Source organism: Lepidochelys kempii, chromosome 5, assembly GCF_965140265.1.
Source record: "Lepidochelys kempii isolate rLepKem1 chromosome 5, rLepKem1.hap2, whole genome shotgun sequence".
NCBI classification, from domain to species: domain Eukaryota; kingdom Metazoa; phylum Chordata; order Testudines; family Cheloniidae; genus Lepidochelys; species Lepidochelys kempii.
In genome coordinates this window covers 17156399-17228487 of record NC_133260.1, presented here as the reverse complement: position 1 = coordinate 17228487, position 72089 = coordinate 17156399, and the positions used below count along the sequence as shown (strand labels likewise).

The 72089-nt window shown below is 44.5% G+C and overlaps 1 long non-coding RNA gene across 1 annotated transcript; it reads left to right on the top strand.

The window, feature by feature from the left end:
• Positions 1-48328: 48328 nt before the first annotated feature.
• LOC140911146 (uncharacterized) lies at positions 48329-68648 on the top strand. The gene is made up of 3 exons (XR_012158841.1): positions 48329-48715; positions 64964-65080; positions 68012-68648. It is a non-coding gene; the product is annotated as an uncharacterized lncRNA (long non-coding RNA).
• Positions 68649-72089: the final 3441 nt, after the last annotated feature.

The window sequence follows — 72089 nt, the reverse complement described above, 5'->3', positions numbered from 1 at the left end:
ATCAGTATGACAAGCCTGTTACAGCCTGAGTTACAGCGATGCCAAGGTCTGGCTGCTGCCTAGCTCCTTTGACAAACCTTTGAAAATTCTCTTCATCTCTCTATGTAATTTTGTTAAATACAAACTTCCAGTGTTGTCTTTATTCAATACTTTAACAACATCCTGATTTTGCTGTAGGTTTTCCTGGTAAGGAACCAACATGCAGATGCAATATATGTAGCATTCTGCCACGGGCTAACAAAGGAATAAAGAACAAGGAGAAGTAAACACATTGTGGTGGTGATTACCTTTAAAAATGTTTTTCATGTTAATCAGGGTGCCAGACTAACATCTAGAAGCCTGGAGCCTTCTATGTATACGGTCGGTCAATGGTACTGCGCTCAACATGAGGCTACCCCTTAAAACCGTTTAGGGTATGTCTACACCTCAATTAAACACCTGCAGCTGGCCCATGTCAGCTGATTTGGGCTGGTGGGGCTCAGGCCTGTGAATTTGCAGTGTAGGCATTTGGGCTCAGGCTGGAGTGTGTTTGTGTGCCTATGTGCAGTACACTTGTTAAAACGCTAGGGGAAGGTCTGATAGATGACGGAGTTGGAAATGATCATGCTACCCACAGTCTCATTTTTAAGATTGTGCAGCTTTTCTTTTTGCTGCAGTCTGAAAAAGGACGAAGGGACAGGGTGGACTGACACGACTAGCCAAATTTTTGCTTCCCTTTCTCTTTATTTTAGATCTCAAATGATCATATTTTAACTCTATAATTTTTTCTACATAAAATTAACACAATTCAAAAAAAAAACAAAAAACCATGGACATCTGTAATCTCTGGCTCTTGCTCTCACCAGCAGCTAGAAGGGCATGTCTATGCATCAAAAAGAAAAAAAATCCCAGTTCTAGCAGGAATGAACTTTACACAGCTTTCTAATAACCAACATCAGCAGCACTCCATTAGGAATGGTCTCAGCAAGCACCAAAACCTAGGAGTACATTTAGTTAAGGGTTGATGAATAAATAAATAAACAAATATGTTGATCTAAGATTCCGTTAATGGCTGTACTATCATCTCAGCAGGGGACGAATCACTCACAGTTTTATCAGATTCTTAGTCTGTATAAAGTCCACCAGCTGGTCTGGATTGGAAAACAAATCTGAGTTAGGCTAATTAGCCCCCTGCATGGCAGAGGGAGAGGAGTCTGAAATTTGCCCGAAGGTGTTAAAAGTCAGGAAGTGTAGTTATTGTAACTATTATAATTTGTATTAATATAGCCTGGCACACCCCAACTAAGCGCAGAGTCCCATTGTGCTTGGTGCTGCACATATACATAAAAAGAGTCAGTCCTTGCTCCAAAGTGTTTACAGCCCAAATAGGCAAGACAGACCCAGGAAGGATTGATGTTTCTGTCCACAAAGACGGGGAACTGAAGCACAGAGAGATTAGGTGACTTATCCAAGGTCTCACAGGAAGTCTGTGGTAAGGTCTGGAAATGAACCTAGATTTCTGAGTAGAGCTGGGGAAATAATGGATTTTTCAGTTTTCTAGCAAGTTGAAAAATAGGGAGGAAAATTGTTGCAGGTCAAATAGAATATGGGGTTGGGGCTTTTTTTCAAAATTATGAACAAATCAAAAAGTCAAAAAGTGTTTCAGGCTGAACGAAACGTTTTGTTTTGATTCACCCAAGAATTCTGAAGGAACTCAAATATGAAATTGCGGAAATAGATCCAGCCACTGAAATCAACTTCTGGATCATATTACTGGAAAGCAGTTAATATAACACCAATTTTTCGAAAGGGCTCCAAAGGCGATTCTGTCAATTACAGGCTGGTAAGCCTAACTTCAGTACCAGGCAAGTTGGTGGAACCTATTGTGAAGAATGGAATTAGCAGACACATAGATAAACATGGTTTGTTGAGAAATAGTCAACATGGTTTTGTAAAGGGAAGTCATGCCTCAACAATCTATTAGAATTCTTTGAGGAAGTCAACAAGCATGTAGATGAGGGTGCTCCAATCGATAGAGGGTACTAGGATTTTTCAGAAAGCCTTGACAAGTTTCCTCACCAAAGGTGCTTAAGGAAACTAAGTAGCCAAGCAATAAGAGGAAAGGGCCTCTCATGGATCAGTAACTGGTTAAAAGACAGGAAACAAAGGGTAGGAATAAATGGTCAGTTTTCACAATGGAGATAAGTACAGTGGAATCCCTCAAGGATCTACTCAACATATTAATTAATGATCTGGAAAAGGGGATGAACAGTGAAATGACAAAGCTTGCAGATGATAGAAAATTATTCAAGAAAGTTAAGTCAAAAGCTGACTGTGAAAAGTTACAAAGGGATCTAAACTGGGTGACTGGGCAACAAATGGCAGATGAAATTCAACATTAATAAATGCAAAATAATGCATATTCGAAAAAATAATCCCAACTGTACTTATACAATGACAGTTCTAAATTACCTTCCAAGAAAGAGATCTTGGAATCACTGTGGATAGTTCTCTGAAAACTTCCACTTAATGCACACCAGCAGCTAAAAGAATGCTAGGAACTATTGGGAAAGGGTTAGAAAATAGGACAGAAAATATTGTAATGTCACTATGTAAATCCATGGTGCACCCACATCTTGAATACTGTGTCCAGTTCTGGTCACCCCATCTCAAAAAGAATATAGTGTAACGGGAAAAGCTTCAGAGAAGGGCAACAAAGATGATCAAGGGTATGGAATGGCTTCCATATGAGGAGAGACTAAAAAGATTAGGGCTGTTCTGCTTAGAAAAGAGACAGCTAAGTGGGGGATATGATAGAGGTCTATAAAATCATGAATGGGTGGAAAAAGTGAATAAACACAATACAAAAACCAGGAGTCACCCAATGAAATTAATAGACTGCAAGTTTTCTGATAAAAAAAATTCAGCAAAACCTACACAAATTCACAAAATATTTCAGTGTACCCAAATTTGCATTTTTTTGCCAGAAAAAGTTTCAGCCAAAATATTTTGTCTGGCTCCCCTCCTGAGTCCCAACTCAGGGCCATACCTATAATATCAGCCTTCCTTGAGTGTAAAATGGATTAAGGAATGTCCTGGAAAACAACAACACTCTTCTCCCAATAAAGAGCATGTAGGTGCATCTAGCTTGGTCAGGGCCAAACACTTCACTACCTAGCTTTGAAGTGTTTCTTACAAGTGCTTTTCAGAGTTTTGTCCCAACTAAACAAGCCTCACAGCCTTGTTCCTGGGATCAGTTTTCAAGAACTGATCCTGAAAAGAATTTCTTCACATGCCTCGAATTGTAACCTTGGACAGGGACTTGTTTTCCTCGTCTGTAAAATGTAACAATTGCCTTCAGCAGTGTAAGGACTATTGTTTGTAACACAGGCCAAGGGAATACATGATGGTGTGGCAGAGACATGGGAGATGTGTCAATCACAGACACATCTGAGAGGAGCCAAGCTACCCTTGTAAAGCTAGCTTGGCTCTCATTATTTTAAGTGCCAGCACGGGGAGGGGAAGAGCCCTCATGACCTCTAGCAATGATTACCTCTCTTGCTGAGAAGCCACTGCTGCAGTCCCTTTGATGTGTTGTTGCAGCAATGCTGCGAAGATCCTCTTCTCTATTATCCTTTTATGGGGCCCATGGTTGGCCTCTTCAGCTCTCAGCAATTGTGAAATATTTGTCAAATGTCCACCAGGATGCCCAATGTCACCAGTATATTTTAGGGATACAAGTCTGAAGCTACAGGATCCAGGAGGTTTTGGTGATCTTCCTCCTACCTCCATTGCCATTCAGCAACATGCACACACTCTCTCTCTCTCTCACACACACACATACATACACACACTGTGCTGGGGTTTTCGGACTCTAAGGAAGCTGCTGTGACAGATGAATTCACCTATACTTATGCAAATCTAAAGAATTACCATTTGATAGCACTTGCCAGCCAATGTGTTTATGTAGCACACTTTGTGATGAGTTCATATTAACTCTTAGCTCTCCTGGTAACACCATGCACACTAGAGAGACAGAGCACACTGAATATATTCATTTTCAATACATCAACTAGACTCTTTTCAGAGTAACAGCCGTGTTAGTCTGTATTCGCAAAAAGAAAAGGAGGACTTGTGGCACCTTAGAGACTAACCAATTAATTTGAGCATGAGCTTTCGTGAGTTACAGCTCACTTCATTGGACGCATACCGTGGAAACTGCAGCAGACTTTATATACACACAGAGAATATGAAACAATACCTCCTCCCACCCCACTGTCCTGCTGGTAATAGCTTATCTAAAGTGATCATCAAGTTGGGCCATTTCCAGCACAAATCCAGGTTTTTTCACCCTCCACCCCCCCCCCCCCCCCCACAAATTCACTCTCCTGCTAGTAATAGCCCATCCAAAGTGACAACTCTCTACACAATGTGCGTGATAATCAAGTTGGGCCATTTCCTGCACAAATCCAGGTTCTCTCACCCCCTCACCCCCCTCCAAAAAACACACACACAAACTCACTATCCTGCTGGACTCTGTCGCCCAACACAGCTTCCACCTTCATCCTACAACCAAAAGGACATTTCTCCCACCTCCATCACGCCCTTACTGAGTCCTGGAACCTCACCTCTTCTCTCTGCCCAGCTGCCCTTCTCTGTCTCCATGCAATGAGTTGCTCTGGGCTGTTTTTTCCCCTGTCACTGCAATCCACCTCCCGCTACTGGGCCTTGTACTGAGGTAAATGTCATGCCGGAGTGCAGGCTCTGAAAGCAAGGAAAGTTCTTCGCGAGCAGGGGCCACTTGCTCCATCCTAGAGACCTAGTTTGCCCCTGTCTCCCAGAAGACAGAAGCCTCCCTGCTCCTCAGTACCCCCCGCCCAAACATCTAGGAAAATAGCCAGTCTCCTGATGGCTTACCTAGGGCTAGTTAGGGTGTGTTGACACAGGGAAATCGGCCAGCAGAACACATAACATGTCCACAATTTGCATGAACACAATTCCACTCTAACTGGGCTGATAAAAGTGACTTTTACTCCAGAACAGTGCATCCACACAGGGAGATATTCTGGAAATGACTATTCTGGTCAATTTCCACATGTAGATGAGCCCTAACAATGCTTTTTTCAGTAAAAAGAAGGAGGAGTACTTGTGGCACCTTAGAGACTAACAAATTTATTTGAGCGTAAGCTTTTGTTAGTCTCTAAGGTGCCACAAGTACTCCTTTTCTTTCTGAGGATGCAGACTAACACGGCTGCTACTCTGAAACCTTTTTTCCAGTGTAGATTATATTGCTTTGAAAGCAGGATAAACTACACCAGGAAAGGGCACTCTTATTCCAGAATAAGACTATCCACATGGGGAGGTGTAACAGTACAACCACAGTGGTATAAATATCCTGGTCTTGCTCTGCTGGTAAACTTGTGTAGACAAGCCCTTAGCTCTCTAAGGGTTAAATGCTTCAGACCTGATTCTCCATCACCCTGCTCTTTATTATGTCATGTGCACTGGTCATGTTTCACACCACTTGGCAGTAGTGTAAATGACTGCATGGGGTGCAGGCTTCCTGTTTCCCTTTAAAAGAAAAACAGGCCTGAACTCAGTCCTTCATTCCCATGGCTGGCAGGGCAGAGTGTAAGCACAGGCAGGGCACTCAGGCAGATGGTTACAACAGCAACGGATAGTGAGATGTTTCAGTTACATGCACATCTCCTTGGTTCCTTGCAGCAGGGCAATACAGTATGTTGGCTTGGAGGAGTGAAGTCCAGCCAAAGTTAAGTAGTCAAGTGTGGAGGTTGGTGTTGGAAGCAAAATGGTTCTTGAGAAGGGAGAGCGAGGCTGTGCAGTGCATATGGTCACAGGGAGATATTGCCAGGCTAGGAGCATGGGAAAAGCTGCAGGATCACTTGTGGAAGAGAGTAACCAGGGGTGAACTGAGTTGGTGTTTCAGTTTCTTCTGGACTTGCTTGAGCATCCTGATAGGAGATTAGATGCTTTGCAGCAGGAGAGTCTCCCAATATGAGGTACACTGTTCTCCATGAACTAACCTCTTTTCTTCTCAAGGTGGTGGGTAATGAACCTCCTAGTGGCTATAGAAGGGGTTTGTATAACCATAGGTAGAACTGGTCAAAAATATTTTGTGCAATCTGGAATTTAGGATGAGAGGTGCTGTCTGTGTCAGTCTGAGCACAGGAGGAGCTCCTGAGTTGTGATCCTGGGCTCTAGTACTGAATCAGTGTGTGGCCTGGGACAAATCATATAACTTCCCTGTTTCCTCCTTCTCGTCTGTAGCATGGGAATAATACTTAGCTAATTTACAGAGGTTGGAAGAATTGTAAAACGATTAGAAGAGGAAAATTGCTATATGTAACTGCTAAGTCTTGCTAATATTGTTGCCTGTTCTGGCCAAAGCAGTGAGCCAAAATGTGGGCTTTGCATCCCATTAGAATGAGAAATTGGTGACATGAGCCAGGTTTGTTCCTGTAATCTTGTTTATTTACAAAAAAATGTACAAAAACTACCGCTTCCCTGAATATCAGAGAAACAAACAGCAGCAGGCAAAAAGAAAAGGAGGACTTAGACACTAACCACTTTATTTGAGCATAAGCTTTCGTGAGCTACAGCTCACTTCATCGGATGCAGCAGGCAGTTTCCTCACTCAAGACATCCCCACATCTGAGCTCTGTGCCCCAGAAGCCCGGTCCCTCTCCTTCCTCTCAGGGTCACAACAGCTATTTCTCCTGGCTTTTCAGCCTCCAACACATAGAGTCTATCTGTAACTGATACCTTCGCCCCTAGGTTTGTAACCAAGGAAACCCCCTTGTCAACATGGCCTCGCTCTGACCTGCCATGTGGCCTGTTGCTTTGGGCAGTCCCTGCCCTTCATTGTCTGCAATTGCTTTCACTGCATAAACAGGTTGGATTTCTCCTTCGGTTGAACCTGAAACGGAGTGACTGTAATGCAGTCTCTGATTGTCTTTGGAACTAAGACCACCCCCGCACTGGCAGCCATTAGCACCTTTCAGCATAACCGTATTAAGGGTCTCAAAATACATGGGCAGCAGAGGTTCTTAAATATTGCAGTGGGGACACTGAGGCACTGAGGTTGACTGACTTTCCCAGTGAGTTAGTGGCAGAGTCCACAATAGAACCTAGAAGCCCCAACTCCAGTCATCTGCTTTCACCACTAGCCCATACAACAAATTGTGTGAGGTGCTTAAAAATAGGTATTAACATGGGTTCCCTCTGAAATATGAAGTATGTGCCTTTTTTTTCTTTTCTGGAGCCATTGAACAGAAGTGAGGCCTCCTGTTACCCTAGGATTGAGCCATATCATGCCTTAGCTTTTGCAGCTGCTCTCAGTTTCAATATAACTAAAATGAGAAGTGACAAGGATTCAGTTTCTTTCTTGCTATTTGGCTCTAATGTAGTCAATCTAATTCTCATGTGCACTCAAACAAGCCTGTCACCCTGAAACTAACTTTCTGACTCTCTGTAAGCCTCATTTAATTACGTTATCTAAATATAATTAATAGGCACCTTTTAATACCACGATGTACTTGGGCATACTGGAGCAGAAATATTTTTGTGAGAGAGGAGTGAGAGCATATTGTAATATCTGATTTCTGAAAGGATTTTATTGACTTGGAGGTGGCCTGTGTCATGTGGTTTGCTGCCCCCTAACCGCCTTGTAATTGAAGCAATATATCTGAATGGCTTTAATTCACACTGTTTAAACCAGTACATGAACAAATGAATTTGAAACCTAATATAGCAGAATTGTCTTTAATGAAGGGGACCAGCAGACAGCCTATTAAAGGATGGATGGTCTTGCGGTCTTGCTGGACTGAGACTCAGAATATCTGGGTCAGCCACTGACTTCCTGTGGGACATTGGGCATGTCATTTAATCTCTCTGTGCGTCTGTAAAATGTTTTGCCCGTCTGGATTAAAAGGTGATCAGGGCAGAGACTGTTTCTTAGGCAACATCTAGACTAGCACTTTTGTTGGTATAACTTACGTTGCTCAGGGGTGTGAAAAAACACACCCCTAAGCGACATAAGTTACACTGACAGAAGTGTCAGTATGGACAGCGCTATGTCAACAAGAAATGCTCTGACACCAACAGAGCTACCACTGCTTGTTGGAGGTGGTTTAATTATGTCAACGGGAAAGCTCTGTAGAGTGTCTACACAGGAGATCTTACAGCGTCGCAGCTGCATCAGTACAGCTGTGCCACTGTAAGGGCTCTAGTGTAGACATGGTCTAAGTATGTGTACTTATAACTCCTACCACACTGCGACCCTGATCATTCCTCTAGGTGCTATGTGTATACATGTAAGCAGAGACGGGGTGGGCTCCACCCTGACATCTGGTGGTGAGGTGTGGCAAGTTGTGGAAAAGAACTTCAGGGGCTGATCTCATTTGCATAGGCACACCCACCCTGCCTAGAATGAGGCCATAACTGCCCAAATCGTCACTTTGGCTGCTGTGGGATCCCCAGTGTCTCTGTTATTGGGGCGGGAAGAATAAATTGTTAGTACCCTGATTATGGGAACTGTGCTTGGAACTGTACTTGGCCTTTTTGTTATGATGGAGGACTCACCATCAACTGAGTAGCACTCACTAGGCAAGGGACATGGGTTCCAAAACTCTGTGAATTGAGAGAGACTTGAGACAGGTATTAGTGCCTGGTGGTGTAGGCCCCTTTTGTGAGGGCCTGAAGCACCAATTGCACCTCTGTCTCTCTCCACTGTGGAATGTCAGAGCTAATTTTGGGTCTATTAAGAGTTTTGTTACAGGTATTGTGCTGAATTCACTTCAGCCTTATAGTGCACCAGCACTAAGGCTCCCACTACTATGAGCTGAAATCACTGAGAGCTGAAATCACTGAGCACTGTGTCAAGTAGGGGGGAGCCGGAAGTTCTAGTGTGCAGTGGAGCCGGTCGTGAGACAGCAGTGTGTTCGTGAGACGGCGAGCTGAGCGGAGCCGGTCGTGAGACAGCAGTGTGTTTGTGAGACGGCGAGCTGAGCGGAGCCGGTCGTGAGACAGTGGTGTGTTCGTGAGACGGCGAGCTGAGCGGAGCCGGTCGTGAGACAGCGGTGTGTTCGTGAGACGGCGAGCTGTCTGGAGCCGGTCGTGAGACAGCGGTGTGTTCGTGAGACGGCGAGCTGAGCGGAGCCGGTCGTGAGACGGTGAGCTGTGCAGAGCGGAGCCGGTCGTGGTGGAGCGGAGCAGAGCCCTGTGGGGCAGTCAGCTTCAGGACACGTAAGGTGCCCCTTACCTCTTTCCCCCACACCCAGGCACATTTTAGCCAGATTGGGGAGTAACACTCTGCAGGTGAACTTTTGAACTCCGGGGCTGGACTTTTTTTGGACTTTGGGCGATTAGTGGATTGCTGGACTCAAGAGACGTTTGGGTTCTGGGACTCAAGAGCCTGAGGGAAAGGATGTGGCCCAAATTTTCTGGGGTGGGTCAGTGTTCATGGTTTGGTTAATGAACACTAGTTGTGGTGTTTCCCCAATTTAATGCTGATGTTGTTTGCCTCATGTTATTAAAGATTCTCTACTACACCAAGACTCTGTGCTTGCGAGAGGGGAAGTATTGCCCCCTTGAGGCGCCCAGGGGGTGTGTAAGATTTTCCCAGGTCACTGGGTGGGGGCTCGAGCCAGTTTTGCATTTGCTTTAATGAGAGGGAACCCCTGTGTATTGAACCCGGCCCTTGCTGCTATCAACTTGGCCTGGCAGAAGGGTTACATACAAATAAATACTAATAATACCTAATAAATACTAATAACAAATAATAAACTAGAATAAAACAATAATTAATTGTACCATTAATAAAGATTATGATTACTAATAAATTAATATAATAACTAAACAAAGTGTCTGTCTCAATTAGGGAAATGTCTAATAAAAAACAACCAGAGATTGGTCCAGGTCATGATTCCAATAATTCCCCCCTTCCCCAAACTTGTCTTTACAAAAAAAAATAAAAACCAAATAACCACGTTCTGTTCCCTTCTGAGATCTTCCATTCATCTCTCTAGCTCAGGGGTGGGCAAACTTTTTGGCCTGAGGGCTACATCTGGGAATAGAAATTGTATGGTGCGCCATGAATGCTCACAAAATTGGGGTTGAGGTGCAGGCTCTGGGTGTGGCTGGAGATGAGAGGTCTGGGATGCAGGAGGGTGCTCTGGGCTGGGATTGAGCGGTTTGGAGAGCGATCAGGGCTAGGGCAGGGGCAAGGCTCAGAGCAGTGCTTACCCCAAGTGGCTCCCAGAAGCAGCAGCATGTCCCTTAGAATCATAGAATATCAGGGTTGGAAGGGACTTCAGGACATCATTTAGTTCAACCCCCTGCTCAAGGCAGGACCAATCCCCAATTTTTGCCCCAGATCCCTAAATGGCCCCCTCAAGGATTGAACTCACAACCCTGGGTTTAGCAGGCCAATGCTCAAACCACTGAGCTATCCCAATCCCCTTCTGTGCTCAGTGTAGGGGTCCCACTATGTTTTCTTAGCTATAATATCTGTTTATTACCAACAAAAATCCAGCTAATCCCAGCCCCTACTGCAGTGGTGCCCAAGGCCCTGTGAGAGCCCAAGAGTGCCCCACACACACACCTGTCGGCCCCAGAGCCCCCAAGCCTGCCAACTCCTTCTCTCGCTAGCCCCTTGCTCCCTCCTTCCATGGCAGCACAGCCCCCAGTGCAGCTCCCTGCTTGAAAGACAGCACCGCTGGCTCCCTAGACCATGCTTTGGCGCCACCACACCAAGTCCCTTCTCAGGGTCCTATGCGGAGGCGCGGCCAGCTGGCTCTGCACGCTGCCACATCTGCAGGCACCACCCCTGCAGCTCCCCTTGGTGCACCGGAGGGGGCCATTGAGTGCATAGGAGCCGGAGCAGGGCTTCCAGAAGCTGCATGGAACCCCCAACTCAGCACCCCGGAAGCCCCCTCCGGCTCCTACGTGCTCCAATAGCCCCCTCTGGTGCTCCAATGCTGGCCGTAGTTTGCCAACCTCTGCTCTAGATCCTCCTGCCAAGCTCCTTCAATTTCCCCTCCGTCTACGTCTTATCTACACTGAAAGATTTCAGTTACTGGTGGCCAGCCACCAACCTAGCTGACTTGGGGTAAACCCCTAGTGTAGATAGCTAGAGCAGCTCTAACCCACAATGTGCACCAGCGTAGCTAATGCCAGCCTCAAGTATGGTTACGTTTAGCTGGTGCAAATCCTGGCTTACAGTGACTTTGCTGGTCCACATACAGCAGTTTGTGCTGGTGCCGTTACACTGGCAGCTAGGCACCAAACTGGAGCAAATCCCCAGAGTAGACAAGACCCTGGATCCTCCAGTCCTCCCAGATGTCATCTCTTCTGCTCCTACCTAGACTTCTATATTGGGGTGGGGAGGAAATCACCAGAACTCTTCAAATATTTGCTGAACATACACTTAATTGCACCTTCGCATTTCTCATGAGTCAAGGTTGCAACATCGGGCCCTTCTTTCATAGCCATTCACCTGCTTCAAGTTTATTGAAATTGTGTCAAGGCAACAGACACTTTTTTAATTAAAAAAGGCTCTTGCACATTTTAATTTCATCATTATTTATTTGCTAAGTGAGAATTTGCAGTAATTAACATGCTACTTCTGCACAGCAGCTGGGGGCTGGTAAAGCATTCCCTTTATTCCTGGCTCTAATAAATCTTCCAAAAAATACATTGATTGCGTTAGCCACCAAATTGCAGAGCCGGGCTATTACAATAAGAATGAGTGTAATTATGCTCTTTAAACATTGCCTCCTAGCTCACTCAGCAGAACTGTCCCGAATGTAGCCGCTTGCTTTCTTCCCTTTATTAATACTCGGAATTTATTATTTATGTGTGAAGCGATAAGCATCCTCTCCCTACAAGAGCAGCAGAAATGTATTCTATATTTGGCCAGCAGAATGCGATAGTTTGATGTTCTATTGGCACTGGACCCAGTTCAGAACAAGTTGTAATAATAAAATATTTGAGGGGACAATGCAAATATTTTCCCACTGAGTGGAGCACTGAATGCATTGAGCTCCTGATTCACAAGGAAATTGTGGCTGAATTTCACTACGGGTGAGCTAGCTGGAAGCTGCCGGGCAGATTCATGAGAAAACCTTTGTTAGCCAGGGTCCAAGCCCTTCTACAGAGGAGGCAGAGCACACAATTGGTAGGCAAGATGTTGCGATATTTTCCTTACAGAGTCCAGACTGTATAAGCCTCATGACCACACGTGCCCTAAAGAGCAAGAGAGTGCAGAGAGCTACCCAGGGATCTTTGCTATGAACAAGGGGACACAAAACTCTCTTAAAGGGCCATAGCTCCTTGGGAGCTCCTGCTTCTTTTCCAATGATGAATCACAGCCCTTGCTGCTCCAGGAGTAAAATCCTGGCCCTTTGGAAATCAATGGGAGTTTTGCTGTTAATTTCAATAGCTGCAGGATTTCACCTTGGGTTTTTCTAACTCCTGCCCTGGGCTAAGCAGTTAGGGTCAGATTTTCCAAAGTGCTCTCAGCACTCAGCAATTTCTATTGTTCTCAAGGGGAGATGAGTTGGGGATGCTCCACTCTTCTCAAGGGGAACTGTATTCTTGCCAGCAAGTTAAAGAAGTATGGACTGGATGAATGGACTATAAGGTGGATAGAAAGCTGGCTAGATCATTGGGCTCATCAGGTAGTGATCAACAGCTCGATGTCTAGTTGGCAGCCGGTATCAAGCGGAGTGCCCCAGGGCTCGGTTTTGTTCAACATCTTTATTAACGATCTGGATCATGGGCTGGATTGCACCCTCAGCAAGTTTGCAGATGACACGAAGCTGGGTGGAGAGGTAGATACGCAGGAGGGTAGGGATAGGGTCCAGAGTGACCTAGACAAATTGAAGGATTGGGCCAAAAGAAATCTGATGAGGTTCAACAAGGTCAAGTGTAGAGTCCTGCACTTAGGAAGGAAGAATCCCATATTCTGCTACAGGCTGGGGACCGACTGGCTAAGCGGCAGTTCTGCAGAAAAGGACCTGGGGATTACAGTGGACGAGAAGCTGGATATGAGTCAACAGTATGCCTTTGTTGCCAAGAAGGCTAACGGCATATTGGGCTGCATTAGTATGAGCATTGCCAGCAGATCGAGGGAAGTGATTATTCCTCTCTATTCGGCACTGGTTAGACCACATCTGGAGTATTGTGTCCAGTTTGGGGCCCCCTCACTACAGAAAGGATGTGGACAAATTGGAGAGAGAGTCCAGCAGAGGGTGATGAAAATTATCAGGCGAGTGGGGCACATGACTTATGAGGAGAGGCTGAGGGAACTGGGCTTGTTTAGTCTGCAGAAGAGAAGAGTGAGGGGGGATTTGACAGCAGCCTTCAACTACCTGATGGGGGATTCCAAAGAGGATGGAGCTCGGCTGTTCTCAGTGGTGGCAGATGACAGAACAAGGAGCAATGGTCTCAGGTTGCAGTGGGGGAGGTTTAGGTTGGATATTAGGAAAAACTTTTTCACCAGGAGGGTGATGAAGCACTGGAATGGGTTACCTAGGGAGGTGGTGGAAACTCCATCCTTAGAGGTTTTTAAGGCCCGGCTTCACAAAGCCCTGGCTGGGATGATTTAGTTGGGGTTGGTCCTGTTTTGAGCAGGGGTTGGACTAGATGACCCCCTGAGGTCTCTTCCAACCATAATCTTCTATGATTCTATGCTGGATGCTGAGAACCTTTGAGAATCTGGCCCTTATGGAAGAGAACACCAACCACACTACAGCTCACAAGCGCTTTGATAAAGCCCACAGGAAAAATAGCTTTTACTTGTGTCCTTTCCTGCAAGAAGTCATCTGCTTCTTTTGGGGACGCTTTTACTGTGAAGAGCACTGTATTGTGTCCTATGACACAGGAGAACTGTAGGTGAGATAAGAGAGAAAACTAAAGACTGAATTTCAGTGGAGTGACTCAGTAACATCAAGTGGGAGGAAGCAGTGGAAGGAGAGCACCCTAGGAAGACTTGGAAAGGGCAGGCAAAGGAGGCTTGGGCATGACTGAATTGATGAATTGCCATCCAGTCAAAAATGCCCTAAAATAGACATGAGCCAGCAGCCAGCAAACTAGGCACTAGAAGTGAATCAGTATTAAGACAGGAGGAGGAAACAGGATAAAGTTGCAAAAGTGGATCCTTTTTTGATTTTCCAAAAGAGAAAAGAAAACTTTCCAGCACTTTAAAACAAAAGATCAGTGAAGAAGCTAGTGTTAACTTCATAGAGATGCTCGGGGCAATTTACTGACATTATAAAGCACTGAAACAAATGCAGCCAATTGCGGCAAAGTTAAAACAGTCATATAAACACCTCTTTTTATCTGAAAGAGATTGCTTTGTGCTGTAGGATTTACATAGTCCAATAGTTTGCAGGAAATACACAACTTGTGTGCGTATAAAATACACCCACACTCAATACATTAAGACTGAAGAATCAAAAATCACAATAAGTCAGGAAATGTAAAAGTTACGGTTCTAACAACAACATTACCTCCACAGTAATAAACACAGCCCTACAATGAACTGATGTCCCCACACAACGTAGCCAGTTGGAACCATAACTTTTTGCCTAATTTGTTTGTAATTTTAACTGTGAAAACTGAAATGCATTAAAACAGGGTGCAGTTGGAGGGGTGTTTACTAATGTTTTTCCAACACAGCAGACACATGTCCTGAATGAATACTACAAACATCAAGTTGACAAGCTCATGCATCTTTGCTGTTGTCCTGTTTAGGGGGCTGGCAGTGAGACTGTGATTAGAATTGTTTTCAAAATGGGAAACTTTTTTTTTTCACTTTTCCCAGGAATTTTTCTCAAACTTGTGGCTCTCCCCCTTCCCTGAACAAAAAAACCCCCAAAACATCACCTGAAGGCAGAGACCAAACACGTTATAATAGTATATTTCCCAAGCTTCAGCTTGACGCTCATTCCGCTGAAAATTGGGGAGGGAAAAGGAGAAGTTCATTAGAAAGTCTGAATATCCGTAACTCCAAGGGAGCTCACAGGCTCTGCTATAATTAAACAATGTACTGAGTAGCTGTGTGGGCTTTAATCAGGTTTGTGACGAACTCAGGGTGAGTTTGCCGCAGTAAAAGGTTATGTTTGCATCATTAAAAATCTGGATTCGGGCTTTGTCCTTGATGTGTTCTTGCTCCAGTTTCTTTCATCAGTTCCCGCTTCAAGATAGTAACAGAACATTGCCCATAAAGGATGCCAAGAACTTAGGTACTTTTTAAAAAGTTGCCAATTAACTATCCATGTCATGCCCCGTTCTCTTTTGATATGTTAAGTGTAAAACCTGAAAAAAGTACCAACCTGCCAACAGTGTTTCAGCCAGTTTCATTCAGTTCCTGAGAGAGAATCTCATAATGTTATGACTCTCTCCAGTGCTATAATCTAAAAAGACACCAAGTAGAGATTGATGTGTCTGTGGGGCAGCAATCATATGGCTCTGCGTGTGGAAAACACACAAGCATCTGTACTGCAGACTTCCTGGCTTATGAGCCCTTTTGCTGTTTTAAGCAGATTAGTGGGAATGAGAAGAGCCTCAGCCATCAAGACCACCAGCCCGAGAGATAAAGGAGCCCTGTTACCTTTCTCATAGAGGAAACTGGGAAGCTCATGGTTTGATCCACAGTTGGGGTAAATTATGATAGCGTATTTGAAGTCATATGGAGCTATCATAATTTATCCCATCTTAAGATCTGCCCCATAGTCCTTGTGCGGGTGATGCCCTGGATTGAAGTTCTTGGCATTTTTCTGGGTGACAAAGACAAGAGTACCTCTGTGGGACATATTCTTGCTAACTGGATACTGGGAGCAAGCCTTTTTAGGCCTCTCCTTGGTCCTGTAAGGAAGCACATTGAGGTTCAAGTTCCATGTAAAAGGTAGTCCTATTATAGTGGGACAAAATAGTTATCCAGTTGGTCTTAGTTGATCCTCTTTTCCTTTGGTTTTTTTTTGGAATTTTGTGTATACATCTGGTACCTGTAGTCAGTCTGTGCACATCGCTTCGACCGCAGAGTAACTCCTTATCTGAGTGATCAACACACCCAAATGCTGCTCCAGCCTGGGCATTTTTAGGAAGGGAAATATTTTTTAATGCATAACAATGCATCATGTGCAAAGGAGAAGCAAACGTCCCTATTGAAAATAATCACTTTGAATCCTATCATGAATTTCTTATGTACCCATGATTCCTACTGCGTTTGATGGGACTTTTCCAAGATTCATGTCCCCTTTTAATTAAAAAATTATCATTTCTATTTAATAATAATCATTTGTGTTGTTGTAGCACCAAGACCCCATTGTGCTAGGCACTGTGCAAACAGAACATAAACATGGCCCCTGCCCCCAAAGAGCTTACAGTCTCAGTACAAGACAAGAGACAGCAGGTGAATACAGACAGGGGAGCAATGAGACAATGAGAGGCAGCATGAGAGGCAGCTGCCTACCTGTTGTCAAGTTTTTTGTAGGCATCACAGCAAAAGAGGGTTATAAGGGGAGATTTGAAGGACAACGAGGTAGTTTTGCAAACATTTATCCCCCAGGAAATACACATCCTGGTTTTGTGGGGGTTCCCAAGGAAAGCCTCTTAAACCAGCCATAATTCATTTCTATACAAATAATACACTACAGGACAAACCCTCTGAAACTGCAGGCAACACTGAGCTGCCACAATATCCACTCACTTTTACACTGACAAGGTTTCCTATAACAAGGGATTATAAAATCCTTAGACCCGGTGCTTGTCTGGAGATGCCAGGTATCTGCTCAACACACATAGTATTGTAAGTGTGCTGTATGCAATGCCGTGTAGTGGAATATCAGTGCCAAATATAATACAGGTCTCACCCCCAAAGGGCTTGCAATTGAATGACCAACACTTTGGGGCTACAAACTTTAAAGTCTCCCTCCCGGACTCAGTTTTATCTCTCTCAGCATGCGGAATGAATTGATCTAAAGTGCTGTCACACACTCCTGTGTGTATTTAGTCTTTGCCTTCAATATTCTCCCTTTATCATACACCACTTAAGGCATAAAATGCAATATTAATGCCAAGTAATCTTACATAGCTGTCTGGCGTTTCTTTCAGAGCACAATCAAGAAGAAGAGAATTTTAGAAGATCACTAGCTCCAGCGTTCAAAGCACCCAGCACCCAGTGAATACTTTGGTCCATGTTTCGGAATGAGAAACAGACTAGAGTTGAGACATCAGTGAAAGCAGGTGAAAGTGTACCAGGTACCACAAAGGACTCCAGTGTTCCTGAAGCACAGACAGCGGTGCTGCAGAATTGAAGGAAAAGGATGGCTCAGCTTTCCATGGGTAACGGTAAAGAAGGTTATGGGGATGGAACAAACTTTGTCAATGACAGAGTCAGCACGGATGGAAAAAAATAAAAGCAGAAAGCTTTGAGGCACTGAAAAAGAGCCGTAGTGTATCTGAACAGTGACTCAAAGGCAGAATGTTCCTGGAGCGAAGACACTCTGGCAGCTTTTGGGCTAGATGGGAGTTGAAAGCTGTACATGGAAACTGAATGCGCTGACCTTGGCTTACTGTACTTCCATTGGCAAATAGGGACGTCTCCTTTCCTACAGAGTGACCATGTAATTGAAGGTGCTAAAAGGAACACAGGTGGGAAACAGCTAAGAATTCAGTCTTTGAGAAATGGAAAATAATGTAGCTGCTTTTTAAAAAACTCTCGTATAGGCAATAGGCACCATAGAATAACCTGAGCAACATTTCAGAGTGCATTACAAACACTGAGTGAGCCCTACAGCAGTTAACAATCCATACATTCGTACAGTGTAAGGCCAGAAGGGACCATTAGATTGTCTAGTCTGATCTCTTGTTTACTATAGGCTGTTCCATTTCATCCAGCTACCCCCGTATACAGTCCAATAACTTGTGTGGGACAAAAGCCTAGGTTCCCGGAAGGCATCCACTCTTGATTTGAACATGGAGATTAGATCGCTTCCCTTACTAGTTTGTTCCAATGATTAATCATCCTCTCTGTTAAACATTTGTGCCCTTATTTCTAATTTGAATTCATCCGGCATCAGCTTCCAGCCATTGGTTGTTGCTATTCCATTCTCTGCTAGATTAAAGAGTCTTTTAGCACTCAGTATCTTCTCCTCAGGAAGGTATTTATACACCCCAAACAAGTCATCTCGCAATCCTTTTGATAAGATAAACAGATCAGGCTCCTTAAGTCTCACTGTCTGGCATTTTCTCTGCCCTCCAATCATTCTTCTGGCTCTTTTCTGCACCTTCTCCAATTTTTCAACATCCATTTAAAAATATGGGCACCAGAACTGTACATGGTATTCCATTATCCATCTCCCCAAATAGTGGACAACGGTAAAATCACCTCTCTGCTCCTACTCACTATTCCCATTTATAGATTCAAGGTTCACAATTAGCCCTTTTTTGCCACAGCATCACATTGGGAGCTCAGGTTGAGTTGTTTGTCCACGGTGAGCTCTAGATTCTTTTCAGAGTTACTGTTTTCTACAATACAGTTCCCCCATTCTGTAGGTACGGTCTACATTCCTGGGTCCCAGGTGTACAACTTTGCATTTGGCTGTATTAAATGCATTTTGTTTGGCTGAGCCCAGCTTACTAAGTGATTGAGTTCGCTGTGTATGACTACCCCCAGCCTCATCTTTATTTACCATTTTGCCAATCTTTGAGTCCTCCTCAAATTTTATCAGTAGTGATTTTATGTTTACTTCCACGACATGGGTGACAATGTTGAATAGCATTAGGCTGAGTACCAATCCCTGTGGAATCCCACCCCCATTTGATGATGGTTCCCCATTGGCCACTACTTTTTGTGTTAGCCAGTTCTTAATCCATTTAATGTATTCTTTATTGAGACTGGTAGTTATTTTTTTAATTAGAACGTCATGTGGCACTTGCAAAATCTAAGTATATTACAGCTACACAATTAGCTTTATCAACCAAATTTATAATTTCAAAGAATGAAATCAAGTTTATTTAATAAGACCTATTTTCCATAAAACTATGTTGGTGGGCATTAATTGTATCCCTGTCCTTTAATTCTTTATCAACTGAAGCTTATGTCAGCTTTTGCATTATTTTCCCTGGGACTGATGTCAGGTTAACCAGCCTATATTTAACCAGGTCATCTCACTTGCCCTTTTAAAATAATGGCACAACATTAGCACCCTTCCAGTCTTCAGGAATTTTCCTGGCACTGCAAGTTTTAAAATTAACATCAGTCATCCAGAGGTGTCCTCAGCAGCTCTTTTTTATCCATAATAGATACTGTTTAACATCCTCTTTGATTAATAATGGACTGGAAGGTACTTCAACATCCTTATGTTATACAAGTACTTCATCTTGCTTCTTTCCAAATACACAACAGAAATATTTAGTGTACACCTTGGCTTTTTTCTGCATTATTAATAGTTTTACCATCTCCATCTAGTAAAGGGCTTCTGTTGTTCCTAATATATTTTAAAAACTCCTTTCTATTATCCTTAGCCCTGCCAGCCATAGATTTTTTTCCCATCTTTAGCTTCCCTTATCAATTTTCTTCACTTCAAAACTAATCATTTATATTTGCCGTCTAGTTCCCCTTTTCTCAATTTGTTATATATTGATTTTTTTTATTTCTAATTGCTGCCCTCCTTGCAGCACTGAAACAGGATGGGCTTTTAGCCAGTTACTCTTTTTTGATGGTGAAATTGTGACTTTTCAGCCATTTAATAAAATGTTCTTTAAAAACTCCCAATTTTTATTCACATTTTTTGTCTAAATTGTTCCTCCCAGTCAATTTCACTCATAGTTTTCCTCAGCTTTGCATAATTAGCCCTTTCAAACCACCAATTATATTTATTGGGTTGGGACCTGTCCTCTGTTTGACCATACTGAATGCAATCAGATCATGATCAGATCTAAGCAACCACCAACTTCCAGCTCAATGATCAATTCAGTTTCATCCATCATAATGAGGTCCAAAATAGTTACCTAATGTTGGGTGCAATACCTTTTGTGTTAGAAAATTATCATCTATAATTTTTAGAAACTCTAATGATGTTTTTCTGTTGGCTGCATGAGACTTCCAGCATACGTCCCCAAAACTGAAGTCTCCCATAACAACACAATTTTTCTTTCCACATATTACAGACCGGTGCCTAAGGAGTAACAATATTTTTCCCGTTCTAGAAATAAGAAACTGAGGCAGAAAGAGCAGATCACAGAATGAGACTGTTGGAAAGTTGGGAACAAAACCCAGGAGTTGTCTACACTAACCACAAGATGTTATCTGTGCAGTATAGTCCTTTTCTGTTCTTATGGATGTTTTGTCAAGAGCATTCTGAAATAACAGACACCATGTGTCATAAATATAAAGGGAAGGGTAAACACCTTTAAAATCCATCCTGGCCAGAGGAAAAACCCTTTCACCTGTAAAGGGTTAAGAAACTAGGATAACCTCACTGGCACCTGACCAAAATGACCAATGAGAAGACAAGATACTTTCAAAGCTGGAGGTGGGGGAGAAACAAAGGTTCTCTCTGTCTGTGTGTTGTTTTTTGCCAGAAATAGAAAAGGAATGGAGTCTTAGAACTTAGTAAGTAATCTAGTTAGATATGCGTTAGATTCTGTTTTGTTTAAATGGCTGATAAAATAAGTTGTGCTGAATGGGATGTACATTCCTGGTTTTGTGTCTTTTTGTAACTTAAGGTTTTGCCTAGAGGGATTCTCTATGTTTTGAATCTAATTACCCTGTAAGGTACTTACCATCCTGATTTTACAGAGGTGATTTTTTAACTTTTTCTTCGATTAAAATTCTTCTTTTAAGAACCTGATTGCTTTTTTCATTGTTCTTGAGATCCAAGGGTTTGGGTCTGTGTTCACCTATGCAAATTGGTGAGGATTTTTATCAAGCCTTCCCCAGGAAAGGGGGTGTAGGGCGTAGGAGGATTTTGGGGGGAAAGACATTTCCAAGCGGGCTCGTGCCCTGTTATATATTTGTTAGACGCTTGGTGGTGGCAGCAATAAAGTCCAAGGGCAAAAGGTAAAATAGTTTGTACTTTGGGAAAGTTTTAACCTAAGCTGGTAAAAATAAGCTTAGGAGGGTTTTCATGCAGGTCCACACATCTGTACCCTAGAGTTCAGAGTGGGGAAGGAACCTTGACACCATGTGTTATTTCTACACAGAAATAAGAAGCCGGAATTCAGACATTTGCTTGAGTCTTCAGGAAGCAATATAAAAAAAGGAAGGGAGGGCTCACCTGTGGTTAAGGAAAGGTCAGGAACATCAGGAGATGTCGCTTCTGTTCCTAGCTCTACCACACTTCCTGTGTATCCTTGCACAAGTCACTTAGGCTAACATTGCAAGTACTCAACAATCCTGAAAATCAGACCCTCTATTTAGGTACCTAAGAGATAACTGGATTTAGATTGCTGGTTAGGCATCCATGTTTAAAACGTTGGCCTTAGTCTCTCTTTGCCTCCATTTCCTCTTCTTTGAAATAGGTGTGTTAGGAGGCTAAATTCATCAGGCTAGACCATGATCCCCAGTGTGAGACTGGAGGGCTCAACCACCATTGTGATGCCATCTTCCCCTTCCCCCAGGACCCACTGGAGTCTTCTTTATTTTGTCTGGGGTCTGTGGTAGAGGCGGGAGGGTGGAATATATATCCCCTAATCCCACTGACCTTCCAGAGAAAATATAACAGCCAGAGGTGATGTATGTGGGGGGGTCCAAGATTTCTGCCTTCCATTTAGCAACAACTTTGACTCGGGCCAGCCCTGCATGGCAGGGCTCAGGGAGAGAGTGCCATCTCCACTGCCTTGACTCACCACAGGCCCGAGCCTGAGGCACACTGTGCGGGGCTGGCCCAAGCCACCGGCTGTCATCACTCGCCCCCTCGAATGTTCCGTGCCCCACAGCTTGAAAGCCGCTGTTCTAGATCCAGAGGTGACATGTGGGCGGTCACATGCCTCCCCAGACCCTTTAAACTGTGCCCCTCACGATCAACAGTTATGTGTCGCCTCTGAGAACAGCCCCTAACTGCATTATCTTTCCTGCATAATCCTCCTTCCCCTGAGCCCCATGGTCCCTGTAGGCCACTCCCCCGTCCGGACAATCTGGAGGAATCCTTAGAAATTTCCTCCCCAAAAGTCCCCTCCTGTCACTTTTCACATGGGAGAGAACAACATGGCTCATTGTTTGTGAGGTGCTATAAAAGAGCAAAGGCAAAAATGTCTGAGTCAAAGAAAGATGATGAGAGGCCTACCCCAGAGCTACTCTTTGCTAATAAATGTGTGGCATGATCAGGGACTGAAGTGTTGAAACAAACTGATCATTTAAATTGCAATCACTGGAACCAGATGGTATTTATCTAACAATTGATGAAGGATCTGAAGAATTGAGTGTCTGAGCTGCTGATGGGGAAAAAATGTAATCTCTTATTAAAATTAGCAACTGTACCAGAGTACTGGAGGAGAGCCAATGTCTCAACTCATGCTCCCAAAGATAAACCTACGACTGTTGGTAAAGGAGCAGGTGCTTGCTTGTAAGCTATGCATCTTTCCTTCCTGCTCCCACACAGGCCCCTAATGTGAGCTCTTCCCATGGCCAACTATATCTCCTGGGTTGGGATTTCTCTTCCATTCAGTTCAGCTGTAGAATCTTCTGCTTATGCGCAAAAGACATTCACCCAACGTCGAGCTGCATGTCACCTTCGGATCCACAGGGGGAAGGAAAGCAACTAAAGGAAAAGAAGATAAAGCAAGAAATAACTATTGGAGAGACAGAAGGGAGCTAATTAACCCAGCAGGCCACAGCTGACAGGAATCAGGTGGCTTGATAGAATGATGGAGCCCAGCAGTGGAGGAATGAGCTGGGCTGGGCAACTCCGCAGCCACTTCCTGGGAAACAGAAGGAGCGTTTGGGGGCTGCAGAGACAAGAAGCCTAGAGAGGAGGGCGTTGGAAGGCTGGCAAACCCAGAGAGGAGGAGTACCAGATGGTAAGGAAAGGGCTCAGGGGAAGGCAGTAAGGTCTAAAAGGGAATAGATCTTGACTGCTGACTAGAGGGTCCCTGAGCTAGAACCTGGAGTAGAGGGGGGACCTGGGTTCCCCTGCCAACCACTGGGGAAGTGCACTATGATGCAGTGAATGGGGAAGAGTGCCCAGGATTGCTGAAGAAATCCTTTAGGACCTCAGAAGGGGAAACCTGTGTAGTGATGTGGCCAGAGGACTGGGTCACAAAGAGACAACAGCAGCCTGTGTAGTAAGAGAGGGGCCACAGACCCAGAGAGAGGGGCGGAGGACAGCACGCAACTGTGGGAAGGGGCATCGACCTAGCAAACTGTTCTCCAGAGTGATCAGGAAGAAGCGCTGTTGTGATGGGGTTTTCACCCCACACAGGAGTGGAAGGGGTTAATGGGGGCCAAATGGGTCAATTAACCTGGTAGACTGACCGCTGAGGGGAAAGCCTTAAGTAAAGGAATGGGCTCACCTATGTAGGAACAAGCAGGGTCTGTATAAAGCCAGGTAGCTGGCTGCAGACAGGGGCTGCAGGAAGGCAGGGAAGTAGGCTGCAGCCAGTCCCTGAGAGGAGAGAGTTGGGAGGCTGACAAACCCAGATAGAGGGGAAGCCAGATGAGTATGAAGAAAGTAGGAAGAAGCATAGGGAAAGAGTAGCAAGCGGTAGGACTGTTCAGAGATGTTGGTTGCTTGTTATAGGGTCACTGAGCTGGAATCCAGCATAGAGGTTGGACCTGGGTTCCCCTACCAGCCACTGGGAAATGGCTCAGGGTATTAGAGGTGCCAGCCAGACAGTGGGTCTGGAAGGATTTTGAATTCCCCAGAAGGGGAGGACCTTCCTGGAGGGCCAAACCATGAAGAGGAGACTGCAGATCCGGGAATGAGCAGGGGCCATAGACGATGCAGGACAGGGAGAATACACCACCAGAGGGAAAAAGCAAGCCTGGAGGAGCTAAATCCCAGGACAACCAGCAGGAGGCCTCGCTAGCAGTGAGTGACCCCTGTGACAGCCATCCTAGCAGTAAGCAGAGAATCTAATCACAGTTGGGAGAGAATGTGGGCCTGATGGTCACCTCTGATACAAGGGGAGTTTGAAAGACTATGCAGGTGATTACCTCTGATACAAAGGCAGGGAAGGTGAGAGAAAAACAGCTGCCCTGACACAAAGGGAGAGACACTTGGGGTGAAGGGACCTTGGAGCTGCCATGTGTGGAGGCTTTCTTTGCAGAAGGCCGGTGTACCCTCTCAAGCTGGACCACAGAGTTGCTGCTTCCCATGAAGGGGGCTGATGAGCAACAAAGGGGGACACAGGCCCTAATGAGACAGATCTTAGCAAAACAGAGTCAACAGTGGGAGGCACAGAACTATATGATACAGCTGGTTGAAGAATAGAGATATTTGCTTGAAATCCTCCAGGAGGTGAGCAGGGCAGTGTTACACCTGAGGTCAGAAGGGACACTTTACGAGAGACTGCCCCTATTGGGAAAATAAGAAGCTTAGCTCCAAAAGGAAAGCAAGAAGGAGAGCCCCAGGTGTCCGACCTGTAAAGAAGACAGGAAGGGGAAGGTGCTTGTTTCACCTGTGGCAAACTAGGACATGTAAGGAGGCAGTGCCTCACAGACAGAACAGTAACCTAGGGAAGGGTCCCAACAAGGGACTAGAAAAGAGACCCAAGCCAGGACAAGGTCAAGGGGTCAAGAGAGGGCCAGAAGGAAGTGTCAGATGCCCAGAGAACGTGCACTCAGGTGGTGGAGAAGGCCAAAGGGGCCGAAAGGGAGAAGAGAAAAGAGAGATTAGAGAGAAGGAAGAGTCCCTCAGAGGTCAAGTTGAAGGATATGGGAACTAATGTGGAGACTAATCGAGGGAGCTGGGAACTCAGACCCTGGGAGCAGGGGTGCTGGGAGAGCCTACAGAGGAAGGGCCAGGGCTACAGGAGAAACTGAAAGCCACTGACTTGGCCTTGCAAGTATTGCGAGAAGATGCAGAATTCCAGATAAGAAAAATTCAGGGATGCCATGGAAGAGAAATGCAAGTGGCTTCTCATGGTGGGGGACCTGGAGCACGAGCCAGACAACTTCTGGACCCATCTATGAGCGCTCCAGGGAAGAAGATACCTGCCCACCCCAGGGTTGCAGTTTTGAGGTGGAAGCTATGTGATGGGGGTGTTTACCCCACACTTGCCCTGAAAGGGCTAAAGCAGATTGAGAAGGGGGCTTATTAACCAAGCAGGCCACAGATGACAGGAATCAGGTGGGTTGAGTAATCCCTTGACAGAGTGAGGGAGCCCAGCTGGGGAGGAATGAGCTGGGCTGGGATTTATAAAGACAGGAAATGGGATGCTCAGGGTGGCTGGGAAACTCCGCAGCCACTCCCTGGGAGAAGGGAGGAATGTTTGGGGGCTGCATAGAAAAGAAGCCTAGAGTCCCTCCCCTGAGAGGAGGGAGTTAGGAGGCTGGCAAACCCAGCGAGGGGGGAGTGCCAGATGGTAAGGAAAGGGCTCCGGGAAAGGTGGTAAGGTCTAAAAGGGAACAGACCTTGATTGCTGACTAGGGGATCCCTGAGCTGGAGCCCAGGGTAGAGGGCAGGTGTAGGTTCCCCTGCCAGCCACTGAGAGAGTAGCACTATGAGGCAGTGAATGGGAAGACTGGCCAGGATTGCTGGAGAAATGCTTTGGTACCCTGGAAGGGGAAAATGTGTGTAGTGACCTGGCCAAAGGGCTGAGTTACAAAGAGGAAGTCCCAGCCCATGAAGCAAGAGAGGGGCTGCAGACCCACAGAGAGAGGCGGAGTATGGTGTTCAACCACGGGAAGGAGCGTTGACCTGACAAGATCTTCCCCAGAGTGACCAGGCAGAGGCACCATCCTAGCAGTGAGTGGAGCACCCTGTCACATCATGTCTCCACCAAAGGGATGCTGCCAGCCTCTGCTGTAATTAGGAGAAGGATCTAGGTGTATGTCCACACTGCACACTCCTTACTGCAGCATGCAATGTACATCCATTGCACAAATCCCTAGCACGAGTATCAATAGCAGTGTAGACGGTGAGTCACTGCTTAGGTGAGTAAAGACAAATCTGAACCCTTAGGGTATATAACCTATACAACTCTCTACATGCCCACGTATTACCTCCCCCATCTACACTGCTATTTTGAGCAGTGTAGTGTCCCGCTGCCTTTCCCTGCTTTAGTAAATCCTCCAGCAGTGGGGAATGGTTCTGTGGGGGGAGGCAGTGGGGAACGGCTCCAGCAACTCCCTGCTGTCAGAGCCTTTTCTTGCTGCCAAAGCCTTTCACTGGCATGTGTAGCTACACACCACAGTCTGGATGCAGCTTGTTTTTCATGGCATCGTGTGGCTACACATACCCTACACGTTGCCACCAGTCATGCATGGTGTAGACAAATCTTAACTGTGACTCTACCTGGCTCAATGAGAACATCTGCTCAGTGTGCAGCAGTGGTCAAAAAAGCAAAGATACTCTGGTGCATTAAGTGAGGGATAAAGAATAATATATGATTGATATAAACAGAGAATATGCTCTCAGCTTGAATACTGAGTTCTGCTCTGATTATCCCATCTCAGCAGAAAAGATCCAAAGACAGCCAATCAAAATAATTAGAGGCATAGAAAGGCTTCCATAGGAGGAAAGATTTTTAAAAGATTAGGACAACTTAGGTGAGTGAAGAGGTAAATCAACATATATAAAATAAAATGACACTATGAGTTGGTTGCTCCTGTGAATTTTCTCATGACACAAGAATGAGGACAGTTAGCTTCAGTAGAAGGCAACACGTTTATAAGAGACACCAGGAAATTACTTTTAAACATTACATAATTAACCACTGGAAGTTCTTCCTTAGGGTTATACTTAGCATTTCAGCACTCTAAGAGCCTGATCTCGTTCCCATTGAAATCAATGCAAAACTCCGACTGACTCCCGCAGAAAACAGAACTGAGCCCAAAGGAAGCAGGCGCTAACCAGAACAGTGCACACCTGCATCTTTTGTTCTATTGAAGCAGGAGCCCAGTCCTGGAGCATTCATCTTTCTCTGCTCCCATAGAACAAAGGGGAGCCGCGGAAAGGAATGGAGAAATAATGAATGAAGGATTATGTGCTTAATTGTCAACTGAGATGGAAGATTAAAGGAGGAAGAAAGAATTACTTATGTGAAGGCCTGTTGGGACCTGTTCTTCAGAACTCATGTCAGAGTGACTGTGTTTTAACCCTCTGTGTTCTGCATGCGATTTCTCTGTGTGCACGGTTTTCATTCTCTTTGAAATCATTTCCTTTGATTAACGCAGTCATTAAAGACTTAGAAAGATGGTTGTGCTTCTGTTGCCCTTAGGGGAGGATTCTGGTGCTAACTCTGATCACATGCCTTTGCTTCTTACTGTGGGTTTCAGAATTCACCAGGCCCATTTAAACAGTATGCACAGTTCCCAATTAAAATAAACTTTCATTAATTTCTTTAGGCGACACAGGCTTGAAAAACAATCTCTGTGATTATACCTCCAGCTAAGGAAGTGAATTGGGTGGTTCTGACCTTAAATCTCATTAGCTGACTGCTGCTTAGATGACCATTTATTTTCAGAGGGACGGGAGATGCATTATGCAACTGGATGATGGGAAACAGTTCCCAGTTAAATGAAATTATGAGTGAACCTCAGCCCAGCAGGCAAATATTGGATAGGAACACAAGTTCAACTGCTTATCAGAATTATCCAAACCGTTTGGGGCTGCAGCTTTCAGGCAGAAATCTTGTGAGATCCCTACTCTTTCATGAGCTATCCTATATTTCCTGCTTCCAATTGGGCCAGAAACAACCCAAGAGCAGTCCTGCTTTGTGGCAGATTTGGCATTTCCCCTTCAGTTTGGGAACTAGAAGAGCAGAAGCAGCCAGAGAAATGAAAGCTAATTGCCAGGAATTCATAGCGATGTCACTCTTTGATCCTTTGGTTTCAGTCCTTGCTATCCTTACAAAGCAGAACTCCCCATCCATTTGCTTGTTCCCTCTCTAATAGGGAACATGAGCTGGGTTTAAACCCTTGTGAGCCAAATTAGCTTGACCCCACTAAGGAAGTGTTGTTGCAACAGTAATGGTTTTGGTCTTAGGCAGACACCACAAGCTCCAATACTCAGTGTGTGCTATGGGGGCAGTGCTACCCTGGGTGGTACTATCGCGAGCTACCACCCTAAAGAATCCCCGCTAACCTTAACGATATTGTAATGGAGTTTTGGCTGGCCAGGTGCCTCCCATCTCTGGGGAGAGGGCAGGGCCTGGTGCAGAAAGCCATTCAACTCAGGACTCAAGAGCACTGAGAGAAAGTAGCTGCCTTTCACCCGTAAGGTACTACGCATGCACAGGGAATTCAAGCTATTGGTTATCCATCGTTAGTTCTCTTAGCCCTTCTTTCAGCACACCTCGGACCAAAAAGCAAAAAAAGCTCATTTTTATGAGCCTGTCTGCATTACCCAGTCTCATGATTTTGAGTCTTGCGAGAATCGTGTTTTTCTTAAAGCACCTGGTCCCGTGGTCACGTGCTTACACAAGAATCTCAGCTGTCAAGGTTTTTCACACATGAGAGAGAGGGAGACTGTCCTCCCACATCCCCAGAACACCCACTAACCTAGTTGTTATGGTGCTGTTATGGGAGACCTTGGTTCAAGACCCCACTCTGCTTGATTGATAGTGCCCAAGCAACCAAGCTATAGAGTTAGTCTCTCTCCGACATACACCTATTTATATGTAGAGGAATAGCTCCATCATGAGAGATTTACTCCACAGCCTGACAGGGCACTCACTTGTGTCTCCCACATCCCATGTGAGTCCTCTGCCCTCCTGCCCGTTCTGGGGAGGGTCTCTCATCAGAAATTCCCCCCGGACCTGGGAAATCTTTCCCACCAAAAGCAGTTCCAAACGGATACATTCTCATGAAAAGTTTCAGTTTTGAGGAAAAAACTTTTAGTCAAAAAAATTTCCATCTGGCTCTAACTCTGACTGAGTCCAGAGGGCCTGAGGGAGGGTCTGCCGGAAGGGGTGAGGGCAAGACTGAGTCTGGGGAGATTCTGACAGGAGAGGTCCGGCTGAGGGCTGTGTTTCCCAGCAGAGCACTGCTGTGTGCATAAAAAGGAATGCATATGATTTTTGTGTATATCGGTGTTTGGTTGCATATGTTATTGCAAATTTTAATGTGTAGGCCATTGACATCAATATCTTTTACTTCTTTCATTTATTGCCATAAATTAATTTGAGGCTAACTATCTCCTCTCAACCTACAACCATACGCTTGCAAAGAGAAGATGAGGGTTCCAATTATATTGTTTGGACACTGCTTTCTTGCAAAGCTGGGCAAATACTGTTTAAAAAAGGCTGACAAATATTCAGAAGAAGCTTCTAAAGAATTTGCTTCAGCTGTGTTTGTGTCCCTTTTCTGTTTGCTTTCTATAAATATTTGAGCAGGTGAATTTAGCGTTAGGCATATTTACAGAAACAGATCGTTTTAGGCAACTGTTACTGGAGAATATTCATGGGAAGCAAATTTTCACTTTGTAATCACAATTATTCAACCCAGACACCTGGTTCTAAAACTTTACTTCTCCAGACAAAGACCAGAAACAAGGCCAAGTGACCTATGCCTCCAAATTATATTAATCAACACAGCTCAAATACGCACAACACACTGTTTATAGAATATCAGGGCTGGAAGGGGCCTCAGGAGGTCATCTAGTCCAACCCTCTGCTTAAAGCAGGACTAATCCCCAATTTTTGCCCCAGATCCCTCAATGACCCCCTCAAGGATTGAACTGCCAACCCTGGGTTTAGCAGGCCAATGCTCAAACCATTGAGCGATCCCTCCCCTACATGCTGCAAATTATTTGCTGAAATTACGTGGCAATTTAAGTGTGAAGTAACTAAGTGTAGGCAGCTGTGCTGTTGCCTCAGCCCAGGACAGAGTGATGTGGCTCGCTCAGAGTCTGAGTCAGGCCCTTTTCTCGGAGCTTCAGCTTTTATTTCTTCCATAAAAAACTAGTACAGCCCATCAATCGTTCCTTAGCTGTAACCCAAGGTCTGTCTGTTCCTTACAGGTTTCCACTGTACAGGCCACCTGTCTCAGAGACAACCACAAATAGTGCTTTTCCCACCTGGCCCAGCAACTTCCTGCCAGACCTTCCCTGCTCTGGGCAGCATTGTCTAGTGGTCTTCAGGCTACTTGCCTAGGAGTCCCCCTGCTCCAGAAGCGAGCAAGTCTGCTTGTTCTCCTGCAGGAACTTTTCTGATCCCTGCAGCTCTTCCCCCACTGGCCCATTTTCTGCTTCTATAATCACCTGATGCCCAGCTGATCAGTCTCAGCTGGGAAATAGCCAATAAGTCACAGAGGAGTATGGCGTCCCAACTCTCCTTAAAGAGCCAGTCACCCTGTGACACTAATACATTTTGAAAACTGAAAGCTGGTTATGGAGAATCAAGAGACAGAAAAACGGAGTCAAATTAATTGACTCCGTTATTCACTGGGAATTATTTACTCAACTCTGCCATGTTGCTACACTGCAGAATGCGTTTAATAAAACAGGAGTGCCTCAAAATTCTCACTGGTGAGAAGCCTTTTTCTTTTAAAGTGTAAATCTTCAAATAGTAAAACAGAATATTTTATTTCCTCTGCAGAGGAGTAACGCAAACGAACTAATCGGGCACATATCCTAGTGTATCCCCTGAGCAATGAGAAGTGCTGTAATAACAAAATGGAAATGGAAAATGAATTCCTAAAGATGGATGGAGGGCAAATTTATTCAAGAAAATGCCCGCTCTGAAGCTTTAGATAGAATTCAAATTTATTAAACAGGAAGGGGCTTATTTCTAGAGCTGAGCAAATAATAATCATAAATAATATACTAAATGAATGTCTCCCTGTCGCTCACTTTAAATTCATTAGAAGCAAGAGAAAGACAAGGGAAGTGTAGGTCCTCTTCTTAGCAGGGAAAGAGAGCTAATACCTGATGACATCAAGACGGTGAAGGATTTTAATGCCTATTTTACTTCAGTCTTCACTAAAAAGCTTAATGGTGACACAGTTATTATTAACAAGGAGGAAGGAATGCAAACCAAAATCGGGAAAGAACAAGTTGATGAATACTTAGACAAGTTAGATGTATTCAAGTCAGCAGGACCTGATGAAATTCATCAGTCGTTCTCCATGTCTACTGAAGGTAGGGCAAGAAGTAATAGGCTTAGCTGCAGCAAGGGAGATTTAGGTTAGATATTAGAAAAACATTTCTAGGGGCTTGTCTACACTTACCGGGGGACCGACGAGCAGCGATCAATGCTAAATTGACCGCAGATTGCTCTCCCGTCGACTCCTGTACTCCACCGGATCAAGAAGAGTAGGGGGAGTCAACGGGAGAGCGTCTCCTGTCGACATCACATAGTATGGACCCCGCAGTAAGTAGGTCTAAGCTACGTCAACTTGAGTTACACTATTCACATAACTCAAATTGCGTAGCTTAGATCGAATTTCCCCTGTAGTGTAGACAAAGCCTCAATAGGCTTCCAAGGGAGGTTGTGGAATCCCCATCTTTGGAGGTTTTTAAGAAAAGGTTGGACACACACCTGTCAAGGATGGTCTAAGTTTACTTGGACCTGCTTCAGTGCAGGGGGCCAGACTTGATGACCTCTCGAGGTCCCTTCCAGCCCTACAAGTCTATGATTCATTAAATATTTATGAATTAATGTTTTTATTATTTGACTGAGTCTCTAAATGGTCAAATAATATCATCAAATAAATTATTCAAAAAATGTCTCCATCTCTAGTCAGGTCTGCTACAAATAATTTTCTTGACCCGCTCTGTTGCTGTATATCATATACATATTCTATACTGCCCTCCAGAGATTATTCTGCTGACTTCATGGGCAGAAAACTCTACTGGTATGCATCCTAAAGAAAACACCCTGTCCCATGTGGGGAAACATAGATATGAATTCCCCATGAAAGGTCCACTTGTTGCAGCTAATTGAACAAAATACTACTGGAGAGAGTAGCACATGTGGCAACCGATGACTGGGTTCAACTTTGGAAGCTCAAGTGAACTTCCTGTAAGAATGCAAGAGCAATTATCGATGTAATACTTGCTATCTTTATGCTAGATGTTTCAGACTGCTGCTGACAGGAAAAAAATACATTAGAAGATTTCATACATACAACTATACCAAATCTGGCCTGCTGCAGAATTGGAGTCCTAGCTGAAGATCCTGCCAGGGACATGGAATGCTGCCGAAAGGTAAGAATGATTTCTATCTAGGTTCACATGTGAAGACCATCACCATGTATCTGAGTGCCTGACGATAGCACAGCTTCAGTCATAGCATGGATAGAGCCTTACTCAAATTGCGCTTCCTTCTTCCCAGTTTACCCATATGTCTTGATGTATAAAGCAGAAGCTTCACACATTTCTGGTATCACTTTGAGGCCATTATGTGTCCAATGAGTGTGCTTACCAATATACCAGTGAGGTGCTCCCACACAAATACTTTCTCCTACAGCCTGTGGTAAACTATGTGTACTAAAAGCAGAACATAAAGATTTCCATATCAGAGTTCACACCAATGGTCCATCCAGGGTCTTGTCTCTGACAGCAGCCACTACCAGACTCTTCAAAGGAAGGTACAAGAAACCCCCAAGTGGTCAAATATGGAAGAACCAGCCTACAAGGGAAGCATATTCCTAACCCCTGCCACTAGTGGTTGGTTTATTCCCTGAAGCATGACAGTTTATAGACCTTTTACAAAGATATATGTGTTATTCTATCTGATGTAATTTTGAATGTTCTTATTATTCATCGTCAGTGTCTACTTCTCTTTTTTAGTTACTTGATCGCAATAAGGAGTGAGACCTGGTAATACTACTCTTTGCTGGGTACACACAAACAAATCATTGTAACTACACCCATTGAGGAAGACAATGGCACATGACAAATAACTGTATATTAAATGCACTGGAACTGTTTATACTATCCTGAAATGGATGGAGTATTTTTGCAAGTATGGCATAGTGTTTGACTTGTGCAATTTGAAATGGATTTGGATGGGGGGGGTTAGTCCTTCCAGGATGTTCCTGGAGTATCCACTCCCTGGAGTTCTGCTCTTTTAAATACCAGACTCTTGTTGCAATCTGTTCCAGGCTGAATCAGCAACCTACTCTCCTTTTACTTTGCCAGCACATTTTTAACGAGAGGATCCCTCCAACATATTGCTGGTTCAAATGGCACTAATGACAGCGTTCTACACTATGGCAGCAGTCTACACCACTGTTGAAACTGCTAGCACCTGCTCTAAATGCTCTAAGCACTGAAGTCAACGGAGCTAATCACATGCTTAATGTTAAGCATATGTATGCTTAGATGCATTATTAGATCAGGCCAGAGTGCTTAGCACCCTACAGGACTAAGCTTCTAAGTTCTCTTGACAAGCACTCTACCAGTAACGTAGATAGATACCCCTGGGTGGGAAAGACCTTTAACAATCCTCAGCAGAGCTCTTTAAGCGGAGCTAGAAGAGGTAAAGTGACCAACTGCAGAAGGCTTCGTACCCTGTCATTCACTCTAATAGCATTCTCTCCCTACCAAGGATTTGGTGAAGTCTGATTCTCTGCAAGCCCCTTTCCCATAGCACATGAAACAAATGTGGAGATGTGGAGAAGATTAGGAAAGTAGTAAGAGCTCTAATAATAACAGGAAAAAGAGGTGGCATTGGTTTTGCTTTGACAGTCACCGTTATCTTTAATAACTTTAAAGACTCTTTGGGGATATAAAATAAGAGTAAAATACAGTATTGTCTTATTCGCAAATTGTGATTCTAGTGTATATCACTCTAACTACCACCACTGTAAACAAAAGCTTAAATAACCTTATAAAACTGAAATGTTGTCAGCAGTGTGATAATACTTAGCTAATGAAGAGTTCCCAGGATAACAGCGTGCTATTCAGGCACACCTAAGTGAATATATTCCAGGATATATGGCAGTGGATGTTTGGGAATCAGATTTGCATAATTTACAAAGTGAATTCCTGAGGCACCGACACATTATAATCTGCCCTCCAGAGAAACCTGAGAAGTTACCTGTTGTATCATGGAGGGAACCTGATTAATGGGCTGTATGTGGCTCATGCTATAATGAATCCATGTTCTGCAAACTGACATACAGATAGCTTGAGCTAGAACCCTGGTCCTTCAGCTCTAAATATATAGGCCTCTACCACCTGAATAAGGAGAGTTTTGCTGCCAATGGTAGTGAGTCCTCTCTTCTTTCTGTGGAGCAACTACTGAAGGACAATGTTACACTCTCACTCATACACCTAAAAGCCAATGCGATGCCTCTTCCTTAGAATTATTACTTATGAATATAGCACCAGGAGTGTCCATGGCACCTGCCATCACATAAGGGACAGAGTCCCTGTGCTTAAGGTTTTACAGTCTTCTAGAATATGTGTGGCATGGTATGGCCTAGGGAGAGAGGCCACTAGACAAGGAGGGTGGAAATGATAGGGAGGTTTACACAATAAAAAGGCCATGTGGTTACCTGCTGTACGCAGGAGGAGTTCCTTTATTAATATGGTTGATTTTTGTTAAGTTGGTAAGAGAGTGTGGTCAGGGCTGGAGAAGTGGGAGTTTTAGGAGGGAGTAAAAGGGGAGGTGGGTTGCATGGTGTATATGATCAGGGAGTTCACTCTAGGCATAGGGAGAAGAATGGAAGAAAGCACCGAGGTACTTGGTGGAGAAGGATAAGAGTGGAAAGTTTAAAGAAGTAGGCAGAGCACAAAGCCCAAGTGGCAAAATGGGAGGTGAGGAGATGTGGGCGGGGCAGAGCTCTATAGAGCTTTGAGGTGAGGGTCAGGAGTTTGGGATTTTTGGATGCAGATGGGAAGCCAGTGAAGAAATCTTCAAAGGGGGTGTGTGATGTGGCAGCTGACCCTCACTGGCAGAAAAGGGGTTAAAAGCAGCCCTAGGGAGGCTGCGCCGGAGGCAGCCAATTAGAAGGGGGCTGAGAGGAGTAGCCAGTCATGGCCCGGGAGGCCAGTATAACAAGGGCTGCAGGGAGAGTAGAGTTCAGTAGCTGGCTGGAGCTTGAGGGGAGGAGACCAGGCTCCTAGCAGAAGGAAGAAGCCCCAGTACCTGGGACAATTCAGTGCTGCAAGCAGGGACAGGGCAGGGGAGTTAGAGAAAGCTCCAGGTGGGCTGCTAGGGCCTGCAGGCTGAGGCCCTGAGGTAAGGGCAGAAAAGGGTGCTGGAGCCACATGGGAAGTGGCCCTGGGACAAAGGACTGTAATTGCCACTGAGGTAGTGGCTGGAAAAGAGATTGCAGGTCCCCCAGAAAAGGAGAACACAGAATGTGGCACAGCTGGAGGGCAATGCCATGAAGAGGATGCCACAGTCCTGGGCGTGACATGGGTCCAGGAGCAGAGGTGACAGTGGGCGAGACACCACTAGTAGAGGGCACAGAACTAATTCCCAAGACAGCCAGTAAGAGGCACCGCAGTGGTGAGTCACACCCCATCACAGGACGACATTGTGAGAGAGGAAGAGGAGGAGTTCGCAGGCAACGTTTTGTATGGACTGGAAGGGCAGGAAGTGGCTGTCAAGTTCCGGGCAGGAGCACCTCATCTAGATATCTGCCTAGTTTTACAACACGCTGCATAAAAAGCACTAGTGGAGTTAGTACAAACTAAAATTTCATACAGACGATGACTTTACTGCTCTATATACTATCCACTGAAATGGAAGTACAATATTTATATTCCAATTGATTTATAATTATATGGTAAAAATGAGAAAGTCAGCAATTTTCCAGCAACAGTGTGCTGTGACTCTTTCGTATTGTTATGTCTGATTTTGTCAGCAAGTCATTTTTAAGTGAGGTGAAACTTGGGGTATGCAAGACAACTCAGACTCCTGAAAGGGGTACAGCAGTCTGGAAAGGTTGAGAGCCACTACCCTAGAAGACCTCTTGAGGAGCTTTCTAGCCCTACATTTCTATGATTATGTGACAGTGCCTGAGAATCTCCGTTTTCATTTAAAAGAAAAAGGCCCCTCTGGTTAGAGAGAAAAGCTTGACAATGTGAAGCAAATCCACCCTGAAGTAGAACTGGTCAGGAATTTTCTGACATGTTTTGTCATTGGAAAATGCCAATTCATCAAAACCTACCCTGTTCATGGTAAAGGGTTGGTTTTGCCAAATTTCCCATTTTGGAAAAAAAAATGAAGAAAGTTTCAAAATTGCCAAAATGTTCCATTTTGACATTTTCTAAACAAAGTTTTGGTTTTTATTCAAAAGACTTCTCATTTGAAATTCTAGCTAAGTTGTTCTTAAAAAAAAAAGGGCTAAACTGAAATGAAACTTTTCAGAATTATCACACAAAGCTTTTGTTTGACCCAATCAGAAACATTTTGGATTATGGGTTTGTGAAAATGATTGAAATCTCAAAAATCCTTAAGGGACAGGAAAACTGTTTCCCGCCCAGCTCTACCTCGGAGGCTCAGAAAGCAGAAGGCAAATAAAAAGAACATTTTTATGTTAAAAATACTCATGATTTAAAGGCAATCTCATTATTTTTAAACATTTGGGGTTGGTAGTAATTGGGGTGGTCAGGTGGTAAAGTCATGGGAAAGATGGGTTCTCCCAGGGGGACAGTCAGAATGAAGAAGAGGGGGCTAATGGCAGAACTTGGGGAGTCACTGGCCCAAGGGTAGGAGAAGGAAGGAGAAAAGCCATTGCAGAGGCAATGTAGTGTATTGCCTTTGCTGGTGTGATGCTGCCCTCTAGTGGCTCTCTGGCAGGGAAGCGTTCCAACTGTGGAAGACCTCTTTTAGCCCAAGTGGTACAAGCCTATGCTTTTGGAGCTGAAGGATCTGGATATGTGAGAGAGCAGAGGAGAGAGATTCACCCTGACATTGTGGCTGTTTGCCGCACTTGGATTCATTACAGACTGGTGCCGACTGAGAGCAGGAAGTGAGGATAGAGGCAAGGAGGGGGATGGAGCTCACCACTGGTAGTGTCATCCCTGCCTCTGAAAATGTTGGCAATGTCTTGAGCCCAGAGGAAGGCAGGGGAAGAAGAGGGGGCGGGGGATGAAGGGAAGAAAAGTGAAGAGGTGATGGGCACAGAAGCCAATTAGGGAAGAGAGAGGAAGTTCTTTGGCAAGGGCCAAACTGAAAGAAAAGAGAGAACAAATGTGTGGTGGAGAAAGTCCACACGGTCCCTGGACTTTCTTCAGAGGTGTCTGGTGCCCAGGAAGCAGATGGCTATGGATTGACAAGATGCGTGGCGTGGTGACAGAGAGAGAAGGGAAGTGTGATGTTCTAGGTCTTGAACCTAGGCCTGGGACTCCTGAGACAGCTGCTGCATCCTGGACCCCACCCAACATCTGCTGAAACCTGGTGGGCTGAGAAGCTAGTAGGACTATAGCCTCAGCCAAGGCACCACCCACAGGATCCCTGATTGGAGGATCGCCCGGCTTCACCAATTGGTCCAACCACACTACGCAGGAAGTCTGTCTGAGCAACCAGGTGATTTCCTGTTGTGGCTGCACTGGATCCTGCTTGTGTCAACTCTGTTTCTGATCCCTCCTCCGCTCCTGGCTCCTGCCACACCTGCCTTTGCTCCTGTTCCCACCGTGCTCCCGCTCCAGGCCTGATCCTTGCCTGTCCTCCAATCATCAATTACCAGTCCTGGCTTTGACCCCAGCATCCAACTTCTGACCCTGACTCTGACTTGACCATTGTCTCTGGCATATGGAACCTGACCGCGGCACAGACTCTCAGCTTTGATTCCCGGTCCTGGCTCTGGTAATTTGCAGTTGACTCTGGTGCTGACCCTTGGCTTGGTTTCCCAACCTGGATGCCTGCTCCACCCACTAGACTTGACTGTGCTCTGACAACTAGGCCAGACTGCCTACATCCTGGGCCACAATAAGTAGCACTGACGGTGGAGATAGCAGAATAACTGGAATGAAGGGAGGACCACGTGGGAAGGTGGGGCAGACACAAAATGGACACAGCTCCACTCCCTAGAAGAGTTTGTCATCTTTTGAATAAACTGAAAATTCCCTCTCGTCAAAAAGCCTTCTAATAAGGGAATGCACCAGCTGAAGTAATAAACTGTTTTTCTCCATTGGTGGAGACCTCCCAGTACTGCTATTTATCATCTCACAGCAGTATCTGTGGAAACCACACTTCCATGGAAGCTGTGGAGAGACACAAGGTGGTGATGACTCAAACTCTGCTTGTTAATGGTAGGAATAAAGGCAGTCCTCCTTAAAAGGTCCAGCTACTGCATGCTTAAATCTGGCTTTCAGTAAGCTAAGCACTGATTCCAAAGCAAGTAAGTACATGCAAGCTCTTAAGCTTCTTATTATATTTCCAGCATGCTTTCTCCTTGGCTCTTGGGCAATACAGACGTGCATTCAGAGAAGGCCTAGCTTTCAGAGGTACACCATTATTAACAGTTTGTAACCTCCAGGCTTGACCATTGCCAAGCTCTTTGGTTGGGAGTGAATCCACAGGCACTACAGTAACTCCTGCAGGTGCAGAACATGGCAACCCAGCTGCTGGCAGACACAGGTAATCAAGTTTATTTCTGTACTCTTGTGCTCCCAGTTGCTACACTGGTTACTTACCAAATCTGGATCAAGCTGGACCTTCAGTGAAATCCTGACCCCACTGAAGATGATAGACCAAGCTTTACGCCCCTTTCTGCTGGGTTAGCCAATGGCGCTAGTCCACAGCATACAAGAATAGCATGTAACCCCTTTCATCCCAGTCAATATTAGCCAGAATAAAAATGCATTCACACCCTGCTAGCAAAAAGGAGGTGACACTTTCAGCTTACCCTGTGTTCTGTATCATCCTGCATACAGAACATAAGTTAGTAGGTTATGTGCCTTTTTAACATCATTATAAATCTAATGAAGTAAGAAGAATATCAGTAAAGTAGTTGTGTGCAGTGCCTAGCCCAAAGGGCCCCCAATCCCTGACTGCATGCTCTAGCACAAATCACATAATAACTTAAAGTTTGTGGTGCTGTTGTAGATATGTTGGCCCCAAGGTACTGGAGTGTTTGCCCCCGGCGCTACAGTCTTTTATCATTTTTCGGTGTGAGTTCATTCGAGAGCGTAGTGATTGTCTGGTTTCACCCACATAGTGGTTGCTGGGGCATTTGGTGTGATAGGCATGTGTAGGACCTGTGGATCTTGAAAGGTGGGTTGTGGGGGATATTGATCATCGTAGCAATGGAGATACATCTGCAGGTTTTTCATCTGTTCTGGCAGGCTATAGTGCTACTTTTAGTTGGTGGGCCCTGGTCTGTGGGGAGCTTGCTTCTGATGATGAGCTTGGCAATACTGGGGGGTTGTTTGAAGGCCAGAAAAGGGGCTTCAGGAAAGATTTCTTTCAGGATGTGGTCCCCATCAGTGGTGGGTTGTAATTGTTTGATCATATCCCCTATTAGTTCCAGTGTGGGATGGTAGGTGACAAGTAGGGGTGTGTAGTCAGAGGGTTTTGGGGTTTTTTCCATATTGAACCAGGTTCTCTCTGGGTATTTCAGTGTCCCATTCCATGATGTGATCTATTTCTCTAGTGGAGTGTCCTTGTTAGAGGAAGATGGTTTTAAATGTGTAAGGCAGTATTTCTCAACCTATGGGTCATGACCCAAAAGTGGGTCACAAGAATGTATGAAATAGTTGCAGCCACCCGAGCTCCACCGCCGGGGGCTGAATTCGTGGAGGTCATGTAAAATCATGGATTCTTGACATCCATGACCCACTTGTAGCCTTACTGATTAGCCAATTGAATGCAACGCGGGAAGAGTTATGGGAAAAGAATATTCCATGTAGAACTCCAGTGAAGAGTGTGCATATTAATCACTAAGTGAGCCTTTAGTCAGTGAAATGGATAAATTTTTAAACTGTTTTGTTGCAACTGCAAGTACCAGTGATAGTAGGAATTCAGCACAACCTCAGAAGCAAAGTAATCGTAGGTACAACCCTGCTTACTTAAAATTTGGGTTTTCATTTATGGAGGAGCGAAATGGTGAACACAGGCCACACTATGTCATCTACAGTGAACTGTTGACAAATGAAAGCATAAAACCATCAAAGTTACATACACATTTGGAGACAAAGCATTCTAGCTAAAAAAAATCAAAAGGCTTGTCTTTATAAATGAAAAAGCAAAGCTTTGGAAATGTCACAAAAACACTTGAACATGTATCTACTGTCTGGGAGCAAGCATTGCATGCCTCTTACCTTGGCCTTTTCTACACTACAGAGTTAAGTCGACTTAAGTTACGTTGACGACCATATACTGTTTAATTACATCTGTAGTGCACATCCACACTATGCTCCTTGTGTTGGCGAAGTGTGTCCATAGTCAGCGCTCTTACATCAATAGAGGATAGTTATCCCACTGAGCGAACCCTCTGCCGCTAGGAGATCTGGGAACAGATCGCAGTGCATCATGAGGGCATGCTCACAGTCCCATGATGCATTTATTTCCATCCCATCATTCCATGGGATTCCGACTTTGTTTCATGTCATTTTTTAACAGCCCCTGTAAAGTGCGCTCACCATCTCTGCCTGAAAGCATGGATCCTGAACTGCTGACCAGTTTGGTGATAAGCATTATGAACACAACGCAGCTGGTCCTGCAGTATTTCATGAGCTGGGAAACAGCTGTGTGCAATGGAAAGAAACAATTTAAAATTGTTGCTGGCATTCACAGAGCAGCTGCACATGGTGGACTGTCAGTACTGGGCTCAGGAAACAAGCACTCAGTGGTGGGATCACATCATGATGTATATATTGGATGACAAGCAGTGGCTGCAGAACTTTTGGATGCGCAAAGGCACCTTCCTGCAACTGTGTGCACAACTCGCCCCTGCCCTGTGGTGCAAGGGAACCAGAATGAGAGCTGCCCTCACAGTGGAAAAGCAAGTGGTGATCACTGTGTGGAAGCTGGCAAACCCAGATTGCTACCGCTCAGTGGTGAATCAGTTTGGAGTTAGAAAGTCCACCATGGGGATTGCAGTGATGCAAGTGTGCAGGGCCATTAATCACCTCCTGCTACTAAGGACTGTGACTGAGTAATGTGCAGGAAATAGTAGATGGCTTTGCAGCAATGGGATTCCCTGTCTGCCGGGGCGGCGATAGTTGGCACACATCCCAGTTTTGGCCCCAGACCACCTTGCAATGGAGTACATCAACTGAAAGGGCTACTTCTCCATGATCTTGCAGGCGCTGGTGGATCACCAGGACCATTGCACTGATATTAATGCGGGTCAGTCAGGGAAAATTCATGATGCACGCATCTTTAGGAACATTGGACTATATGGGAAGCGGTGCACTGGGACTTTCTTTCCAGACCAGATGATACCATGGGGAATGTGCAAATGCCCATAGTGATCCTGGGAGACCCTGCCTACCCCTTGTTCCCATGGCTCATGGAGGCTTACACTGGGAATCAACAAGAGGCTCAGCAGATGCCAAGTGACTGTTGAATGTGACTTTCACTGGTGCTGCCTTTTTGGCAGGTTAGTCTTCAGTGAGGAAAATATTCTGATGATCATAGCAGCCTGCTGTGCTCTGCATAACATTTGCAAAGTGAAGGGGGAAAAGTTTTCCCAGGGGTGGAGCGCTGAGGTGGATTGTCTGGCTACTGATTTTTGAGCAGCCAGATACCAGGGCAATTAGAGGAGCTCCGCGGGGGGCTATTCAAATCAGGGAGGCTCTGAAGGAGCATTTTGACAATGAGCACCAGTAATGTGTTTTTATGTGATACATTCGGTCAGGCAATGTTTACATGTTGCCTTATATGATCCCCTGTAATGCTTGCTTCCTGAACTTTAATTGTAGTGAGCAAATGTTCCTACCTATAGCCACTGTTTTTGAATTTTAGTAGCAACTACCAAGTGCATGACACCCACTCATTTTGTTTCAAAGATTAGACATTAATTAAAGGATAAGACTTTATTTTATTTTTTTTTGCAAACAGGGACATGGCAATGTGGAGTAGTCTCTCAGTTCAGGCTCTCACAGCTGTGTATAACTCCAGCTTTCATCAGGAAACCAGTCTAGGGATGGATTGCAAGGGGTACTGTGACAGAATGGGAACATGCAAGGAATATAGTGGAGGAGTTTGGGAATGATCTGGAACAGTGTTCTGTACTGGTTGCAGGGGGAGTCGTGCTCAGACTGCAGGCTATGAGAGACTTGAGCATCTTTTTCTGGCCCTTCCCACTACCTTTATCATCCACTCCTGCCCATCTTTCACCCGCTCCTGCCCATGTCTCTTTTCCAGGCTATCCAGCCTGAGTTTTTAATTAACTGCCTCCCTCCGTGCTCTTGGTTCGCTATGTGCTACATCTGTTGACTGCCGCACCTCTCTAAACATGCTCCTTACTCCACCTAGTTCCCCTCCTTATCTGATGGAGGTGATCCGCTGGTGTGTACGAGTTGTCCTCAAGGGCACATCTGCAGAAGCCAAAGAAACCATGAACAGAAATGGTATTATGAGTGCACTCAAAGCTGTGAATCACAGAAGTCACATACACCTCTTTCTGGCTGTCCCTTTGCTAGCACACAACTCAGCGAGAGTCCCAAATGCAGTGAGTTTGGAGTCCAGGAGAGAGCGCTGGGAAGGGGGAATGGGCGAGAAAGGACGAAAGGGTCTGGGTGGTTTGTGAAGAGGGTTATTACATGTATGTAGGGAGAGTATTTTGAATATTGGCACCCTTTTCCATAGGCTGGGGTAATCAAACCCAATATCTCCCTCCTGAGGGTAGCCCAGGATGCAAGAGTGCATCTCCTGTATGAGATGCAGTTTGAGTGCAGCTTCAGACCAGGTCCGTATGCTGCTCGCCTGTGTGACGCTTTGGTCCCTGCAGAAATAACTGCCAGTTGATGTGGCAAAATTTCCTACTGCGGGGAGGAGAAACAAGACAGCTCTGCCAAGGAATCTTCAGCAGAGGATTGCAGATTACCTACGCAAAAGTGTTCCTAGAGATCTCTTTGGAGGATTCCCGGGACATCCCGTTGTACATTAACAAACTTTTCCACCAATCCTGAACTGTGTAGCTGCATAAGCTCTGTTGGTATTTTCTATCTCTTATCCCTCCTCTATCACATAACAAAGTAAATGAGAGCTCAATCTCCTATCACTGTGCAGTATCAAAGCAAAATGTATGCTTACCAGATCTTGCCTCTCCGGCTTCATGAGCACCAGAGCTGGAGCACTGGGACTAGCTAGACCCCTCTGGAGTCAAAAATAGGCCCTGACTCGCCATGCCACTGGATGACCCCATCGAATGTCCCACATCCTCCTCCCATTCCACTTCCTCATCCACCACTTAATCCTCGGGGTTGACACCGCAGGCCACTGCCTCCAATTCCCCCCAAGATATCCACGGGACTCTTGGTGGTGATGGTGGGGTCATCACCAAGGATGGAGTGCAGCTCCCCATAGAAGCAGCATGTCTTCAGCGCTGAATAAGAGCAATGGTTGCCCTCCCTTGTCTTCTGGTATGCCTGCCTCAGCTCCTTGATCTTAGCATGGTACTGCTGCATGTCCCTTTCACATCCCTTTTCCTGCATGCCACGAGCAATCTGCCCATAGATATCAAAGTTCCTATGGCTAGAGCAAAGCTGTGATTGCACAGCCTCCTCTCCTAGGGTGACCAGATGTCCTGATTTTATAGGGACAGTCCCAATTTTTGGGTCTTTTTCTTATATGGGCTCCTATTACCCCCAATCCCCTGTCCCGATTTTTCATACTTGCTGTCTGGTCACCCTATCCTCTCCCCGCAGATCCAACAGCTCCAATGTACTCCATGCGGGAGCATGTCTGTTGTGGAAAGCCAGCATGGTCAGCTGGGAAGATGCTGTGTGAATAGTCCATGCTGCAACAGGAAGTGGAATTTCAAAAATACCAGGGCCTTTAAACAGGGGAGGGGCACATGCCTATGTACCTGCAGGGCAGTGGAGTTCAAACTGTTGATGGGCATTGTGGGACACCACCTGGAGACCACTTAGGGCAACATAAGCAAGTACACCGTCTACACTGGCACTACATCACTCTATGTTGCAAAAAAGCTCTCTGCCACTCGTTGAGGTGGTTTTATTTTGTCAGCATAGGAGGGGATTTAAATCGGCGGGAGGAGCATTGTTGTGTGTACACCTCCACTGTTTGGTCAACGAAAGCTGACTGTTGTCGCCAACGTGGGCAGTGTAGACAAGGCCCTTGTTGCACACCGCATTATGAAATGTAGAAAAGCTCATGCCATTGCTGAGAAGTTAATTTTACCCCCAGCTATTGTGCACTGAATTGTTGGGCAAGTCAGCTACAAAACAATTAAAAACAATCCCTCTCTCCAGCAATACAATACAGAGAAGAATCTGCAATATCTCAGAAGACTGCAAACAACTGATTGTCTTTTAGTAAGCAACTGTTTTGCTTTACAATCAGATGAATCTACAGATGTATCAAACTGCACTATCTAGATGGCTTTATGTGAGGCATCTATGGGAAAGTGATTTTCAAGAACAGTACTTGTTTACTGAGGATTTGCCTCTTTCTGATGATGATACATTTATTGCACTGGGTAATTACTTGGAGTCAGTGGTATAGCCCATGATTTTAGTTTATTGTTCCTTTATTGTGTGATGTTACAATTAACTAACATGTCATATATAATCATTTGTATGCTAAATAGAGTTAAGTTGTAGGATTATAAAAGCATAAGACTGATCAGTATGTAGAGGGAATAATCATGTATTGGGTATCTAAGTAAGTAGGGCTGAAACTCAAGGCCTACAGGCTGAGGCCTGTAAGATTTTAGCTTAGCCATACTAGGCCTGGGAGCTAAGAAATGCTGATATAAGTAAGTGACCAAAGAATAACCTGATGCCCTAAGACTAAGGAAAAAGATGTACCAATGGATGATATTGCAAAAATTTAAGTCATTTTTGCTTACAAGATACCCAGTAGCCACATTTTTCTAACACATGCCCTAACCTCAGGATGCACAATGTGCATAAATGCTAATGAGGTATAGTCAGAATTACATTATAAAAAGGGGGTGCCCAGAACAGGAAAATTGAGCTCCCTATGGGGAAACTCCATCAGGAACCATCCCTCTACTGATGATCAATCCATGAGAGACTCATCCGACCTTAACACAATTGTTAAGGATGTGGGTATAACTATATTTGAAACTTCTGCATAGGTCTGTATCGAATTTCTATAGAATTCCACCACCATTTGAGTAATCATAACTTTAATTGTAACTCTGATAAAACTTGTAAAATAGACTAGACTGTGTACTTGTAATAGTATGTGTGGTCACTACCCTTGGGCTTTAACGTGTTCCTAGAGGCTCTAAATTTGAAGCAAGTAGCAGAGGTATCTTTCACTCTGATAAGCTTCAGAGTAGCAACCGTGTTAGTCTGTATCCGCAAAAAGAACAGGAGTACTTGTGGCACCTTAGGGACTTACAAATTTCTGGTGCCACAAGCACTTCTCATAAGCTTGAAACTGTAGCCACTGGAGCTGAACCCACAGTGGTGTAATACCACATTACAAAATTCACTTTAAATAAAATAAAAGGCTACAGTGGGCTTGAGCTGGTTAAAGTGAGTTTGTGTTACAATTGATGGACCCCCTTCAATGACAGGGAAACATTCAGGAGTTGTTCAGAGAATCCTTTCGCAAAGCACCCAGTGCAACATGGAACCACTGGTTTCTACACAGGGAGTCATTAGCAAGTAAAGGCATGGTATCTGAGCTTCACGAAACTCTTAAAAATGCTGTCAAAATTGTGAATTACATTTAAAAAATGCCAAGAATTCATGATGCTTTCAGGTTTTCTGTCAGGAAATGGGCAATACACATGTACATCAGCTTTACCATGCTAAGGTTCCTTGGCTGTTCTGTGGCAAACGGTTGTCTCATGTATACAAATTTAAAAGTGAGTTGGCAGCTTTTCTTGAAGAAGAAGAAAAGTCTTGTCTGGCAGAGCACTTCAGTAAAGACAAATGGTTTGCTCTTGTTGCATATCTGGCAGATACATTCAATCATCTGAATTATTTGAATTTGTCTTTAGTGATTGCAAATCACTCTGAGCAAACTGACAAAACTGCTGCATTAAAAAAAACTTTTGTGGAACAAACATGTTTCAAATGAAAGCATGGACATGTTTCATAATGTGTCTCTAGTAGGGTGACCAGATGTCCTGATTTTATAGGGACAGTCTCGATTTTGGGGTCTTTCTTATATAGACTCCTATTACTCCCCATCCCCGTCCCGATTTTTCACATTTGCTGTCTGGTCACCCTAGTCTCTAGAAACAAAATAGTGGAAAGATTCCGCTAGCCAGGAAGCACTGAAGAAAACAATCCGTAATCATTTAACTAAATTGCACACAAGATGCTGCGATTACTTTCCAGATGAGCAACCCAAGGGTGAAGAATGGATACAGGATCCATTTGGACCTGTGTTGGAAAGCAGGAGTCTACCTATGGAGGAAGAATCTCAGCTGGTCAAGTTACCTTGCAATCTCAGTCTACCAAGAAAAGATACTGAAATGAGCCTTCTCTGGTTTTGGTGCAGCGCCGCTGCTGGAGAATATCCTATTCTTGATTGCCAGGCTATTGGAGTCATTTTGCCATTCAGTACAACATACTTGTGCAAAACTGGATTCTCTGCCTTGACTCTACTGAAGAATAAAAGCAGGAACAGACTGGATGTTGTCCACGACTTTCGGATTGCTCTGACTGCGATTAGACCAAACTTTGATAAACTCATCAAAGAGAAGCAAGCTCAAGTTTCTCATGAAGTGGAACCTAGGATTTATTATACTGTTGTTAATATGTTCCTGTTGATGTTGATTTCTGCCTTTAACTTTCTGACTGTTGAGCTGCTTTAATTTATTGTAGTTAATAATTCATATTTATTATATGTAATGGGTAATAAGTATTTGGGGACCAAAATACTGGTGTGTTTTCTACTTAAGCTATTTACTGGGTCGGGACTGGCCAGGACCCATTTGTAAACACTGATGCTCCAAAAAAGGTTGAGGACCACAGGTATAAGGCATAAATCCTGGACTTTTTCCTCCACAAGGACTGATAGGTCAAATATGGAGTGACTGTTCATTCCTCCAAGGAAATCCACACAACGCCTTCAAATGATGAGCCTGGGAGCTTAAATTCATAACTTTGCTAGATAATAAAAATCCTGGTCTTAATGAAGACACTGAATTTATGGTTTATTACAAAAATTTCTAACCCACTAATCCCCCCCCCCCCACACACACACACACACACACTTATTTTTTTGTCCTATTACTGCAAAGGAGTTAACTGGCCACTACACCTGGAATGGTTTTCTACAATAGGTCTTAATTACTTACGCTAAACAATTTCTTCCACCTTGTATGTAGCTGTGATGCTCTGAGTACCTTTCCGAGACCTGAAGAAGAGCTCTGTGTAGCTGAAAAGCTTGTCTCTCTCATCCAATAAAACAGGGGTGGCCAACCTGTGGATCCAGAGCCACCTGCGGCTCGTCAGAAGTTAACATGCGGCTTCTTGTAAAGGCACCGACTCCGGGGCTGGAGCTACAGGCGCCAGCGTTTCAATGTGCTGGGGGGATGCTCACGGCTCAACCCCTGGCTCTGCCACAGGCCCTGCCCCCACTCCACCCCTGCCCTCCCCTGAGCCTGCCATGCCCTCACTCCTATCCCTTCTCCCCACCCCCACCCCCCGAGCCTCCTGCACATCACAAAACAGCTGATTGGGAGTTGTGGGGAGGGAGGAGGAGGCGCTGATCAGTGGGGCTGCTGGTGGGTGGGAGGCGCTGGGAGTGTGAGAGGGAGCTGATGGGGGGGCCTGCTGATGTATTACTGTGGCTCTTTGGCAATGTACATTGGTAAATTCCGGCTCCTTCTCAGGCTCAGGTTGGCCACCCCTGCAGTAAAAGATATTGTCATAACCTCAGGGGTTCCCCTGGGAAGGCAGATCAGCATTGTATGTGACTAGCCCTGTTGCAAATATCGCATAGCATTTTGGGGAAGGTCAAATGTGTGTGAGCGGAGAGTGGAAGTTTTCTTTGCAGAATACGAGAAGCCAGGGGGGAGAGGAAGAAGAGCAGAGAACGGGTTAACTCTACACTTCAGCTAGCTCCATGTGAAGATAAGAGGCTGGCCCCAGCCCAAGCTCATGGGCTCGACAAGAAATCAGCAGCTGCCCAGCCGTGAGAAGAGAAGAACTAAGTTGAGCAGAGCTGCAGAGATAGCAGCAAAAACAGTGAGAGCAAATAAGACAGCGACAGCAAAGGCCAAGAGAAGAAAAAACAAAGTCTCCAGAGCCGGAATGTTTTGGGAAACCGAGGAGGCCACAGCAAGCCGGTTTGGACTGGCCCAAAGAGCACAAGAAGCAGAGGTCCCTGAGTGGAATACCACCCACCCCCCACAAGGAGACCAGGACTTAAAACCCTCCTGAGAGCTGGAGCAATTTGGAGATCAACAGCGGATCCTTGGATGACCTGGGCCCAGGACAGCACTCCCGTCCACCTTCCCCCCACACACACACCCTTTCTTCTGATGTTACACCCAGTCTTGGCCAGTCTGGGTCATGCGTGTGTGAGTATGAAAGTGGGTTAGGGCTTGGGGCATTAACGCTTTCTTTCTTCCCCTGAGTGACGTGGGAGCATTCCCAACACTCTCGGCTGTTGTTTTATTATTTCATTAATAAAACTTTAAAATTTAGACACTTGGTGTGCCTTGTCATCTCCTCCCCAAAAAAGATCCTGTGGCCCCAGCCTGATCAACTGTGGCCCCAGGCAGATTGGTAACAAAAATCTGTCACAATGTTACCTCACCCACCTTGTCTCTCTAATAAACTAAAAAAGATTTCACTGGAACTCTTCTGATGACCTGGGTAACTGATTGGTGGCTTCCCCCGTTATGAATAACATGCACATCTCAAGCTCATGCCAATGAAACCTTCATCCCACGCCACACTGTCATGCCTTATTCTTCTGTATGCTACTATGTGATGTTACTGAAAGTTGTTCCAATGACTTCACAATATAAAAGAATGATGCCTTTGAGATATTTGTCCAAAATGAGCTACTATCCAAAGGAGGTCTGCTTATTTTCTTTACTCTTGCCGAAGTATGCACGCGTTAAAAGCCTCATAAAGATGGACTTGTTGAAAGCATGTTTTCTCAGTTTCATACATCACATTTTTGAAGATGTGAAAAAGTTATATAATAAGTCTATTTAATTACTGCATGTATCTGTGTGGCATACTTGAGGAAAAGCATTTTCACACGTGGGTGTAGTTTTAACAAAGAAAATGGAGTTAAATTTATACACTAATAAGGTCACAGAGCAGCTTCAAACCCCTTCCTTAGAGATAGCATAGTCACAGTTTTGGATAGCACTTCACCGATGATCACAATGCTCTCGCTTTTTCACTTTAATACTAAAACTTGCAATTCTCTTTCCAAACATTAACTAATTGACTTCAAATGATAACTCAGGGTGCTTCCATTTTCCCTGTTTAAGGTTCATTCCTGCCCTCCATTGCATGTATGTTGGACTACGTAGGCAGTTGTGATCCAATAAACCAAGCACCAAACTTGAGATTAGGAAGGCTGGGTTCTAGTTTGAACTCTGCCATTGATTAGCCGTGTGACTTGATTTATGACAAATATTCAAAAGTAGCCATTGCTTTGTGACGTCCTTCATTCTTGAGAGCTCAGCATCAGAAACAATGTGTTTCAGATTTTTCAGTTCAGCCAGCAAGCCAAAATATCAATTATTCACTCAGCTCTAATGGAGATAGTAGTACTTGCTCACCCAGCTTTTAAATTAGTTTGAGAGCTATCTAAAATGCTGCAGTATGTAAGTGCAAAGTATCATAATTGTTTTTTTAGATGTGTGTCTCTTTCTGCCCATGCATTAGAGAGCTCATTTAAGCATTTCCTTAAGGAAAAAATCCCATTGCATTTAATAGACAAACTTTTTAATAGATTTTCTGAATCATTCTATAGACATTATTATTCTTGTTATAGAATTCCATAGGATGCTTTTAAAAATACATACAGAAAGGATATGGTATTTAATATGTAGAGTTTTTGGAGTAATTTCTACATAACCCTGTTGTGGTGGTGGTTTATTAATTTCAGACAGCAACATTAAGGGGCCCAAATTAGGGATGAGAGACACGTGCTAAGTACTGTACGAATAGACAGTCCCCGTTCCAGAGTTTACATGAGATGAGACAACAAATAGATGTAACAAACAGAAGAAACACAAAGAGACAAGGAGACAATTACAAAGAAAGTATGAAGCAGTGAACACAATACAGCAGCTGCCTAACCATTGTTGAGGGTTTTTTGTAGACAGTAAAGCCAAGGGAGTTGAAGGAGGACAATGAGGTGGCTGTGCAGATGTTTACAGGGACCTCTTTCCTTCCGTAGGAGATGGCAAAGGGATGGTATTTGTTGAAACATATGACAGATAGGCAATCGGTGTGAGCGGAAGTGGGAATTGACATCCCGATAGCGTATAAGAGACGATAAGTAGGGTTGGAATAGACCAGGAAGGATGTCAACCCTATTGCATTTTATAGGTCTCTTCCATTCAGCTTTGTTTTTCAACATACAGCTACATTGTACATTTGTCCCGCACAGCTGGATCAAGCTTTGGGCTGAGCATACTTTATCAGTTATACACTTTTTCCACTGCAATACATTGTTCACATTTTACATATGCATATAGTACCTCCTGGTTTCCACAGGTGCATTCCTTTGTGGGGGTGAGTCTCTCTATAGGAGATTCCTCTGAAACCAATGGGAATTACTCAAATGGAACAGCAGAATTCAGTCTACTGCTATCATCAGCCCAATGATGTTAATGGGAGTTGAACTGAGGTACAATATTGCCCTAGAGCTGCTAACCTCTTGGAGAATTATTGTGTATCAATTTGGGATTAAAACCCTTAGAAAGAGACCTCACAAAGTGACCAGCTCACTTTTCAAGCTTGAAGTGTGAGAAATTTCAAAACCACACTTCTTGAGTTTTTTTATATAGATTGATACTATATATATATCTTATGTGCACCCTTACTCTTAGTCTCCCAGGTTTCCAGAGAAGAAATACATTGCCCGCCCCATTTTGAATGTTTATTTGGTCTTGTGTATTCATGTCATTTGTATAGTAGGGAAGTTGTTTCCTGTAATAGAGGGAATTTAATATGGTAGAAGATGGCTGCTTAGGGTAAATGGTACCAAGTGAATGCTGGAAATTGAGTCAACAGTGTGCCCTTGTTGCCAAGAAGGCCAATGGCATTTTGGGATTTATACGTAGGGGCATTGCCAGCAGATCGAGAGACGTGATCGTTCCCCTCTATTCGACATTGGTGAGGCCTCATCTGGAGTACTGTGTCCAGTTTGGGGCCCACACTACAAGACGGATGTGGAAAAATTGGAAAACGTCCAGTGGAGGGCAACAAAAATGATTAGGGGACTGGAACTCATGACTTATGAGGAGAGGCTGAGGGAACTGGGATTGTTTAGTCTGCGGAAGAGAAGAATGAGGGGGGATTTGATAGCTGCTTTCAACTACTGAAAGGGGGTTCCAAAGAGGATGGATCTAGACTGTTCTCAGTGGTAGCTGATGACAGAACAAGGAGCAATGGTCTCAAGTTGCAGTGGGGGAGGTTTAGGTTGGATATTAGGAAAAACTTTTTCACTAGGAGGGTGGTGAAACACTGGAATGCGTTACCTAGGGAGGTGGTGGAATCTCCTTCCTTAGATATTTTTAAGGTCAGGCTTGACAAAGCCCTGGCTGGGATGATTTAGTTGGGGATTGGCCCTGCTTTCAGCAGGGGGTTGGACTAGATGACCTCCTGAGGTCCCTTCCAACCCTGATATTCTATGATTCTATGAAATCAATGACAGAGCTATGTAGAAAAATCATAACAAATTTCACAAGAAAATGGTTTTTGAAAGCTTTCATGCTTGACAGTTTCTTCTAAACAAACTTTTCATCTTAAGGTCCCTATTTCCCAAAGCAGATAAGCAGCTATTCCTTGCTTAAAGCATAAGTGGTATTTTATGCAACTCTCAATTCTTTCCTGTATTTTGAACAGCGTCTGAGCAGTGAAGCAATGCAAGGATGCTGGCTTCGGTGTGTGCTCTGAGTCCCAGACGAAAAGACAGGATCTCCTGACTTTCTATTGATGTGACTCTAGTGACTGGGCATTTCTTAAATTAAAGTACCGAGACTCAACAATGAAGATCATAGAGTAGCTAATGAGCTTTATTGATCATGTCTGCAAGATCATTCATACTGCCCTCTCTAAACTCCCCAAATCCTATCTGAGCATGCATTGGACTCAGTATAAACACCAGGAACTATTCTTTGCAGATAGCCTCTTTGGTAGTTGGAAAGTCCAGCCAGGAACCTGGAACTCACACAGAACTAGGTGGTCTCATGGTTATCATAGTGACTGGGACTCAGGAGACCTGGACTTGATTACTAGCTGCACTTCTGACTTCCCCTGTGACCTTGGGTAAATCATTTAAGGTTGTATTATGCACCCTAACTCACACATGTGATTCCACCAACTTGAGCAAGTGTTCACCACCTTTGAGCAAGGATTGCACGGTCTGTACTTCAATCTCTGTGCTTGAGTTCCCCATCTATAAAATGGGGTAATAATAATACTTCCCTACTTCACTCATGTGATGTGAAGTTAAATTGATAAATATCGTGGAAGTGTTCAGGCCTATGCTGACGAGGATTAAATATGTATAAAACACATGCAGCAACCTGTGGTAATTTACCTATCTTCTCCTAGTATAATAAGTTATTATTAGCATACTAAAAAACAATGAAAATGGTTATAAGATACTTCTGAAGCCAAAGTTCACAGGATGTGGGGGGGAGGGTCATGGGAAAGAGAATCAGAGAAGTAATGGATTGGATTACTTTTTAAAAAATGAATAGTAGATGGGGAATCAAAAGCAAGAAAAGAACAACCACCAGATAAAAAGAAGGAGAGGAAAAGTCCTGAAGTGCAGCCACTATCCATACATCAACGATGAAAGTGCCAGCCTGGAACAGATTTTAAGTGAAGTCTCCTGAGTCCCATATAAAAGAGTGTTCTGTTATGCTGCAAAACCCTGTCACAGCAGGAAAAGCCCCCAGTGTATAATGTGCCCTTCACACACAGTGACAAACCACACAGCAAGGCATCCCAGGCTTAATTAAAACAGTAAATAGCTAAAAAGCATAAGTGGAGGGTGCTTTTGCTACTTGCAGATAGTTATGAGGGAAGATGGAGAAAATCACCACTTACACCTGAGCGCAAAGTGAATGTCACTTGTTTTTCTCAGATGTGGTCAGGTGATGATGTAACACCTTAGCTCTGCTTGATACCTTGTGATGCCATTCAGAGCCATTTGTGCAGCAAGGGACAAACTCATCAAGTCACTGTGGTCAATATTCCCAACTAAGGTGCCAAATAAGTCTACATTTGGGCACCTACACATATAATGGCCTGAGTATCAGAGGGGCTGAGTGATCGGAGCTCTGGCCATTTTTCATTAGATGCCAAAAGTTGCAAAACATAGGTGGTCTGATGCAGGTCCTGCGGTAGTTTGTTTCAGTGCAGACAGTAGAACCCACACCTCCAAACGTCCATCCGTGTGCTTTAGCCACAAGATCATCCTCTTTCTTCTGGTGGCAGGTGGGAGGTTGGAACAAATAAAGATCATGGGTTTGTTTTGTCAGGTTGAGCATGCATGTGTCTTGCTCTGAATATTTTCATCCCCACTCCCTTTTAGGATGATAATGCTAGGCACAATGGCAGAAGTAGATGGCATAGGTGCAGAGGCCAATGATGGCCAAAAGAAGAGGGTGGAAGGAGGCATATAGGGTTGCAGGGGTCTGCTCCATGCATAGAGTGTGAGTGAAAGGAGATACAGGACATGACAAGAAGAGAGGGATGGATAGTTGCAAAGGAAACATGGGAAATACATTTAGGTCAAGAGTTTAGGCCTTTGCATGGACATTCCAGAAGGAAGGGATGCAGACAGCAGAAACAGAGGCCAGCCTCCCAAAAGGAGCAAGGTGAAGTTAGGGCCATTGTCTTCCATACTGGTCAGATGGCTATTAAACGGAACATACCCTTGCCACATCCTCCAGTGTGGGGCAGCTTCACACCATTCAATCTTCAAGGCTCTGCCTGAATGGTGCAACCAGTAACATCTTTTATTTTTAAAGCTTGCTGTGAGAGACCCTCTCTAGAGCTAAATCAGGTTAACTTCTCCTTTACACTTGCAGAAAGAGATTTATAACCATCTCATGGGTGACAAAGAAATAAGTTTCTCCTTCACTATTTTTGCCTGCTCAATTAATTTGACAAAATCCTCCTAAGGCCACATTATTAAGATCAATACAACATTCAAAACAAGTAACTGCAAACTACCAAAGTGAATTAGAATTCATAACCCTAGAATGGATGCAATATCTGAAGCACAGGAACCATTCCAAAGCAAGTCCTTTCCTAAAGTTCTTAGAAGACAACTACAAAGCCAAAGTAGGATCATATTTAATGCCTTCTCATAACTGCTACAGCCACAAAGTCGGAAAGTGTCCGTGGTACAATTGACTACAATTGCAGGCAAGTTTTCAGTCCTATTGGGTTCCAGGCAGGCAAGTTTATAGCGGTAGGACTGTAGGAAGGAAAGTTTCCCTGGATACAGCGATCAAGCTACAAGAGATAGTCTGTAGAAAATCTTTTATGTAACAGCTCAATAAATATAGCTTTTCTGAAGCATTCATCATGATAGTATCAAAAGTCCAATTGCAAGAGGAAAGGTATTAAATGAAGAGCAATTGTGTTTTGGATATTATTTACATTTTATAACTCTGGGATGTAAAACAAACAAACAAACAAACAAAAGCATGTCCCACTCTAAACAAACTCCTAGACTGAAGGCTAAGGTATTTATTACCCAAGATCTGGTTATAGTAACTTACTGCTGCTTTCAGATCTCACCATCGGTATGCCCACAACAAACATGTCCACCTAAGCAACTCATTTCATGCATTGAGGAAAAAATTCAGATTCTAAGAAACTGACATACTTTACTATACCAGTAACTTGACAATGTTCCCCATTAAACTCAGTAATAATAACCTTATCCTGAGAGCTAACCAACAGCTAGATCTTCAGCCTCAGAGAGAGTGTTTATCCCAGGATTTGGATGTTACCTTATAAACAAGAACCACCCTTAAGTTGTCAGCTAATTTACTTCTGAAGGTCCCTGGGTAGCAGTGATTATTTAGACACTAGAGCATCCTGTGCTAATAGGTATACTGTTTCCTTCACTCTGTAGCAGGAGGTGCTGGGGAAGGTCTCAGGCAGAAGCTCCACAATGAGGCAGACGCAGAGGGAGTTAATATCAGTGAGGGATAATACTGTTTGTCTTGTGCTGTGTAACAGTGTGTGCTGAGTCAGGAACAAACTCAGCACCCAGCAGTATATATTAATTGGGACCTAGCTGGAAGACAGGTAGTTGACAGAGGGGGTCAATTAGCTGAGTAGAACTATAGCTGTAGGGCTCAGTGAAGGGGAAGCAATCTCAGCAGATGGGATTATATAAACTGACAGGAAGGAGCCTGAAGGAAGGCAGAGGATGAAATGCCTGCAGCTGGTATTGGGGAGCCCTTTCACCAGAGGCAAATATGGAAGCTGGCTGTAGAATGTAAGTACATGAAAATAACACTATAGGCTGTGGCCTGCTGAATGAATATAGGGTGACTAGATGTCCCAATTTTATAGGGACAGTCCTGATTTTTGAGCCTTTTTCTTATATAGGCTCCTATACCCCCTGTCCTGATTTTTCACATTTTCTGTCTGGTCACCCTAAATGAATATACTGAAATGTGGTGGTAAAGGAGACTTGGGGTGGGTGTGGTCTATGATGAAGGCCTGAAAGGACTCTCACAGCTAGTAAAGTTTCTTGGTTGGGGTAGAAGGAAACAGATCTCTCTGTGCTTCTTTTGCACCGGTATCCTGCATCTATCTTGGATCAAATAAACCCTATGGCCAGAAGCTCCAGAGATGAAACAGCTCTCTACTCCCATCTAGAGGTGACAAAAAGAAAACCTATGCCAGAGCTGTATTTGCCCAGGCTACCTACCCACCATTCCTTTAGTGACCTTTGGGAGTCACCATGCTGGTTCTGACTATGGATTTTGGGAGGTAGTAGGTGTGGTGGAGAAGCCTTTTCCAAACATTTGGGTCTTTGCTCAAGCATCTAACATGTTTTTGGCTCCCGTCCTGTGAGGCATTAATAGGGAGAGACCACACAGACTAAGAACTTTGCAGCAAGAGGCAATGCAGAAGATAGCTGCAGAGCTCAGTGGACTCTAATGGGACCCTGCCTACCCAGCACTTTAAATCTAAATAACTAAGTTGGGATGGGTGATAGGGCCAAGCACCTCCCTTGGGAATGGAGATAGGCCTACAAAGAGGCACTTGGTTTACTGCTGGGTTAGGTGATGAGTGGGTTAGGTGATGTGACAAAGGGGCATTCCCACCAGTTGGTGGGAACGGACTTGGATGGACCATTGATCCCCAAAGTTACTGGGGTGCAGGGGTTATTTTACTCTTTGTGTGTGTGTGTATATATATATATATATGCATGCACACTGTTTTTTGTGTTTTGGTTTTTTTTCCCCCCCAAGATTATGACTCTTCCCCTTCCCCTAACAAAGATCTCCCTGCTCATGTATGGTCTGAGTGCTGGGCTGGGGGTGGGTGGGTGTGTGAAGAGTTCTACCTGTAAATGGCACCTCAAGAAGCTATGTTTAATTTTCCAGTGTTTCTGGATGGGGCGAACGTCAGTTTAGTTATTTGTCCCAACGGATCCTAGACAGGGGGTGGCAGTTCCCTTGGAGGGATGGTGGGGGAGTGAAGAGAGAAACTCCAAGCTGAGGAGTGTCCCAGGGGTTCCTAGCTGCTCCTGGGCTTGCTCCAGCCCCTGGGGTCCCACACCCTGTTCCCCCAACCTGATCCTAGGCTCTACAGTGGCTGCTCCAGCCCTTCTTGGCCCTGCTCTTGCCTCTGCTCTACCAGGGTTTGTGTGGGCACTCAGGTGCACACCCTGGCTTTGGTGCCCCAAACCTAGATATACTGAACCTGGCCCTCTGTGCTGTCTTGAGGGTTATGTCAGCATGAAATGTTTTCAGCTAAGCTGTAAGATTGGACTGGATTTCATGACTCCAAAATCACTAGTATGCCCAAGTATGTTTAATTTTCAGCATCAGTTTCTTGGCTTCCCCCAGCGCACTCCTGCTAGGCAACCCCTTTACCTGCACTCCTGCTAGGCAACAGTATTCCAGGCTCCGTTCTCCCAGGGGTCACTGTTTGTGTGATGTGGGGCACAGCATTTGGCCACAATCCCATGGTCCCAGCTTCCCACCCAGTGCAAGTCTAGAAGGAGAGAGCAGGCTGCCGGGGGAACTGATCCCTGCACTGCTGCAGAGCCTGGCACAAGGACCAAGAACAAGTGTTTGTGTCACCTCTGTCCTGGGGTTGGCAGGCTTGGACTGAACTCCTGGAGCAACTTAGAGCAGCCTGTGGGGTGTCCTAACTTGTGTCCCCTACTGCCTTCACCCAGCTCTTGTGGCAGCAGGGAATTGCCAAGGCAAGACCCAAGACTGCCCTGATATGTCATCTCATCATTGACCTGTCCCCTTTGTGCTGGCCTGACCCAGAATACACTTAGCCCTGGGGGTTCCTGTAGCCATTGTAGAGCTAGAAGAGCTCTGCACTTGTCAGAGTGCCTATGAGGGTAGAGCAGACACCTTTTCTAGATGGCTGGATCACAGAGGGGAAATCCCTTCTTTAGAGAGCCTTCCACACGACAGGGTGGAGCACTAGCTCCTTGGCACCTAGACCCACCTATGGTCTAATCTTTTGCTTGCAATAATTTGATTTTTTCCAAATCAGCTCTTGGAGTACTGCTGGGTAATGACTACTCTGTGAACAGCTAGGAAGCCATGTGTGGTTTGCCTTACTAGCACATTTCAAAGTCCTTCATCTAGCCAGAAAGTACAGGAGGGGGAAAAAATTACTCCCCTATGCTAGGTGCAAGAATTGTAGAACCATAGCTGTCAAAAATGCAAAAGGTATTGTGAGGTGCCATCAAAATAAACACAGGGTCAGAGCTCCTGTGCTAAAACTGGAAAACAAAATGCTCGTTAGACATACACACATCCTGTCAAATCCTTGAACAAGCTAAAATGTGCCAACATCTGCAGCTGTAAAGAGAGTGCATTATAAAGTGAGAATGTAGGGAACTAATAGGAGAAATGAGCATGCAATTGGGACTTGAACTGCAGGGAACTAATAGGAGAAATGAGCATGCAATTGGGACTTGAACTGCTGAGTCATAATCTTGTTTCAGCTGCTGAGTAGCCTTAGGAAATCAGTTTGCTTCTCAGATCTTGTTATCTGAAAATGGGGATATAGTATTTACCTACAGACCTACCTTGCAGGAGTGTGGTAAGAATTAGTTAAGGCTTTGAAAATGTAAATTGCTAAGTACATAAATGAACTGGCAAATGTCTGTGTTCCACTGCTCCCTGCTAGATAGAACTGCAGAGCATTTCTGAATCCCACAGGCCTTTTAAAACTGGTGGAGAGTCTCCGTTAGCTCAGGTTTTTGGGGCCTCTACTTTGATGCAGGAGAATGCAAATTCTGCTCCTACTTCTGTCACAAAGCTCTGAGTGTCTGAGGTGTGTGGCAGTGTGATAATCATGAAGTCCTGGGTGGCTGCAGATTTGTGACGTTTATTATAATTTACATGTGACTGTTACCCACAAGGTGGGTGACCAACTTCTGTTGGTGAAGAAGGCAGAGCTCCGTCATTAGCGACCAACAGTGGTGTTCAGTGGGTGGCCATTTGGTGGCTTAGGTTGTTCACAAGATCCAATTTGACACTTATTGGAGGTGTCGGCAGACACACCAGAAATGGACTGTTAATCTAAACTGAACTACTCCTCTAACTCCTAAAGGTGGGGCCTCCAGTTTAGGACTGAAGCACAGTGATGAGAGAGTACAGAGTACTATACCTGCACTATTGCTACCAGTGCTATGAGTAAATGGAGAACTTCATTTCCTACCACTGCTAATTAACCTCTCATGAACTGTACATTCCTCTGGAAAAATACCTTTTTAAATGTGCAATTGTTTTGCAAAGCTGCTTTCCAATAGGCTCAAAATGAACCTAAAACACATATTGCACATAGTTTGAGACACTCCCGTCAGGAGACAGGGAGAATACATCATAGCTTTCTCTAGCATCTTTCATCCTCCAGGTATCTGAAATCACTTTAGAAAGTAATGAGTTCGACACTAGTAATTTAAAAAGTGCCCAGATAGCTGACACAGAAATTCATGTAATAATAGAGTGCTTGACTGGAAACATTTTACAAACCAGTGGAGTGGGGGAGATTTTAGCTCCCAGCCATCCTCCTGTTCAGAAATGAAACCTGGCTGCTTTCCTCTCTAGAGATAACTTACATGTTCAGGGCCAGCATCGCAAAGAGGCTAGAAGCCTTCTTCTTACTTTAAGTAAGAACTGTGATTCTTCTTCACAGCCCTGATTCGGCAGCCGACGTCAAAGGAACCCAAGCAGGTGCTCAAATGCTCTGCTGGGTTATGACCTACATGCATAGTTTCCCTCAGATCCAGGGGCGTGAGGCCCCTCACCTGCAGGCTCCCTGGGGCACTGCAGCATTGGAACTAGGTCCTGCCGCTCAGGAGTTGATCAGTCCCTGGCCGAGTCGCAGTCAGCAGGGTTTGTTAAGCACATCTTGTAGTTGCAGTAGCACTAGTTTCAAAACACTGCAGCAAGACCTACTACGGCTAGGGCCTCGGATGCCCCTTTAGAGGCTGTTCATCATCATGCAGCTCCCTTTCCAGTGACAGAGTGCAGATGCGAAGTATTTTTCTTTTATTGCCCTCTTTTCGTCACGTGTTAGCTTTCCCTGTTAGCTCTGAATGAGCTTTTTCATATTGAGTCAAGAAGGATAAATCATTCCAGTGGAGAGAAGAGCCACTCTGCAGTTATTCTTTCCCTTCCCCCTCCTTCCCATCTTTAACAAATTAAGCCCACTGAATCTTTGTTAGCAGCAGGTGCAATAGTTCAAGCATATGCTAACAGCCGATAACTCCCATTATGCCTCACACATGGGACAGAAAATATTAATTTTACAATTGCAGGCAAAGAGGAACTAATTGGAATTAAAGCAGAGGGAGAAGGCAACCAGCTTTTACAGTATCTTAGGTATCAAAATGGGGGGGGGGAGACAATAGGATCCAGATATAATAAAAAAGTGGGGCTGGAAGGGACGTCAAGCAGTCACCTAGTCCATCCCAGTGCTCTGAGGCAGGATTAAGTATAGCTGTATAAATAGGATATAGTCTTTCATTGGGATAATCCACGTGGATTATCCCAACTTTTTTTTTAGGATTTTTGTAATTAGTAGTGGGTGCTAAGATAGGTAGGGTTTCTGGCCATTAAGAGTAGAGCAAGTCCTGACTCAACATACTTGATCCTGTTTAATTCCTCCCCTCCTCCAGTTGGTGTTTCTGCCAGCTGGTTCATGATACTGATCCCTTCAGACCAAGAATGGTGGTGAATACTTGCCTTCCTGTACTGAGGGAGTATACTCATTCCGAGTGTTCACCTACTGTAGAACACATGGACCTGCACACAGGAGTAAAGTTCATCCCATCGTTTTGGTACCATCTTCATGGTTCCAGAGATCATGAGTTCAAATTCTACACCTGGACCCAGAAATGTATCCATGGGTGGCATTGCCATGTTGAATTGCTAACGGTAACTTCCCTTAAAATGAGAGATTAAACCTCTCACCCCATACTCAGGCAACTCCACTGGTTCACTATGCATTTCATGATCCAGTTTAACATTGCTCCTTTATTTCCAATACTCTCCATGGACTTTATATTTCTTTGTTTATAAAGTGCACCAATAACCAGCCTGATCCAGCCTCTCTCATGGCCCTTGCCACTCTCGCTCTACTCCCTCACCTCACCAAAGCCTAGCCCACTAGATGTCCTATCACACAAACTAGCCACTTTTGCTTATGCTTCTATTTCTCTGCTTCATTGACTTTCCATCTCATCTTCAGCAGAAGAGTATCTTTCACCACCTTGCCTATACCTCTTAATTTCATTTACATTCTGCTAGTATCCATTATTTAACATTGTGAAATACAGAATTAAATATAACAATACAATTTGTATGAAGGAGATTATTCAGAGACACTTGTTGGGGGAGGCAGTGTTGCCTAGTGGATAGAGCACAGCACTGGGACTCAGGAGATCAGGATTCCTTTCCCAGCTCTGCCACTGGCCTGCTGGATGAGTTGGCTTACCTCTGCCTCAGTTTCCCTATCTGTAAAGTGGGGATAGTGATGCTGACCTCCTTTATAAAGTGCTTTGAGATCCTCCAATGAAGAGTGCTGTACAATAACTAGGTATCATATAAATCCATGTCTTTTGTTGGACCATTTTTGGAAGAGCATAGGGGTTAATGCCATTGTCCTGCTCAACATTCCTTCTTTCAGTAACAACTCAGTTTTAATACCTTAGGTCCAAATTCAGAACTGTTACATAGGAGTAAATCTGGAGTCACTCCATTAAACTGAATAGTGTTAAAATCCAGATTTTTTTTCCCTTGTGTAACTGAGATCAAAATCTGACATTGTGAACTATTCTGCTTGCATGGGGTCTGATCCTGCAAAGACAACAGAAGCTGAGAGCATTCGACACCTCATACTATTGGGCTTATAATAGCTGTTGCATTTGCTTGGAGGGTGTCCCGTTTTACTAACCCTGTCCTAAATCCTTAAGCCAGCCCTCTGCCCAGGGACCAGAATTTATTTGTTTGGCATGTGTGCAGACTTGTCACACCTTCATTACAGGCAGGAGTGCTGATAAGAGTTCTCTATTTACTGCCCCCAGCCACTTGACCTGGGTCAGGGTTACAAAAGGTTGGCACCCCTCTCACATGACAGAGATCAGTATCCACTCACTCCAGTGGCTGCTGTCAGGTTAGGCAGCCAGTGTGCTGAGGCCACAGCCTATCCTGCAGGCCCAATGTTGTCTCCCTGCTTCGTTGTGCTCCCCGTACATATGCCTGTATCTATCAGTTGTCTTTTGCCTGATGCTTAGATTGTAATCTCACTGGGGCAGGGACTATCATTTTGTTTGGTGTTTTGTATTTGTACAGTTCCTAGCACAACAGGGTCCTGGTCCAGGAACAGGGCTCCCAGGTGCTACTGCAATATATTAAAAAAAAAAAAAAAAGTGGAAGCTGCCCAGCCTTCAGTTGCCCTACATGATTCAGCCTTGCCGTACAGATGTCTGGATTGGATTGTAACCCCATTACCAAATCATGCAACAGCCTTGCCGTATCCTGGGAATGCTGACAGAAGGGCTGTTAAAGGGAACTCAAACCTGTATGCCAGTGGTGGGGTGTATAACCCCTTTAATGGCTGCTACTATGTGGTTAAATGGGCAGAAAAGTTATTTCCCTAGCTGGGAGATGCAGTGCTGCTCCTAGAAAGAGAGCTTCCAGAGGTGAGGAGGAGGTCTGAGGGGGGAGACCTCCCCCCAAAGCTGGAAGAGGCTCACTCTGAAAGTGGCTGCATGCTGCCACCAAACCTGAGGGGGTTCAGTGTCAGGCTGAAGGCAGGAAGTGGGCCAGGAAAACAGCAGTGAGTCTACGGAAGCAGACTCTAGCTGTTTAATTACAGGGTCCCTGGGCTGGACCCCAGAGGAGAGGGATAGTCTAATTCCCCGCAGGGAAGCAAAAACACATGACTCTGATGGGGATGAGAACTACTGAGCCCAGCTTGGGGATGAAGGCCTGGGACAGTCATTAGATTTCTGCTTTATTGGACTCTTACCCTGGAAGCAGAGGGGCCATAAGCAATTGGGCCAGAGGGCTGAGTCATGAAAAGACTTGGTGTGACCATTAACAGGGAGGGCCAAATCCAAAGAAGTTACAGCATGCTTGGCCAGGAGGGGGCATGCTGGCCAATGAGTGACCCCTCTAACAGTGCCACACTAGCTTAATGCACAATTAGTTTTTAAACTGCACTTTTAAAAGGAAAGGGGCATTACTGATGCTCAAAGGTCAGCCTGTATGTAACTAACCCGCTGGGGGTGGGGCTGGGGGGGGAAATGTTCAGTTAATTCTTGAGGAAAAATATTACACTTACGTTGCTAAGGCCAATTTTTGGTATTATCTGTGAAGTACATGTCACCCACGCAAGTTAAACAAGCTTAAGGAGCCAGAGTAACTGATATGAGGAAGGCAAATCACACCCAGTCAGAGGATAGTGAGCGAATTCTTGGGACTCCTGTAGTGGGTTGTTTGTTTTTAACTGAGGTTAAAAGGAGCGACTGCCAGTCTCCCATGGGAGCCCAGCAAGCACAGAGCAGAAGCCTCAAAACAGAACATGACTAATGTGGAACAAGGACCCTATAGTCTCACCTCATGTGAGGAGCCCCTCTGAACTCAATGGGCTACTCATGTCAGAGCTACGGGTTTGGGCTCTCGCTCTGCAAATGTACAGCTTGCTCTGAGTCAAAGTTGCTGATGTCTTGACAAAGATGCAGGCAAGAGAGTTATTAGGTTTGTTAGAGCCAATAATGTGCTAGATACTCTCCAAAGAGAAAAGAAGACCCAGTCCCCCTCACCAACACCCTGAGGAGATCAGAGCCTAAAGCCAGTCTAACTCTTGACACTAATTGCTCAGAGTTCTAGTTTGCATTCACCATCTCCCACTCTCTCATGCGCACAGAGAATGGCAACATGAAGAGCTGTCTATGCTGGGGGTTAGGTTGGCATAGCTATGACTCTCAGAGATGTGGCTTTTTCACATCTCTGGCAGACAGACGTAGCTCTGCCGATGTAAAATGGCAGCGTAGACCAGCCTGTAGATGTGTGAGCAGGCATGCGGAGGCTTGAGAGAGACTTACCAGCGCAGGACTAGGCCACATAGGTCAGTATTGAACAAATGACCTAGGACACAGTGATAATCTCATGTATCGATACCACCTGTTACTGACCCCATTCCGCTAAGTCATACAAAAGGCCCTGAAAGGTGCTCTTTACTTAGGCCAGGTCTACACTAGGAAACTAGGTCCTTATAACTACAGTATGTCACTCAGGTGTGTGAGAAATCCACACCCTTGAGCAACACAGCTGAACTGACCTAACTCAGTGTAGACAGCGCTAGGTCAAGGGGAGAATTGCCCAGTCGACCTAGCTACTGCCTCTCGGGGAGGTGGATTACCTACACTGATGGGAGGAAGTATCTTCACTGAACGCTGTGGCACTTAAGTATAGACAAGCCCTTATTTTAAACATTGCAGACTCTGTCAGCCAAAGACTGCTAAACTGGGTCTACAAAAAAAGAGCCAAGTGTCCCTGTTCTTAAAAATGGCCACATTGGTCTACCCAATGTACCCATCTAGCCCAGTATTCTGTTCATTCCCTTTGAAACATCTGGCACAGGTCACTGTTGGAAAACAGAATAGACAATCATCAATAGATCCATCCCCTGTTGTCCACTCCCAGCTTCTGGCAGCTAGAGACACCCAGAGCATGGGGTTGCATCCCTGATCATCTTGGCTAACACTGAACCATCTTTTGCACCCAAATTCCAGCTTGCATGCACAAGTGAGGATTTTGTGTGACCAAATGGGAGCAAACAGACGTGATTGGTTTTTTGTTGTTTGTTTGTTTGTTTTTTTCCAGGAGAAGGCTCCTCAGAAAATGTGCTCCTTAGTCTCTGACCTTCCTGCAGCAAGTAGATGTGAGGTTCTCCGTATTCTAATGTATTTTCTTCCTCCCACATGCTTAGGAAAGAATAAGGTGATGTTCCTTTTCTGACATAATCATATTATGTTTCTAGTTATAGTCTGTAAAACATAATAAACCAATCCAATTTATAAACCAATACCATTTGCCCAGCATTCTTCGTCCAGAGATTGGAAACAGATTTACAAAGATGGATAAGCAGGGATGTCTCTGTTCTCCCAATGGAGAAAATGAGGCACAGAGAGTTAAATGACTTGCTAACTTTGTACTGCAAGTCAGTGGTCAAGCCAGCAGTTGAACCCAAATCTGCCCCTGCTATTAGGTGCTCAAAGGATCTTGGATCTTATGTTTAAAGAACATGCATCATTATCATAATTATATTAAACGCAGGAGATACTTAATCGGGATCCAATTAGCCTAATAGCAAACTGCAATACTGCTGCCTAACTGGGATGGTAGTAACTAAAATTTCACTTAATATGGATGCATTTAGGTAATATTAAAGGGAATTCACCTATATATTATGTGCAACACTCTGAGTTCCCATCTGTTAACACAGAAGCTGCCAAGTAAAGATCAAAAGAAATACTGATTAAATGTAGTCAGTGGCGTTGGTTTTTGTATGTAAATTCTACACAGTATTTCATATTAGCTATTAGGGTTTTGTTTTTTTTTTTGAAATGCCTCCTTTTCTGGCAAGCTGATTGGCTGTCCACTCGGATGTTCTAAATAAGGATTCTGCCATAGTCCAATAGTTGCTATATATCATTTGAAGAGATCACAACACCATCATGTACTAGGTGAGGAGTCAGATGAAAGAGGCAGAGGCACCCTGGGAAGCATCAGCTGGAGCATGCAGCACAGGGCCTTCCATTGTTGTGATGGCAGGTGGATCAGGCTGGAGGTGGCTGAGTGGATTCTCTACTATGGGGGATGCTGCCATAAAGTAGCATTGAGCTTGTGAAATAAAAACATCAGTGGGAGTCTCAGGCATAGGTGTAGATTCAGGTTAGTGTTGTTAGCGAGTTAAATGTGGCCAGAGACTGCAATGTTTAGTGATGATGATGCCATGAGTTATCGGAATTACTGAGCTAAAGAAATCCCACACAACTGTCCCCATTAAATCACTACTAGCAGCACTGGGCTTGGGTCTTCAGGGTTAACACAGCTAAATCTGCTAGAGACAAAGGAAAGGAGGCCATAACTGAAAAGGCTAAAATTCACCAGGAAATGAAACCTTTGTTTTCTTGCTTTGCTGTGCCTGCATGAACCGAGATACTCTCGCTGGTTAGCCAGCGAGGGTAACATGTCCCTCTAACTTGCGATATGGACTTACTAAAGAGCAGATTACTACATAACTCCCAGCACTGCTGCACTAGAGTCTCATGGAATGGTCAGGCTTCCTCTGACACCAAAGATGCCGTCAGTGCAGAAGCCTGAAAGCACATGGATGATACAAACAAAGGAAACCTGTTTCTAATGCACCTGAAAAGTTAGTGTTTCTCAGAGGATCATCCCCACTGTGCAACCTTGCATTCAAAGGGAATTGTTGCAATCAGTAACGTGCTTTTTATTTTTAAACCATTGGTGCTGACACTGCAATAAAAGCTGGTCATATCTCTAACTGATGTAGCCAAAGCCCCCCAAAAGATTTTATTAAATGTCTGTTTTGATAGTTCATCTTTGGCTTAGGGCTTTATCATTATTAATTTGTATTATTTGTGGCACCTACACGCCCTAGTCATGGACCAGGATCCCATTGCGCTAGGTGCTGTACAAACAGAACAAAAAAAAGTCCTTGCCTCAAAGAGCCTACAATCCTAACCAGTCACCAAAAGGGAGTCAGACAGCTTTAAAATGAAGATGGGTTCTGGACAGGTCACATGACTAGTTAGATACCCAGCCTTTCACCTCCACAGCACCACCTCAGATTGGTAGTGACTGGAAGTTGACACGCATTGAGCATTTGGCTAAGACTTTGGTGGCCTCAGACCAATTCTCAGACAGGTAGCCACAGCCTCAGAAGTGGCAAATTACTGGCCCTTCCATGGGTTTGGGGGGATAGTGTTTGGAAACGTGTATTGCTGTTCTGTGCCTAAATGAAGGAATTCATTCTCCACAGGTGTCAGTCTTACACCTGTCACTGGCATGCAATTCAGTAAAAAGAGCTTATATAAAGGGCACCAAAACATGTCATAATATTAACTACTCTTTCAAGAAGAGTATCTTTCAAGAAAAGCCCAGTCTTACAAGTTGGAGAGTGACTTAGGATCAGTCATTCTCAAAGCTTCAGCTGAGCTTGTAAAAGGTTCTTAGGATCATAGCAGTTAAAGATAAGAAATATTCAATTACATCAAGTCCCTCCCCTAGCAAGGGGAGAATATAGTCCCCAGGAATTGATAATGTCACTAAAAGACAGAATATCCAGGATCCCAGACTGAATAAAGGATATTTCTCTGGGGTCCTTAATGCTTTTTCTTTTTCTCATTCTCATTGGATACTTTTATAAGCTATGAAAAGAGAATGGGAATTTCTAGGCCTTTCTGTAAATGAAAGGTTGGAGCACCTTGCTCCTGTAAAATTAAAATCTACCACTTGGGAAACCCAATTACAGCTGTGTAAACTACCAGGATCTCCTTTATGGCAGAGTTTTGTTGTATAAACAGTATTATAGTTCTAATATTTCCTGCTTTTATCATGGAGGCGGGAAATAGCCTTTGGCCTTAACTAAACAGAGGGATTTGGCCGTGGTATAACTCCATCACTGTAGTTTCAAACAAGGGTAAGCCATCTTGGTGCAAGATCCATGTTACACTGGCCCAGAATATCTATCCTGGGGTATTGCAATGAGTGTAGAGCCACACCAGAGCAAACAAAGCCCTGTGTAGACACAGCTTTTGTGAGAGGGTGAAGGATTATTAAAGACAAGAAGATGTTGCTCCAAGAGGTTTTAGCATCTTACAAAGGCTGTACATTATTTTGTAGTTCTTCCATTTGCCAAAAACTGATCAGGAGAGCAGAAAACAAAGCCAGCTGCTGTGAAGGGTGGTCTGGAATACTCAGGAGAATACTTAAAAAAAGAACAAAAGGTAAGCCCTGTGAGACTCAAAGGTACAGAAATCAATTCTGCCTTTAAATGGTAGGTGGGTTTGGTTTGGTTTTTAATTCAGGGAGGTAAAATGTCATGCTACCAACCTGACATTGGTCTCTTCTGACCACATTGGGAAGAAGTGGCAATATTGGTGGATCCCATCAGTCTGAAGTAAGATCAAAGCTGTGTAGAGAGAGGTACTGTAAAATGTTGGGTACCAGATCTAAAGGAGCCATGCATACTTGCACCAGCTGAGTATCTGGCCCATTTCATACACACCCTTAATGTCTTACATAATCAAAGAACAGTTTCCCCAGATGTTTTAATGGAGTGCTTGTCGGTTCATTTTTAGGCCCTGTCCACAATGGAAGCAGAACCCCCAGTTTGGGGAATATACCTCTGGTCTGGACCCAGCGTACAGTGCGCTCTGGAGGGCTGGCTGGTGGTTTTTAATAACCATCCTGTAAGATTAAGTCTGATAGCAACACACCCCTAACTAACAAGACAAGTACAGTTGTTCTGCAAGCCATATTCCAGCTATGGATGGATGAGCCTAAACCAAAGCCCTAAGTGGTGATTTGAATGAGAGTTCACAGCACCAACCCATCTCTATAATGGGCCAAATCAAGCACCCTGGAATATGGGAAACTTCAGATTTGGATCCAGATTTCTATCCCCCATTTTTAAGTGTTTAGATATAGAGTTTTGGAGTAGGCCCATCATAGAGATATGGTATAAATGGAGTCACTCCAATGAAGGCACAGCAGCTACACTGATGTAAGACCAATTTAAGAATAGAAATAGGCCCAGAAAGTTCACATCTGGGTTTCTTGATCCATAGCTCAGACCTGAGCTTTATGGGTGGGTGCCATCTCTACTTACAACAGCAGTGTCTAGCTGTAACCGTATTAGAACAGTTTCAAGCAAGGTTACCAGCGCTTTGGTGTGGACATTACATTTAATAATAGCTATTGTCTGCTTTTTAGAAATTGTTTTCCTCTTAGAAGATAAATGAATCGATAACTGCATAAAACTCACTCCCATTTCTCGTTTGTATTGGTGGTTGGCTGTTTTTAGAGAATGAAGACTCTCTCCCATGCAAAAAATGTAATTGTATAAGGAAGATTTGTTTCAACACAGATATGCAGGAAGCCATTCCAAAGAGACTTTTTTTTATAGATCACAATGCAACTATAGTAATCATGCAGGGAAGTTGATGGCACCCAGCTGAATTCTGCAAAGACATTACAAAGAAGAGTCCAATAACCTGAGTGACAAATTAATCTTACAGTAGAATTATTTAAGTCTTCTAATCTGTTGAGAGAGGATTTACTGGCGCAATACTACACAAAGCTGTGGTACTTAAATGCACTTATAATTTGTTAGTATATCTGCTTTAGAAAATGTTCATCACCAAAATTTGTATGACTATTTGGTTGGGTTTTTTCCCCATATGAAGTTTTATGGGTAGAACTAATTATTCTCACTGTCACTTGTTAACCCCCATTGCCCCACACACTCACACACACTCACTCACTCTGTAACAAAGCCCTTCTCTAAAGGTAAGCATCCAACATAAATTCCCACTCTTGGGTCACAGTTTCCAGCAAATGTTGTAAGAGCACTTTACAACAATTTGACTTATGAACCCCAGGGGAGAAGAGCATAACTGGGGGTCAATCAATTCTGACGCCTGGAGCTGGCAACAAAAATTTCCCCTGAATGCAAAACTCCAGGTCCAGCATAAAATATACTTGTGCAAAGAGTCATGAATAAAAACATGTCTGGTTTATAAATGTTAAAGGTCAAAGCCTTATTTTTTTCTTCCTCCCGTTTATTGCAAAACTGGAATATCATTACTCACAAAGGGAGTTAAAAAAGAGGCAATTACATTTTTATCTTAACTCTGTACGAAGTCAATTAATATATTGTGTCAGTTTCAAGAAATATTCAAACAGTTTATTTAGCTGCAGTTTTTGCCTGAAAAGCTGATAACTAACATCAGCAACTGAAATTCCTGATCCATCAAAGCACTTAAGTGGGTGCTTAACTTTGGCTTCAGTGGGACTACTCACCTGTTTAAATGTGTGTAAGTCCGTTGCTGGACTGGGACCTGAGTCTCCACGTGCTCTTCTTGTCAGGCTTCAGGCAGAGTGCTCATTACATCCTGATGTTGCTTTGCCATGTTTGTGCTGTGATATTACAGAAAAAAATTTTTACAGAAAAAATTCAAAGCTTTTTTTGGTCAGAATGTGCTAATACGTCAATCTAAACATCCTGTGGGACTGTGTCCCCAGCCCTATTAAAGGGCCAGTTCACCCTGTGTCAAGCAAGAAACCTGAACATTTCAAGACAAGAGCAAGCAAGCCAAGCAGAGTGACTGTGTGATATGCATGACTATGTGATGCAATATCTGTGATGCCACTGGATTCAACAACCTGATCTTGTGGTGGGGTTGACAGTGGGATTTCAGCACTGTTAATGTCCTCATTCTGGGGGAGCTGAGAGTTTTTTTCACTATCAAGAGATGCATTTCACCACATTAACACACACAACTTACATTTATAGTGTGGGGGCTGTGCAAAAAGCCTCTAATAGTTATGCAGTTTGTTAGCTCATAGCAGATGCAATGTTTGCTCTTTTGTTAAGGCCCTATCTGGAAAACCCATTTTGACTGGTATGGGATACTTCAAGGGAGGAAAGTTATGTGTATACAGGGGTGGCAGGCTTGTATAATTTTTGGTGGTGCCTAGAATAGGTCCAAGACCCACCCCCTGCACGCGCACACACACACACTTGCCTAAAGCTCTGGGAGGGAGTTTGGGTGTGGGAGGGGTGCAGGTTCTGGGAGGGAGTTTGGGCACTCGGTGCGGGCTCTGGGCTGGGGCAGGGGGAAAGGGTGAGGGATACGGCGCTTACCTCAGGCAGCTCCGGAAGGCAACCCGCATATCCCTCTGGCAGCAGCTCCTAGGCCAGGGGATCTCTGCACACCGCTGCCCGCAGGCATCACCCCCACTGGCCACAGTTCCTGGCCAATGGGAGCTGTGGAGTTGGCGCTCAGGGCGGGGGCAGCATACACACACACACCCCCCTTCCAGGGGCTCTAGTGCCATTCCAGCCGCTTCCGGGAGCAGCGCAGAGCGAGGCCTAGCCCCACTGCGCTGCCGGTGGTGGCCGGGTTCCCCCAGGGCCCTTTTTAAATTGCCTGGGGGTGGCAGGCAGGGCCAGGAGATGCTCCAGGAAAGGTGCACAGATGGGGCAGGAGGAGAGACCCAGTCGCAAACATTGGTGGAGCCGGGCCCTGAAAATTCCTGGAGCATAAGCACCACAGGCCCATATAATTCACCACCCCTGTGTATATAAACAGTTCCAGGGTTAGGGCCTTAGTTCTGCATTCAATTTCTGTGCTTAGGAACAGACTTACTTTGACTATTTCAAGTAGCATTATATACATTGAAGATACCAGCAGTACACACACCCCTTTAGATTTAGCATAGCTAGTTATTGCTGAGTGATTGGATGATCTAAATCAGGAAAGGTAGGTATAGGGTTCCAAGTCAAACTGCGTATATCACCACTGATTAAATATACCTTTCATGAGCAAATACCTCCTAACTACTGAAGTATTAAACAAATACATTTTTAAAATAGTCTTTCCTTCGTATTTTTAGTCTGAAAATTAGAAAAAGGAGATTATGTGCAACAGTCAATGGCAATATATAAGGTCAGAAGAAAACTCTGACATAGCAGCAAACTGCTTTTTGAAACAGCACCTCTTCCATATCTCTCGGCCCTGATTTAGACTGTATAGCCAAGCCATTTATAAACCATTATTTATTTCTTTATCACCATTATTGGGATTATGAAATTAATTGTTCTGGGAATATTGGATACTCATTAAATAGTATAATGAAAATATACTACACAGGGCCACAATTATGTTTATTACACTTATTAGAACAGCAGGATAAT